Here is a 72089-nt window from a genome sequence, read left to right as displayed (position 1 = left end):
TTATAGCATCATTACCTTGCTTAGGAAAATTTTACAAAGAATAACATTTTATTGATATTTTGTTATGATTTAGAACAGTATGTTGTCAGTTCAAAAGCTCACATGAGGTAATGTTTGAAAAGTCCACAGAAGCTTCTGTTTGTAAAAATGGTGCTTATTTGAAGACTGTTTATAGTTGAGATAAAATCACCTTATTTTGCACAAATCTGGTAAAATATGGTTCAAATACCAACTGCGGATAAGAGCAAGAGAACAGTCCTTGCAACTAAATAACTCTAATATTTTTATAAGTAATTATATAACATGTAAAACCATAAAGTGGGCTATACTTCGATAATTATGTATACCTGAAGAGAAGGTAGATTGAAGGTGAAAGTTGCGTGACACATGAAACTATCAACAAATTGTACAGTAAACAAAGATGTGTATATACCAAGGACATATATATTAATCTAGTATGTATGTCCTTGGCATTACCTCCTAAAACACTAAACAATCAACTACAACATACAATGTAAAAATTAAGAACATCCAACTTTTGCTACATTCTCAATTATAATTTTCAGGTGCACATCATCGTCACTGGCATCAGCAATGATTTTTCCATGTTGCATACTGTACTAAGATTTCACAAGGGCCAGGCAGCATATTTGTTTTATTTTCCTTTTTAGCATTTAAAGTCAAATCAATTTCAAATTACCATAATTGAGGAATAAATGCAAGGTAGGTCAGCGATAATTATGTCACCCACCAAAACTTGTTATTTAATACCATTGATATAACACTTTGATAATTTTACACTTGTAAGTATATATATTTTTAAGTACCAACATACTAGGATTAATTAAATTTGTATCTTCCTAACTACTGTTTAAAAGTCATTTTGGTTAGCGACTGTCACGTCACCCACCGTACTCAAGGGAGCGACTATCACGTCACCCACCGTACTCAAGGTAAAGACTGTCAAGTCAGCCACCGTACTACAGATAGCAACTGTCACGTCACCCACCTCAAAGTTATTTATATCTTAATATTTGAATTTATGTTTTAAATATAATTTATCACATTTAATCACATCTTTTGATTGCTTGAATCAATCACATTTTATAGTATCTATAAACGTTGCACGATTTGTAGTAATTATCAAATAATTTATTTAAAATGTTCTCCATCAGAAAGGTTAGCTCAGATATCAATAAGGGCGCTATCTCCCTCGCTATAAGATATTGTCAAAGGTAGCAATATTTGTTTGAATCATGCCATTTTGTAATGCATGAAAATTAAGCTAAATTCTTGTGTGTTTTTTTTTCAATAGAAGGGAATTGATATCTAGAATATAACCACTGATATATAATTTTTGATGAGATAATAAAGTTTGATCATGTTGAAATGATTCTCAAATGTGATTTACCACCTTTAAATTTAAATGTTATGCATGACTTAGACAGTGAGAGAAAAATAAATACACTATATGAAATTATTATGAACTCGAGTATTTGATTGTGCAGGTTGTTGTTTTGAAAAGTTTGGTACCCGAGTACATGCCGAACCATTTGTGTGTTTGTTCCTCAATGGCAATCGTCCTATAAATAATAGCATTTAAATGCGAATAGCCGTCGTTGTTGACACTTGCTATGTTCACACACAACGGTGACGTCATTTGCTACTAGGATAAATTTGGTGACGACGTCATCGAACGGGGAAGTCCCTGAATGAAGACAAATGTTCTACACGAAGAATGCTGATGCTTAATTCGAAATATAGCGCTCTAGTAACAATAAATGTTACCAGGTGAACTTTTAGTGTAATGTCACCTGAATGGTACCGAAAATATGTAGAGGTGTGAGACTAGCATTTTTCGGGGGAAGTCGATTAGCTTGTAAAAGAATGTAGACATTTTGAATTAAGAATCTCATCTGTGAATATCTCTTGTCGTCTATTGACAGATCATTTATCTTTACTTTAATTAAGAAATATGGATATCTAAGTCACTACACTAACAAGAGAGAGAGAAAAGTTCGAAGGCGTCGGTGCGAAAGAGTCTAGAGTACCACATACTCTGACGAGTGATGGGAAGATAGGACTATGAATCTAACTTGACATGTATAATGTGAATAAATGAACACTGGTCTCATAGTCATTAAAGAGAAGACATTTGAACTTACAACTTAGTTATCAATAATGTTGATACATAAGTAAAACCCCGAAGAGTTACAATCGAGACCCCAGTGATATAAAATAGACTAATTGTTAAATAACAGCAACAGTGACTTGCCAGATAGTATTTGAAATTCATTAAACAGTTTGTTGAAGTAAACAGTCTCAGTCAATATGTTTATCATTATATATTTATAGTCAGTATCACTGAAATAGGCAGTGAATTATAATTATCACGGCAGTGACTGTATTGTGTTTTAACCTGTGAATTTCATGTACTTTGTGTACATGTAAGTGTCATTTTGAAAGGGTCTTTAAGAGACTTTTGCTTTTAACTTAGTTTAAATAAAGTTTACCTATGAAACTTTAATCAATAGATAAGTGATATATAACCAGTTCAGTGGTATCAGACGTTAACACATCTCACTTCAAGATCATCGCAGCTGAGCAAAACGTGTTGGCGACTTCTAGATCATCAAACGATCACATTTGCCTCTTTATTCTAGAGTGAACGTTACATACTTCAATCTTCAAGATCGAACATTCACCTCAAACATTCACACTTAAGACCATCTCGACAACCTTGGTATTTCGTGCTTCAAGACCGTTTCTTCAAAGCTGATGTCTTGACATTTATTCTTCAAGACCGTTACATCAAACAGACTTCTAGACTACTACTGCCTTATTGTGTTGAAAAATTAATTGTTTAAACAGTGACAATAGCCTATACCGTGTATGCCAGACCCAGAGCCATAGTTAGGTGGTGGTGAGTGTGAAAACATTTTAATATACACAAGTTTTTTATCCAAAATACTTACAGTTGATTGAATATTTGGTTTCTTTCTCTGATAAATGAGATATTTTAGATAATAACTTTTACACAATGTGATATTGTTATTAGCAATGAAGATACATTTTTGTAAGAAAGAAATTTGCAGATCACTTAATTAACTGGTAATGGGTTAAAATAAAATAATTTCACTATTCAAGGTCTGTTTCACAAATTTAATCCATATTGTATTTGCTAACATATTCACTGTATAGTATTTTGACAGCCATTTATATTTAAACAGTGGGGGATATTGGCATTGGTTTCAATATGAAATTGGTCCATTAGTTGTTTTTGGTTGTTGTGGCGACCATCTTGAATTTCTGGTTGAGTGGGTTGCCCGGGATAGGTGTTTTGTTTTATTAGTCTCAAATCAATGGATATTTTAAGTAGATTAACAAGGAATGTAGTAGTAGACTCTATTAATTTCTATAATTATATAACATTTGAAATTGATTTAAATATAACTTCAAATTATATAAATTATAATTGAGTTCAAATGTGATTGATTGTTCTTTTCAGCTACTTGTTGAAATTTACATTGAATTTAAATTTCTGAATCACGTTCAGCATACATAAACCGATAATTCCTGCTGTTAGTATTTTCATTTGGAATGAAATGGTGTATTATTAAATAGTTATTATTTGAATTTACAGGTACTTGGAATTTTTTTTACAGCTGATGTAACAATTTCAGGTTGTTTTTTTTGCATTGCATATACATATTATTGATGTGATTTATTACACATTACTTCTCTGAGATAATTTTCCGGGATAATTTGAAATCGTTTGTTTCATTATATAGGTATCATTTGCAATTAAAAATTTAATAATTACAATAGAATATACACAGAAATTTGTTGATAGAAGGTAAGTTAATTGACTATTTGAAGTCATTTGAAGTTGAATACTCTGTCTTTGAAGGAAGAAATTTTTTAGGTCTAGAAACTCTAGATTGAGTCTTGTGATGGTTGTGAAGTGGACTATTGTGATGTTCTTATTATTTGTGATATAAAATGGAGTGTATCGATATTCAAAGTGCTTTGATTGATCTTTGGAATTTATTTGATTGTTATATACCATTTGTCTGATTGATATCGAGTACATGTATACCATGTTTGAGTTCAAATATTGAATAAGTATGTGTGATTTGTGACGTATCTTCATTAATTGAAGAATGAAAATTGAATTGAGTGTGAAAATAAATTCTTTGAAAAGAAGAAGAACAACAACAGATTATTGAAAAATATATTTGAAATAAAGACGTGAATTACAATTGCAATACTATTTCAATCAACAGAAACTGATTGAAAGTCGACTTAGAGTATGCTATTGTGTATTGTGTTGTGTATTGTGTAAATAGTTGTAGTATATAATTATGTAGAACATTATATTAATTACTGATAGTGTAGTGGGCACACACAGTTAACATATAATATTTACTTGTTTGATAGTAATAAGTGACTATTAGTTGTAAAACAGGTTGTGTCGTTTATGTCCACTATTGAAAGTGAAATTTTAAATTAAATATTTTAAATTGACGTGAATATTTGTATCAATTGGTTGTACATTCAGCAATGGCAATGGCAGACATTTCTGAAACAGAACGCGCATTATTAGATGCAATGAAAGAAATGAATATTACAAATGAACGTGAATTGAAAAGATTATTAAGAAAACAAGAACTTGAGACATTGTCTAAGCAACGTGATGAAAAAGTAGAAAATACTACGAAGTTTCCCAGAATTTCACTATTTTATGGTGAACAAGGTAAGGGTGAAGTGTCATACACTACTTGGAAATATGAAGTTAAATGTTACTTCAAGAAAGGTCATATAGCCAGGAAAGTATACTGCTTGGCATTCGCAGATCTAAAGGCGAAGCAGCAGATATCCTGCGAAGACTAAGTGTCTCAGCCTCCGTCACAGACATTTTGGAGAAATTTCAATGTACGTTTGGTGCAATTGACACTGCTGAATCTATATTGCGAAAGTTTTACGCATGTCAACAGGAGGAAAATGAAACAGTATCAAAATATTCTACACGTATTGAAGATATTTTCTCTCAAGCGGTAGAACCTGATGCAAGTGATAGGAGACAGGACTTTTTGTTAAAAAATGTTTTTTACCAAGGGCTTCACAAAGGGTTAAGGCATGCTGCTTCTTTTAAATTTGAATCCATTCACGATTACGACTTGTTCAAAGTGGAAGTGAGAAAGATAAAACCGGATTATAAAATACCTGAGGAATCAAACGCGCATTGTAGCGCAATGAATCAAAATGATAGTAAAGGTTAACTTGGAGAAGTGAAATCGTTGTTTAAAAAATTAACGATAGGATTGAAAAGTTAGAGAAAGAAAAGGAGTCAAACAATTCTCAAATTCATTTTTTTTATGTTTCTGGAGGTTCTTATAGAGGCCCTAGACACAATAGAGGTACATTCTCACGAGGAGTAGGTCATTTTTGGCTTTGGCAAGCTATTATAGAAAATTTGTGAAGAATTTTAGTAAGATTTCAAAACCTTTGACTGATTTACTACCACCCACAAGCCCAAAGAAGAATCAGAAAAACAAGTTGAATGTGAATTGGAAATGGGGAGCTGATGAAGAAAAAGTGATTAATGAATTAAAAATGTTGTTGTCAACCCCACCTGTATTGGGATACCAAGATTTTAATATCCCATTTGAACTACATACTGATGCTAGTCAGAAAGGATTAGGTGTTGTTCTTTGTCAAGTTCAAAATGGTTCAAAGAAAATTATTTCATATGCCAGTAGAAGTTTGTCTAAAACTGAAAGAAATTATTTTGCTTACAAATTGGAATTTCTTGCACTAAAATGGGCAGTGACAGAAAAAATTAGTGAATATTTGCAAGGAAAAAAGTTTGTTGTATATACTGACAATATAAAGAAGTGAAACTCCAGCTGCTGGAGCAGTATTGAATTCTCATTATAAACAATAAGTTGGTCCTTTATTTACGGCAAGTGACCGATTGCCGGAACAGTACAAAACAGCACAATACAGCACAATACAAACCAACATAAACACAAAATATGAATAAAGCTGGGGTCACCTTGGAACGGTCAATGCAAAGCATTGGGGGTTTAAACCGGTATTGGGAGCGCTCAACCTCACACTTGGCCAAGCAATATTCATAATACATTTAAGTGTAAATAAAATTTAACGTCATAGCATTGTAACTCAAATTAAACAATAATAAAAGGGAATTAAAACGCATTCAATGTAATAACTCAATGGTATTGAAGATACCAGAGCAACAGAGTTACAACTTTTTGACGAACGATCAAATGAAACTACAAACAAGTGTCAACTACATTCCTTCTTTATAGAAAAAGATTTAAGAATATAGCGTCATTAAGTTAATATTTCAGATAATCATCGCGCAAAAACAATCCACTAACCCATGTTTTTACTAGTGCTAACCTGGATGCTACAGCTCAAAGATGGATTTATGCATTATCAGAATATGATTTCGACATTGTTTATCGACCTGGACATTCAAATATTGATGCTGACATTATGTCACGATATCCTTTTGAAAAATATGAAAATCAGTTGAAAAAAGTAAAATTGAAAGTAAAATTGTTAAAACAATTTGTAATCAAATACATTTTCCATCAATTGGAGTAATTCCGTGTGCTTCTGTAAATGTTCTTGAAAGGGTTGAAGACACTGGTGTTACTTTAACACAAAAAGAGATGAGAGAATTGAGGAATAGTCAACGTTATGATCCTGATATTGTTGTGTGGGTTAAAGCAAATGTGAATACAAAATTTCCACAAAAAAGTTTGATTTCAAACAATAGACATTTGACAATGTCAATACATTTTAACCAGTTGAAAATGATACGAGGTCTACTTTACAGGGAAATTCAAGAAAATCAAAATACAGTTCGACACTTGGTTTTACCATCATGTTATCACAATGAAGTATTGAAAGGTTAACATCAAGATGTTGGTCATCCTGGAAAAGAACGAACCATTTCGTTAGTTCGAGAACGGTTTTATTGGCCTGGATACACTACTGATATTAGAAATGGGTTGAACAGTTTCCAAGATGCACCATTAGTGAATATTAAATCAACTTGTCCTTTGGAATTAGTTAGTACTGATTTTTTGAAAGTAGATCCTTGCAAAGGAAACATTGGAAATGTACTAGTAATAACTGACCATTTTACCAAATTGCTGTTGCTTTTCCAAGTTGCTGTTCCAACAAAAAATCAAACTGCAAAAACAACAGCAGAAGTTTAACTTGAACATTTGATTTACAAATAAGGCATTCCAACCAAACTGTTGTCAGATCAAGGTCCACATTTTGAATCATAAGTTATTGAAGAACTATGTACATTGATGGGAATAGATAATATAAGAACAACAATATATTATCCACAATATAACGGAATATCAGAGAGGTTCAATAGAAGTTTATTGGACATGATTGCAACATTGGAACCAGAAAAGAAAACAACTGGAAAGAAGAATATTTGTCATCTTTATGTTATTCTTATAATGCAGTTAAACACGAGTCTACTGGATTAAGTCCTTTTGAACTGATGTTTGGACGAAAACCAAAACTGCCTATAGACACCATGTTCGGTCTGAACAAAGGTGATGAAGTTATCATTACTGATTATGTAAAAGACTTAAAACAGAAAAATGGAAACATAAAGGTCAATTGCAAATAAAGTTTTAGAAAAATCAATAAAGAAACAACAACATTATTATTAAAGAAAAGCAAAAGCTGCAAAAATAAAGATTGGAGATGATGTTTAAGTGAGAATTTTAGCTTTTAGTGGTCCACACAAAATTGCTGACAAGTATGAAGAAGACATGTATGAAGTTGTTGAACAACCTAATATAGAGATACTAGTGTTTGTGGTTAAGAACAAAAATGGTGTACAGAAAATTTTACATAGAAATCATTTTTTACCTGTTGATGAAACTGAGAATAATGATAGATGTAAGAATGTTGAAACTTCAGAAGAAGTATCTGATGAGAAAAAATTGTTATCATCTACGATTCCGTCAGATGAGACAAGCAATTTATTATCAACGAATGTTGAAATGGTTATTGTTAAACCAAATGCAGCCCCTAGGAGAAGTAAGATGGCGGAAGCAAAGATTTTAACTAAGTCATTTGACAATTACTCAAATGATAAAGTTTATTCAGTGTTTTCAACTGAGCAAAATATTTCATTTTATAAATATATATTACTATAAATATAACCAATACTATACATATATTTAACAAACGTATTGAATAGACATCCAAACATTTAAAATATTGCCATACCTGCGTTGCACAATCCACACACAATGAACAACACGAATACAATCATGGTTAATTCCATCACCTTGTACTGCATTTTTAAATCACAACTTGCTTTTAACAGAACACGGTGATTTTTTTATTTACACAGCGGAACTGTTGGTTTATATACACGTGGAGAAATCGCATCCTCCTCAACTTTCTCAACTGGTTGTCACATGCTTGTCACTCGGCGTTAACAGATAAAAAGCAAAATTAGGAGGAATAATTTAATAATTAGCCATATGTAAATCGTTTCCGTCTTCGAGATTTCAATCAAATTAATTGAAATTAGAGATTATCAAAAGTTTTTCACGTGGCGTTTAAAGATAAAAGGCAATATTCATTTGTTTTAATCATGTGATAATTATCAATATTTCAATCGTTGCCGTCTTCAATCAACCATTTCATGTTGAGATAAGCCGATCGTAATTTCGCTGATTCAATAGACATGACTGTAAATGGAAGATTGTAAATGAGGTACACTAACAGTTTTGTGTTTTACTATCTCTGTCCTTTTTATTGGTTTCATCATTTTGACAAAGTAATTGCACTAGCATAAATAATATAGATCAATAAATTAATATGTTGTACTAAAATGAAATGTATAGACATTTTTTGTGTTATATTTATTGCCATGTGTTATATATTTACAAAATAATGTAAATTTTAATATAAATCGATAAATAAGATTGAAATATATGAATGAATGAATGAAATGAGTGAATAAATGAATGCATGAATGCATGTATGAATGAATGAATGAATCAATCAATAATTCAATAATTAGATAATTCAATAATTCAATAATTCAATAATTCAATAATTCATATACTATGCGGGTAGATCACCACAGATACTACAAAATCATGCAAAATAATTGTACCAAAGCTTAATAGGTTCAGAAAGTAGAAAAGTGTTCACTGATACCAAATAATATTGACCAGGCGTTCAAACATTGTAAATCAGGAATCATTCGATTTGACACCAAACGAGAGCGTCCATTGGCGTTACTAATTTTAAATAATTGTATTTCCAATTAAAATAAGAAATTATATTGTGCCTCTTTAACTAGTATATCTTACCCGTTCTGAAGCAGGGTCACGGGGCCACTCTTAGACATGTAGCTGCACACTTCCGGTATGATCCGGTTTTCCGCTGAAATTGCAAACACGCTTTTAATGAAATTACTTTGAAAAAACTATTTTAAAATCAGTACTATTTTCCAAAGTTTTTTGGTCCCGTTTTCAGTCTAGCATAATGTATATTATAATTCACATTCGTAATATTTTCTGATAAAATTTCTCTGAAAAGTTAGTATCAAAAACTGCAAGTATTTGTATTCGTTTACCTATCTCTATGTCCCAGACGATCTTTCTAGCGTCCTGTGCGGGAACCTTTGCACCGGAAGTGTTTCCCCAAGACGCTTTATTATGCGGACTCCGTTATCCAACACCGTCTCCTTTGTGGGTATCGATGGGTTCTCCCTGAAAATAACAATTTCTGTACATTTTAATTGATTACAAGTACATACTAAAGGCGTTTTTTACAATCAATTTTTAGATGACTTTGCATAGTCAGTTGTTCATGTTCATTCATAACAGTTGAGTTATTAACAATACTCTGTTTTGTAGGCTTTAGACTTATACATTTTAACTTGGTAAATGTATGATAATTTATTTTGAATTTTGCAGTCAACAAAAATATACCGTTATGCAGTTTTGGTTCCAACGTACTCATTCTTTTGAAATTATCTTTTGCACGACACACATTATTGCAATACTTACGTTACTTTGATGCCCACACTGACGTTAAGAATGACGCCCTCTTCCGGGATCTGTTTGCAGACGAAAGACTGAATGAGACCGCCCGTTAGAATACCCTGCTCCACAAATTTCAAGAATGTCACCGTGTGATTAGCGTCCTGTATAATAAAACCATATAAATATAATAGTTCCTCTTATCCAATCTTTCTGTTTAGAAATTGTTGTATTGTTAGGAATAACATTAGTGGTTTAAAGTCTTAGTAAACGAATTGTTTTTGGTTGCAAATGTCATATAGGATACAATACATTATAAAACATATACATATAATATATACAATTTAAAGCGTACGTTTAAGATCATTTTTCATACAAGTTTGCGGTCTTTGAAAAAAAATTATTCGTATATATCATACATTTTAAATAACTCGCTTAGTAAATGAGAGTTATCGGCTTACAAAAAATAAAAAAAACTGTGTAACTGCTTAAATTTCTGTATCAAATACAGTCCTAAAGAATTGCATTTGAGCCGCGCTCCGTGAAAAGAGGGTTTAATGCTTGTGCGTAAAGTGTCGTCACAGGCTTATCTGGTCACTTTCACACTTTCTCTAAATGAACAATATCATAAAAGCGGAAAGTGTCCTCCCTGATTAGCCTCTGCAGGCGACACATGCTTATCTGGGACGACACTTTACGCACATGCATTAAACCCTCATTTCAAAGAGCACGGACCATTTCTATTATGTAATCAGTAATGATTTCTCTGAACATCTAACTTACCATTTGACAGTTGTCGAGCCAGACCTCCTCGTTTACCTTGAGCTCTCGCAGACGACACGTCGTTAAATTCACATATACCTTGTTGAATCGGCCACCGGGACTAGGAACCACTATGGTGCCATTAGGAAAGCAGCGGCTGTTTAGAAGAAAGAAATATGACGGTCATCAAATACCTTGTTGTTTTTGTTCAGGAGGTAATAAGAAGAAATGAAGCAGATGAAGATCAAATTGTTACAAAACCAAAACCACCACCCAAACCACCACCAAACAGATCCAAAGAACAATAAACTCCACCAGACATCGAAACAGATGAAGAAGAAAATACAACCATTCTCAGACGGTCAACAAGAGACAGAAGAAAACCTGAGTGGCAAGACGCATTCCAAAACAGTAACAAAACATTTAAAAATTGTTAAAAATTCAAACAGAAAACAGCAGAGTTACAGTTGAGTTGTTTAATTATGTATTGCAATGATTGTATGTTCTATTTTTATAATTATATTGTACAGTTTCATGTTTTAATTTAGATGAATGTTGTCTAAAATTGATACAAATGACAGTTTTGTATCAATGTCATTGTAAATTTACAATTATTATCATTAATGCATGGTGTTTTGTTTCAGGAACACTGATGATAAGATAAATGTTGTTATTCAACATAAAGATGTTGGTATTCTGACACTTATGTATCAGATATTCAGTGGTGTTCAATAATGAACACTCATGATAAGAGAAATGTCATCATATTTGATGTAGTTATTCTGACACTTATTCTTCATATATTTTGTTTTATTTCAGGAATGCTGATGATAAACAAGTTGTCATCATATCATATTTGATTTATTTATTCTGACTATTGTGTTTAAGAATGTTAAATAAGAGATACATTTACATTTAGATGCATACTTGTTTTTAATTGTAATGTGTTTTATCTTTCAGTGATGAACTGAGAAAAGCTGGATAAGTATTGTGTCCTTATGTGTTTTATTTTTATTTTAGTGCATTGAAAAATGAATACAGATAATGTATTGATTATTTTCAGTACATGATATGGATATTTAGAAGTAGTGATAGGAAGAATAACATGTATATGTGTAGTATTATATGTGTAATTAAATACACATGTAGTTGAAAAAGTCGAGACGCCTTTTAGGACGAGGGGGAGAATGTTACCTGGTGAACGTTTAGTGTACTGTCACCTGAATGGTACCGAAAATATGTAGAGGTGTGAGACTAGCATTTTTCGGCGGAAGTCGGTTAGCTTGTTAAAGAATGTAGATATTTGGAATGAAGAATCTCATCTGGGAATATCTCTTGTCATCTATGGACAGATCATTTATCTTTACTTTAATTAAGAAATATGGATATCTATGTCACTACACTAACAAGAGAGAGAGAAAAGTTCGAAGGCGTCGGCGCGAAAGAGTCTAGAGTACCACATAATCTGACGAGTGAAGGAAATATAGGACTATGAATCTAACTTGTATAATGTGAATAAATGAACACTGGTCTCATAGTCATTAAAGAGAAGAAATTTGAACTTAGTTATCAATTATTTTGATACATCAGTAAAAAAAACAAGTGTTACTTAAATAAGGAGAAGAATTTTAGAATATTTAAAAGCCGTAAATTTGATCATTTTTATCTATTTTATCAGTATGATCAATCAGGAGACGCTGGTTATTTACTTCGAACATTTCCAGTTCCGGTTTCGGATATTATTCCAGATATGCGGTTCGGTTGCGCGCGGAGATACCAAACTTTTCAAAACAACAACCTGTGTAGATCTACTGTCCATAACACGTGTTAACGTAATTTGAGCTACTCGAGCCGCCTACGGCGGCTCAGCGAGCTCGCCATTATATATCATCATTTTTATCTTCTTTAAAATATAATATGATTATCGGTGCTACCTAATTTACGGGCAAAAGCTTTTAAAGTGTTTTTGATAACCATGTATTTTTTTATAAATATATGGACATGAGTGTGTTCAAAATATTATAATTGTTGCAATAATTAAGTAACGCATCCAAAAAAATCAATCTTAAAACAAGTTACATGTTCTTAGCTTAAAGATCTAGCATCTTATATTTGTTTTTGTTTTCTAGGCACAGGAATTTAAAGCTGGTTCGGTGGCTGCGGTATAGTGGATGAAATGTCTGCTAACTGGCTTAATCACTGGGAGGTCTCTGTAGTGATCCCTTAAGTGGGAGCATCTTTAAGATAACCCTAAAACATACTATGACGTACCATTTGGGTTGAAAGTCAAGAAGACCTACAAGGTAAAAAGAGAAATGAACGTCGAAATACAATAATTGTACGTCGACATACAAATATAAAATACACTTCGAAGTATATATTTGTACGTCAAAGTACAATATGCACTTCGACGTACCTGTTTTTACTTCGACGTACACATTTTCTGAACAGCCAATCAAAACATTTGTCTCTTGAGCCGCTTTTCCTTCAGATTTATTAATAATAAATGTTTAAACTCTCTTTTAATTGAGGACAAGATGAAAAAAAAATATCAGAATGGCAAAACAAAAGCACATAAAAGTTTCAAGTATTTAATGCATTGAAAAAGATTATATGCACATTGAAGAAAATTCAATTGTTACCTTTTTAAAATTAAAATTATTCAGCATATTGTGAGTATTTATTGATCATGCGGGGCGGAGTATCACGACCGTCCAGCGCATTACTGTGTAGAAAATTCCCAACGGTAACCAAACAATTACCAAACATGAACGGGATAAATAATGTATAATAACCTTCCCGTTGATTGTATTTTGGGATAACCATAACTTGCATAAGTCAGAGGTTAATTCGGCCACGCCAGGCCAATACATACGCACCATTTCTATGACTAAGCGATCGATAGTCGCATAATTTGGTATAAATAATAAAAATAATAATGTTCAATGTCAAATATCTCTAAAAGCGACCGATGTAAGGTGTCTACTGATTGGCTAACACTCAAGGGTCGATAAAAATTGTACGTCAAAGTACATTTCTCGTTCTACCTAGTAGGTCTTGTAGACTTTCGACGTCATGGTACGTCATTTAGACACTAAGTACTGGTCCTACCCAGGAAACAGTTTTTTCATTAAATGTCTCAAATCAACTTGACAGCTCGCTAAAGCAGTTGCATTTATCATACAGTACAATGATTTAACATAATCAAAATAATATTTATTCAGCATAATTGCCTTCAAATTCTTAATTTAACAACCCTTTGACATTGTTTGCACATCTGATCTTATTATACCATAGCTGATTTTTTTATTCTAGATAGACAGATATAGACTTTTCAAAGTTCTATAAAAGTTCACACATGTTCCATCCAAGTAAACCAACAGAACCCATAAAGATCACCACAGATGATAACCGTGTGTATAGCTTGGAAATGTTGATATTTCAGGAATCCCTCCTTTGTTCATTTCTGTAAACCAAAACTGTTATTTTTGCTGGATAGAATGGCTTGTGTGATGCCCAACTCTTGCCTTGCGTAACAGCTTCTAAAAACGGAAAACCAACAAATATCTTAGGATTTGATCAATAATGCAATTGATAAATGTCTTGTTTTTTTGTTGATTTCAAATCTGGAAGCTTTTTTCGTAAGATTGTCGTACGAAAATCCAACGGTATCGGATTTTGTGGTTTTAGGCCTAAACTTCTTATAGTGATATGTAACCTTTCGGGATATCGATAAAATGCGATAAGACGAGGTGTAAATACGTTAAAAATTAAAGCTAAACGACTAAAAAGTTAGATCGGAATATCTTTAAATTTTGTGAATAAATGTGTTTTTGATGGATAACAACGACAACTTACCAGAATATTGCTCATGATCACACGTAAAACTTCTTTCTGAGAGCGAATGGAAAATGCGTCACGAATTCTGACAAATAAGCAGTAGGGTGTCGTTATTAGAATACCGCGAGAATACTGGAAATATAGAGATACCAACTATTATGTTTAAAACATATTTTTTTTTACAAGCGTTTGTGATTTGTCAGGATAATAATAACAATAAGATATCGAAAAGATCAAAGCAAATAAATTCGACAGAAATCTGAGATTCGGCAATATATTTAAGACGAGTTATGTTCACGTAAATTGTGTTTGATAAGGACTGTCACTATATGTAGTCGACCAGTCTTCGGCTTATACCCACTGAAGATGAGTATTCAGGGGAGATAATTGAGTAATGACTTAATTCTGGAACGGTTGCGAATAATAACAAATAATGCGAGAATATTTAGTGCGATTCGCTACACAATTATGATATCATTTATATAATTTTTCCTGGGGTATGTATTTACATGTGATTTAGCATATGTCAAAGTGTTTTTGATTTGTTCATGGTCATAAATAGCATCGTGAAAATATATGTCACGTGGCAAATTTTGTTGAGACGTATCCCTATGTGGTATTCTTATGTAATTTTATGTCTAAATTTCCATATGTATGAACGGTCAACGTCTGCTTTGCAGGCTTTTGCCCGTATTAGATCAACCGCACCAGCTTTCCGTATTTATCATTTTCATTTACTTGATTACGCAATTTATGACGTTTCTAGTGTGACGTCATTTCTAAGACAAAACATACTATCTTGTTTCTCTCAGGATTTTCGGGACAGCAATTTTGACATGGTGGTTTGAACAGTTTTTTTTAAAATATTATTAAAGCATCGAACGAATCATAAACGTATTGCGGATTGTGTGTTTGTCATTCATAAGTGTTAACTTCGATAGGAATAAAATAATTCGCTACGGCAGGATTACGATTTCGTAAATCGGGTTTTGGATCAGAGTGGTTAGCATTCAATACGAACACTATCAAAAAATAGTGTGGTTTTAAATACATTTCGATTATAGGGAAACTTTTACACAAGTAAAATCTTAGAATCATCAATGAAAGACAATAAATTGGTCTTCAAACTATCAAAAGATTGACATGGAAGACAGAAGCCAAAAGAAAATAAATATCTTAATATAAAAATAAGAAAAGCAATATACTGTGACAAAACAATAAAATTGATGCTTCAATATTTACAAGAAAATATTCCTAAATAAACCATTACAATAAAAAAAATTGAATTAGTGATGTTAATAAAAATTTCCCAACTGGACTAATTTATTAAATTTTGACATGTTTACCTCACTTGCAACAAAATATTGCCGATAATTTGTATATTACCTATAATTTAAAAAAATATATATAAAATATAAATAAATGTTTCAGAAAAGGTAGACTACAGAAATGTGTTATAATTAAAGCCCATTGATTTACAATTACATGCGTTTCAGGGAAGTCTCTTCTAAACGAAAATCAGTCAAGGCGATAACGATAGATTACGCACTTGCATTATGGCTTTTTTACCAGAATATTGCTCATGATCACACGTAAAACTTCTTTCTTAGAGCGAATTGAAAATGCAAAACTAATATTTTAAGTCCACCTGTTTATAATGAACATAAGTTATTGATATAAACTATCCATGTTTATACTTTAAACAATTTAACTCTTTTTATTATCGTGATCTTTCCTGCACTATTTTGATGTGATTTTATGACTTCACCGATAACATGTCAACTCAGTGATTCGTAAGCCATTTATATGGCTGGGTAGTACAATGTTCATACATATATATACATATCGTATTACTGCTGTAAATACCAATGATATTTATGTACTATGCGTCACTTAAATAAAATATACAACTACTATATGAGCATTTTCTATTCGCTCTCTGTGGGGTGTGGTAATTTATAAGATGTTTAAAAAAAATAATTTGGGGGGGGGTTGGGGGGGTTAGAGGGGTTTGGGGGGTAGGGGGTGGGGTTGAGAGGTGGGTATAATGTGGGTGTGTGGTAATTTATAAGATGTTTTAAAAAATTGGGGTGGTGGGCTGGGGGGTGGGGGGTAGGGGGAGTGAGAGGGGGGTATAACATGGGGTGTGGTAATTATTAGATGTTTAAAAAAATGGGGGTGAGGGGTGCGGGGTTAAGGGGGTGGGGGTGAGAGGGGGGTATAATGTGGGGTGTGGTAATTAAAAGATGTGAGTGTAGGGGGGTGGGGGGTAGGGGGGGGGTGGGGAGGTAGGGGTGAGAGGGGATATAATGTGGGGTGTGGTAATTTATAACATGTTTAAAAAAATAATTTTTTTTTTTTGGGGGGGGTGGGTGGGTAGGGGGGTGGGGTGAGATGGGGTAATTAATGTTGGGTGGGTTATTTATTAGATGTTAAGAAAAAATTGGGGGGGTGGGGGGTGGGGTGGGATAGGGGGTAGGGGGGAGTGAGAGGGGGGTATAATGTGGGGTGTGTGGTAATTTTATTAGATGTTTAAAAAAATTAGGTAGGGGGAAGTGAGAGGGGGTATAATGTGGGTTGGGGTTATTATTAGAAGTTTAAAAAAAATTGGGGGTGGGGGGGTAGAGGGGTTGGGGGTAGGGGGTGAGGGTGAGATGGGGTTTTGTGTGGTTATTTATTAGATGATGTTTACAAAAATGGGGGGGTGATATCCTCTATTCATTAAACATGAAATTTTAACTTATTGAATTTGTTTCCCCTGTATATAAGAAAGATATAATAGTGTATTACCTCCCCTGTCCTGCTTATATTTATATTAATCAACAAAATTAAACATAAACAAAATATTTAATATACAAAATATACAAAAAAATCATATTCTGATAATATTTTACTGATCCACTTTATTTTACTCAAAGGATGATGTTTCATTTGACTGATAATTATAGATTTAGGATACAGACCAGTTGCTTCAGTTATATTGTTCAGAGTTCGCCCTGTTGGCCTTGTATGCATTCTTGAGTTATCATCCAAAAACCATTTTACTATTTCGGGTCACCGTGACCTTGACCTTTGACCTAGTGACCTCAAAATCAAAAGGGGTCATCTGCGATTCATGATCAATATACCTATGAAGTATCATGATCCTAGGCCCAAGCGTTCTTGAGTTATCATCTGACAACCACCTGGTGGACGGACCGACCGACAGACCGACAGACCGACATGAGCAAAGCAATATACCCCCTCTTCTTCGAAGGGGGGCATAAAAAATACATATATCTTTAGTCAACAAAACTTATAATATATATTATATATATATATATATATATATATATATATATATATATATATATATATATATATATATATATATATATATATATATATATATGTATATATATATATATATATATATATATAATATATATAAAATTATATACTTAATTATATATGCATCTATTAAAAGACTTACCTGTCGGTGCAGGTGTGAAACATTTTTCGAAGCCAATGTTTAATTCATCCAGTGTTCTCACCTCCTAGGTCCACAACCATGTTGAAAATCTGAAATTAAGAGAAATAATGTTGTATTAGATAATCTCCTTTGAATGTGAGTGACAATGCTATGTGAACAAATATTTATCTCCATATGAATACTGCTACAATTGTAAAATGTTGCTGTAATATGGTTGAATACCTGAAAAACATTTGATCAATGTCCTCATGGATATGTCCCACCATAAGGAATGATAGTTTGATCTTCTGAAAAACACCATATTCCACCAAGGCAGCCAGAAATCCCAGCATATCTGTTAAACAAAAGACCCTTATTAGTGAATTATTTCAAGTTGTCATTATTGGGCATGTTTATAACTTTATTGTTTCTATGTTCCATGTGACGTTATAAAAAGTAGCCAGTCTAGTATGGTAATACGGTATCAGTAAACTAGCAAGTAGCGTACAACGAAATTTATTTATGTGCATTTGTATTTAAATACTGATGCAACTTGTATTATTTTTTAGCAGGGACATTAAATAGGCATATATAGAGAATACTAGATCGGTGCCGAATAAAGCAAAGTTTATTTTGCGAGGCTTAGAAAATCTGAACCACGAGCCTTGGCGAGTGGTTCAGATTTTCGTGCCAAGCAAAATAAACTTTGCTTTATTCGGCGCCGACCTAGTATTTGATTTATCCTATCAATTTTCTTAGTCGTACATTATTTCTTTAAAAATAGAATAGAAAAATCGAACTACACGGAAAATCCCAAAGTTATTTTAAGCAAACATTGTTTTATTATTTTTATCGTGCCGAGCCTAATACATTACAAAAAGATCAGTAACTAACCGGTTGTTCTGTTTATCATACCTCTACGTCCCTGATTTTTAAGAAATAATGAAAAAAAACAACACATTAAACAACTGCAGTTTTAGCGTGAAAGAACCGGGAAAGAACATGCATTGTGTCGTATGAGGTGTTAATAATGACGTCACGAGTGCGCACACTTAATATTTGTAAATAATGTTTGTTTTGCTTTTTGAGTTGCATTGTTTGTTAAAAATATATTACATCTTGGTATCAAATTGTTTGTTTTGTTGAATCTGATTCGAATTTACTAAAACTGATTACTTTAGAGTTGATTCCGAGTAATATGACCATTCTCCGCCGCGCGTGACAGCTATATATCAGCACTGCAAAAATAGAGGAAAATTTATTCCACAGTGGTTTATTTCGACATGGCACGTCTGATGATGGGATAAAAAAAATTGTATATTGCTATATATAGATTCATGAACATATTGAGTATCTCATACAAAAAATCAATTTGAGATCTGTGATATATGGTATGTTAATACATGGGAATCATGCAGTAAGGAGCAGTAGTTCTTCTTGATAACTGAAACAAATAAGCAAAGTTAGTCGTTTTCATGCTGTCATCTTAAATGATCCTGCAAAGCATAACATTTAGAATTAATCAGCTCTGGAGGCAAGAGTTTCAAAACTCTTCAGCCTTCAAAGATACAAACAATTAATCAAAGATAAAAAATATATACATTTTTATTTTTGAACATGATTTACGCATGTTAATGTTTTATGCACATAAAAATAGTCAAAACATTTCAAATGCAAAATATACTGTTGAATCTACTAAAACAAATGATACCTGAAGACTGCCATAGCCACTAAATAACTTGTGCATCAATCCATACTTGTATTTTTCCCTGACTTTTCTGAAATTTTATTTTTCACTGACCATTTTTCAATATTCCCTGACTTTTCACTGACCTTGAAAAAACACACCAATTTCCCCGACTTTTCAAGTTAAGTGGCAACTCTGTTATTGAATATGAACAATTTCCCCATGATGGCTTATGTTATACTTTCAAGCACTCGAATAGTCGAGCGCGCTGTCTTCTGACAGCTCTTGTTTATACATTATTTTTATTACTCTGTTTAGCATTTATTTGTTAATTATTTGTGTTTGACTATGTCAATTCTATTGCCACTTACTGTTGTCATACGTTATTAGTTTTTCGCTTACCAAATAATGGCCCGATAAAAATCTTATTGTATGTATTGTTATTCAGCATGAGGTCAAATCTGTACATTGACAATTAAAAATACATGTACACAAAATATGCTTTACAGCTCGTGTCTCCCATGCTTTATTTAGTTCACACGTGTATCTTAAGTTATCTTTTGTATATGCAAATGTTTTACCATGTTGTGTGCCGAAGTATGTTCGGCCTAGGATTGCGTCATAGTGAAGTATTTTCAGACTAGGATTGTGTCATAATGAAGTATGTTCGGCCTAGGATTGTCTCATAATGAAGTATGTTCAGCCTAGAATTGTGTCATAATGAAGTATGTTCGGCCTGGGATTGTGTCAATGTTTTACCTTGTTGTGTGCCGAAGTATGTTCAGCCTGGGATTGTTTTACCTTGTTGTGTGCCGAAGTATGTTCGGTCTGGGATTGTTTTACCGTGTTGTGTGCCGAAGTATGTTCGGCCTCGGAATGTTTTACCTTGTTGTGTGCCGAAGTATGTTCGTCCTGGTATTGTGTCAATGTTTTACCTTGTTGTGTGCCGAAGTATGTTCGGCATGGGATTGTTTTACCTTGTTGTGTGCCGAAGTATGTTCGGCCTGGGAATGTTTTACCTTGTTGTGTGCCGAAGTATGTTCGGCCTGGGATTGTGTCAATGTTTTACCTTGTTGTGTGCCAAAGTATGTTCGGCCTGGGATTGTTTTACCTTGTTGTGTGCCGAAGTATGTTCAGCCTGGGATTGTGTCATAATCATCTTTATAAGAGCAAAACAAATTATTAGCAATCAATTTGAAGTTTGTTTTGAGGCAAACTAGTAGTACACCCTTTGGCCTTTTCTCTTCAAACAGTGTATACATGCAACACAATGATATGACAATAGAATGGACTTAGTAAAAATTTAAATATGTCGCAAATTAATCGATATTAAGCACCCTCATATCTTAACCTTTACATTCTATTATCTAAAATATCTGAAATACAATGGGTAAGGTTTGATATTTCCTTTATTAATAAGAAACTCAAACAGGACGATTGCAAAAAAAACACCTTAATGTATTGTGCTTAGTGTGTTATGTCATGCTTAACAAGATGTGTTTGTGAAACCCAATGTCCCCCTATATGACGTTTGACCTTGAAGGATGACATTGACCTTGAACTTTCACCACTCAAATTGTGCAGCTCTATAAGATACACATGCATTTCAAATATAAAATTGCTAGCTTCAATATTGCAGAAGTGACATTACATGAGCAATTTTGACCCATATATTTGACCTTGAAGGATGACCTTGACCTTTCACCACTCAAAATGTGCAGCTTCATGAGATACACATGCATGCCTAATATCAAGTTGCTATATTCAATATTGCAATAGTTTTAATAAAATAAGCGATTTGGGCCAAATATATTTGAACTCTGACCTTGAAGGATGACCTTGACCTTTCACCACTCAAAATGTGCCGCTCCATGAGATACACATGCATGCCAAATATCAAGTTGCTGTCTTCAATATTGCAAAAGTACTCATAAAATGAGCGATTTTGGCCACATATATTTGACTTCTGACCTTGAAGGATGACCTTGACCTTGACCTTTCATCACTCGAAATGTGCAACTTCATGAGATACACATGCATGCCAAATATCAAGTTGCTATCTTGAATATTGAAATACTGCTTAAGTATACATTAAATGAACGATTTTGACCCATATATTTGACCTTTGACCTTGAAGAATGACCTTTACCTTGACATTTCACCTCTCAAAATGTGCAGCTCTATGAGATACATGTGCATGCCAAATATCAAGTTGCTATCTTTAATATTGCAAAAGTTATTGCAAATGTTAAAGTTGGCGCAAACCAACCAACAGACCAACCAACATACCAACCAACAAACCAACAAGCAGGGCAAAAACAATATGTCCCCACTACTATAGTGGGGGGCATAAAAATTTCGCCGTAATAATGACTGTTTTTTTTACTGTTTGAAACAATGAATTATCAGTTATAATTCACTGATATGTATGTCCCCCTTCGAAGAAGAGAGGGTATATTGTCAGTCCATTCGTCTGTAGGTCCGTCCACTAAATGATTTCCGGATGATAACTCAAGAACGCTTAGGCCTAGGATCATGAAACTTCATATGTGCATTGATCATGACTGGCAGATGACCCCTATTGATTTTGAGGTCAAAGGTCAGGGTCAAGGCAAGGTTGGGGTGGGGGCATATGTCTCCAACTGCTGAACACTTGTTCTCTATAAACTTCCCAAAAGCATAAAATAAATGATATCATGTTGGACTGACACATATATGTAGTGCAAGGCTTCCTATAAATGTTTTTACAAGTTGTGGCTGAAACTGCACTTCCATAGGCATGTAGTTAAGAAACTCCAAAAAATGAGCAGGAGAGAAATCCTTAGTATAAACCAGCATTATTGAGTGCATACTAGGCAGTGGAAAATTCTCATATAAACTAATCTGGTGATAATTTTTATGGCATATGGAACAAAATTTTAACACTCCCATGTAGAGCTAAAATAGTAGAATGGGATTTCAGCGCAAAGAGAGTCAATTATGAAAGGACTTTTATCTGAGATTATGTTCCGGTACTTTATTTTTTTATTTTTTATCAGATTTTATTAAATTGACATAAGGGTTCGTTTAGAGTTCATACCAGCAACTAGCTGTGTTGGACACTTTAATACAATGTATTGTCAACCCTCAAACACCTTCTATGGGGTGTGATATGTATATATCATTTGATTGCTTGCTTTATTGATATTAATTCAAAATGTTCATGAAAAAAAATTCAAACACGTATAATGTTTGTTTTCTCTAAACGGGGGGGGGGGACAATTTAAGTATGAATAAGGCCAATTTTTTTTACCTAAAACCAAAACAGGCCTTAGTTTCATTCAGATGCAAAGATAACTTGCATGATAAATAGAAATAGTATGTGAGTATCCGATTGATATCAAGTTGATCATGCGAGCTTCATGCCGAGCATGATAATTATGATCTCTATCCAGCACTCACATAATATTATATTAAATAAATTCACCTGATTCAAGTTTTCAATGCGCAATATGACACAAAGTCTTGGGATAATCACGGGTATGATTTGATGCAGTAAGATGCAATGGGCAAAGGTACAATCGTCCTCGGGGTTTAAGAGCGTGTGTTCTCTTTTAATTTGATTAAATTGTTCTGTAAACAAATCTATTGGACGACTGGACCATCTGAAAGTCATCCCTTTTACTCAACTTCACCAAGTCATTGTATGCGCATTTTTTAATTTTCCTATTGCACAATATAAAGAAGTGAAACTCCAGCTGCTGGAGCAGTATTGAATTTTCATTAAAAACAATTAGTTGGTTCTTTATTTAAGGCAAGTGACCGATTGCCCAAACAGTACACAACAGCACAATACAGCACAATACAAACCAACATAAACACAAAATATGAATAAAGCTGGGGTCACCGCCTTGGAACGGTCAATGCAAAGCATTGTGGGTTTAAACCTGGTTATAGAGCGCTCATCCTCACACTTGGCCCAGCAATATTCATAATACATTTAAGTGTAAATAAAATGTAACGTCATAGCATTGTAACTCAAATAAAACAATAATACAAGGGAATTAAAACGCATTCAATTTAATTGCTATTTAATAACTCAATTGCATTGAAGATACATGAGTAACAGAGTTACAACTTTTTGACGAACGATCAAATAAAACTATTAACAATTGTCAACTACATTCCTTCTTTATAGAAAAAGATTTGAGAATATAGCATCATGGAGTTAATATCTCAGATAATCATCGCGCAAATACAGGAAGAAAGCAGAAATAATGGGTGTAAAAATTTAATATTACATAGCTTGGTTGTTTATGTGACTGCTAAAAGAAATAAAAATAATTAAATCAAACAAGAAACGCCTATCAGAGAGAAAATATAAATGAAATGGAACGTTATAAACCCAATGAATGTATATTACAACTGGGAAAGTCGGTCGTATGACGTCACAAAAATCCATAATGACATAATGACGCAGCATTAATTTTCGCCACTGGCGGTCATGTTTTTTGACGAACCAAAACCATTTCCTAATTCGTATGAGCTATCATAAGAGAAAATGTTCTGGCCAAGTTTCGTAAAGATTGGACCAACATTCGTACTTTTAGAGTTTTAGCAAGTTTTCACTTTAGCCATAAAAAGAAAACTGACCGGACCCTCTTGCGCCTATGTTTTTGAGGAACCGGAACCATTTGCAAAAACAGCCGAGACATCATAAGAATACATGTTCTAACAATGACATGTTGGAATAAAGCTTACAGATGTTTCTCAACATATAATCTATAAAAACTGATTTAACTATTGATATGGCTTTTAAATGTATCGACATATGTTGTTTGTCAGACTTAATGATCGAAATTACATTTGAGTATTCCTGAAATATCATAATCAGACAATTACATCTTTGTAACATATGTTGCTATTGTATCAGACGGCACAGTTGACTCAGTGACTAATTTGGTATATCACATTTCAAATCCATTAAAACAACATTATGTAACACTAATTACCGGTATTTCAAATACAGTCAAACCTGAGAACAGCGGTCAGTCAAAGGAAATGACCAAAGTGACCGTTGTCAACAGGTGACCGTTGAATTATGATCACAATTTAAGGATGGTTTGTCAGTTGGTAGTATTGCAACGTCGTTACCCTACCCAGTCGTTTGCATATAGTGTAAAACTAAGGCTCATTGCCGTTAACTAAGCATAATAACAAACTTACTTGTGTACATTGAATAATACAGAATAATATCTTATATATTTATTTAATTTCATCTTGTTAAACTAAAGCAATGACTTTTTGTACGCTGGTAAAATTGTTTACCCATGCATCTCGTTCATTCATAAATAAAAGTTTCGTCACGTGCCGTTGACGTCACGTCCGTAGAAGTCTAAAAAGCGGTTTTGCTGTCATAAACCGATAGTACGGTGTAATTGTACCGTTCAAAGTACCATGTACTATTTAGCGGTCATTGAATTATCGATGATTACTTTAAACGTGTCACAAACTCTGACATTTTTTCTTTTGAAGATGCTCCCACAATTATCACCGAAAAACAAACAGTCTCAACACCTTACTATTTGTTTACTCGCAGCGGGCCGCTTTTATAATATCAAAGACAATTACCGCTTTCAGACGCTTTAACCGCAAAATAGACGGACAAATGATGTGCTGTGTTTTTAATTTTCGCGACTCGAGACGACTGACGCGTTACCGTTAATTTAATGTATAACATGGGTTTCGGAGTGGAATATGGTGGCCGTTGGCCGTTATGGCCAGGTGACCGTTAAATTCAAGTGTAATATAGCATGTTTTTCGTCGGGGGGATTCCAGACTGACCGTTGTCTGCAGGTGACCGGTAAATTCAGTTGGCCGTTAGGTCAGTTTCGACTGTAGATGAAAACTCTAATCTTCTTACATTAAATATCCATTTATAGCAATAATGTTTGCAACATGCTATGATAAAACGCGATTTCACGTGGACAATCGGCATGTCATTATGTTATAATATAATTTGTTAAGGCCAACCTGTGAATATTGATGAGGATACGCATATGTTTTTGTATTAATCATTGGCACAACATATGTCATTTTAAATGTAAAGTAATCAATATAGATGTGCCTCTACAACTTTGTCGCTACACAATTAATACTTGTGCAGTAGGAAAATAAAAAAATGCACATACAATGACTTGGTGAAGAATTGAGTAAAAGGGATGACTTCGGTATGGTCCAGTCGTCCAATAGATTTGTTTACAGAACAATATAATCAAATTAAAAGAGAACACACGCTCTTAAACCCCGAGAACGATTGTAAATTTGCCCATTGCATCTTGCTGCATCAAATCATACCCGTGATTATCCCAGGACTTTGTGTCATATTGCGCATTTAAAACTTGAATCAGGTGAATTTATTTGGAAAAGGGTTGCATTTGTTTTTATTAAAACACCAAGCTTAAAGACAGTATGAGCTAATTCATTGTTTGTCTTTTAAATCTACAATTTATGACAACATCTGACTTTTATCTACAAATGGTAATGGTTAAAATATATTGTACTGTTTTTTCACAAAAAAATAAAACCCGCGTTTGCATAGCAATCAATTATTTTTACACAAATTAAAGTAATTAAAGTAATTAAGATCCGTTCTTTGTGAATTTTTATGTTTTGTGTTATTTACTTATTTATTGGGTCTAACAATAAACACAGTGTTCAGTTGAGCGTCGCCGTGGTAAAAATGCACTTAATGTATCAGCGTAAAGTGTCGTCCCAGATGCAGTCTGTATTTGTCGTTGAAAGGAAGTCTCTGCTTGCCGAAAAATCATTTACAAATGTAAGGCAGACAGTGTCTTCCCTAATAAGCCTGTGCGGACATTTTAAAGTATTTTGCGCAGATGTATTAAACCAAATTTTACCTGAGCGAGGCTCATTTGCATTTTTTCAGATTATAGTTAACTATAAATGAAGTTTCAGTTTGCGTTGTACAATTGTATAGACATGTACTCCATTTGTGTTGTTTGGGCAAGCTGTGAGATTAATTTGAAATCGATCTTATACAACTCTTTGAAATAGATTGATCGGGTTGAAATGTTTTATGGAACATATCGTTTTTGCGAAATGACGTTTACTTTGTGACTAAGTAACACATGCTACACGTTGATCATGCGATAGTGTTGAATTATGGTTAATGTAAAGTATATTGGTGTTATGTGAATAGTTCTTTAATTACCATATCGACTTGTTTTGTTGTAAATCTGATACGAATGTCCGTTTGTATGTGTAACCATATTTAAGTCTTGTCCAAGTGCATGGTAAAACATAGAACAATGACTTTGAACAGTCAAAAGACATGTGTATAGGGCTTAACTAAGCAGCCCTTATTAAATGCATGTTAATTAAATGAAACATTGTAGACATAGTTTCTTCTTTTTTTCAAATGAAAATAACATACAAACGAAACGCTTTCGGGAAACAAAATTTATTGTCTTAAAGTCTCTCCTTGCGATACCTTATGGATGCCTTTTACTTTGTTTAATGTTTAATTTAGGATAATGTTTAACCTCGTATAGAAATGTACTAATTGGTGATGATAGTATCGACAAAGACTAAGACTATTGGAGTAGTTTCTATCAAATATTTTTTTGGTCAAATCAATTTATTATTCGAATCTGATATGCTTTTGCTATAGCATGTTGTCCATTTTGAATTTCTCAGTAAAGCAGTAACAGAAATAATTTGACAATACAATATTATTTAATGTGAAAATGATGTGTCTGTCTTTATATTTCAGCAGTTTTTTTCACTCAATTTCAAACTCAAATCAGTCTAATAAGACCAATCGCAGACTTATGCGAAATACTTTAACTGGACAGATTACTATTGTAACTAAACAGAAGATCATTTCTAGTCATATTCTGGAACCTGTAATTATAAAACCGTGAACAAATTGCAACCGAGCGAAAAGTAGCGAGTAATACCGTCCGACACGCATCACATTGTATCGAAGACTGTATCTCAGAAATATAACAAGTGGCTAACTGTTGCATTTATGGTTGATCGCAAATTAAAATATTGTTTAGTATGGTGAAATGTATAATGTTATGGTGTAGAGTAGTGTGTTGTAGAGTAGTGCGTTGTATAGTCGTGTGGTGTAGAGTAGTGTGGTGTAGATTAGTGTGGTGTAGAGTAGTGTGGTGTAGAGTAGTGTGGTGTAGAGTAGTGTGGTGTAGAGAAGTGTGGTGTAGAGTAGTGTGGTGTAGAGTAGTGTGGTGTATAGTAGTGTGGTGCAGAGTAGTGTTGTTTATAGTAGTGTGGTGTAGAGTAGTGTGGTGTAGAGTAGTGTGGTGTAGAGTAGTGTGGTGTATAGTAGTGTGGTGCAGAGTAGTGTGGTGAAGAGTGGCAGGATGTAGAGTGTTTTGGTTTACAGTGAAATGGCGACGAGTGGTGTGGTGCATAATTGTGTGGTTTGTGTATTATTATGTGGTGTGATGTAGATTGGTGTAGTGTAGAGTGTTGTGGTGTGGTGTAGAGTGGTTTGGTGTAAATTAGTGTGGTGTAGAGCGATGTGGCGTATAGTTGGGTGGTGTACTATGGTGTGGTGTACTGTGGTGTGGTGTTGAGAGGTCTGGTGTAGAGAAATGTTGTGGAGAGTGGAGTTGTGTAGAGTTGTTTGGTGAAGAGTGGTGCGGTGTGGAGTGGTGTGGTGTAGGGCGGTGTTGTGTAGAGTGATGTAGTGTAGAATAGTGTTGTATAGAGTCGGGAGGTGTTGTGTAAAGTAGTGTTGCCTAGAATGGTGCGGTGTAGAGTGGAGTGATGTAGAGTGGAGTGGTGTAGAGTGGAATGGTGTATAGTGGTGCAGTGTAAATGGTGCGGTGTATAGTGGTGTGGTTTAGAGTGGTGCAGTGTAGAGTGGTGTTGTGTAAACTGGCGTGGTGTCGAGTAGTGTTGTGTAGAGTGGTGCGATATAGAGTGGTGTAGTGTGGAAAGGTGTTATGTAGAGTGGTGTGTTGTAGACTGGTATAGTGTAGAGTGGTGTTGTGTAGCGTGGTATTGTGTGAAAAGTGTTGTAGTGTAGAGTGATGTAGTGTAGAGTGATGTAGTGTAGAGTGGTGTGGTTTAGAATGTTGTTGTGTAGAGTGGTGTTGTGAATAATGGGGACGAAGAGAGTTGTTGTGAAGAGTGATGTGGTGTAGAGTGGTGTTGTGAAGAGTGAATGGCGTAGAGTGGTGTAGTGTAGACTGGTATGGAGTAGAATTATGTAATAGAGAGTGGAGTGGTGTAGTGTAGAGCGGAGTAAGGTAGAGTGATGTGGGGTTTATTGGTTGTTGTAGAATGTATTGTAGTTAAGTGTTGTGCTGTGGTGTAGAGTGGTGTGGTGTATAGTGGTGTGGTGACGTGAAGAGTAGTGCGGTGTAGAGTGGTGTGGTGTAGAGTTGTATGATGTAGAGTGATGTGGTGTAGAGTACTGTGGTGTATAATGGTGGTTGATTGGTGTAAAAGTGAATTGTGTAATGTAATGTGGTGTAGAGTGGTGTGGTGTATAGTGGTGCAGTTTAGATTGGTGTTGTGCATAGTGGTGAGGTGTAGAGTAGTGAAGTGTAGAGTGTAGTGTTGTGGTGTAGAGTTGTATGGTGTATAGTGATATGGTGTAGAGTGATATGGTGTAGAGTGGTGTGGTGAAGAATAGTGTGTGTAGAGTAGTGTGGTGTGGAGTGCTGCAGCGTTGAGTTGTGTGGTGAGGTGTAGAGTGGTGTGTTTTGGAGTGATGTGGTATAGAGTTGTGCAGTGTAGAGTGGTGCAGTGTAGAAAAGTGTGGTGTAGAGTGGTGTAGTGTAGATTATTCTGGTGGCAATTGGAGTTGTGTGGTGGAAACTTGTATGGTATAAAGTGGTGTGGTGTATAGTGGTGTGGTGTAGAGTGGTGTGATGTATAAAGATGTATAGTGGTGTGGGCTAGAGTGGGGTGGTGTGATTTTGACAGTTTTGATGTAGATGATTGGTGTATTCTTTTCAGGTTTACGTTCGTTTTCTTGTCAAATTTAATTCTACCATAGTCTGGTATAATCTAGTGCATTGATGTCAAGTGCTTTCCAGTGCAGTCCAGTGCAATCTGTTGCAGTCCAGTGCAGCCAAGTCCAGTATAGTGTAACAGAGTGTAGTGCAGTGTATAACAGACTAAAATAGTAAAGTTAAGTCAAGTCTAGTCTAGTGTTATTTTGTGTAGTTCTGTCCAGATAAGCATTGTGTAGTCTAGTGTAAGTGTTGTATCGAGACAATACCGTTAGATGCGATCTTCACTTGCATTATGTGTTAATGTGGTATCGAAACAATAAGGTAAGGTGGGGTCCTCAATTGCATTATGCGTAAATGTGGTATCGAGACAATAAGGTAAGGTGTGGTCGTCACTTGCATTATATGTAAATGTTGTATCGAGACAATTAGGTAAGGCGTGGTTTTCACTTCCATTATGTGTAAATGTGGTATCGAAACAACAATGTAAGGTGTGATCTTCACTTGCATTATGTGTAAATGTGGTATCGAAACAATAAGGTAAGGTGTGGCCTTCACTTGCATTATGTGTAAATGTGGTATCGAGACAATAACGTAAGGTGTGGTCGGCACTTGCATTATATGTAAATGTTTTATCGAGACAATTAGAAAAGGCGTGGTCTTCACTTTCATTATGTGTAAATGTGGTATCGAAACAATAAGGTAAGGTGTGGTCTCCACTTGCATTATGTGTAAATGTGGTATCGAGACATTAAGGTAAGGTGTGGTCTTCACTTTTATTATGTGTAAATGTGGTATCGAAACAACAAAGTAAGGTGTGGTCTTCACTTGCATTATGTGTAAATGTGGTATCGAGACAATATGGTAAAGTGTGGTATTCACTTACATTATATGTAAATGTTGTATCAAAACAACAAGGTAAGGTATGGTCTTCACTTGCATTATATGTAAATGTGGTATCAAAACAATAAGGTAAGGTGTGGTTTTCACTTGCATTATTTGTAAATGTGGTATCGACACAACAAGGTAAGGTGTGGTCTTCACTTGCATTATGTGTAAATGCGGTATCGAAACAATAAGGTAAGGTCTTGTCTTCACTTGCATTTTGTGTAAATGTGGTATAAAAACAATAGGGTAAGGCGTGGTCTTCACTTGCATGATGTTTTAATGTGGTATCGAGACAATATGGTAAAGTGTGGTATTCCCTTGCATTATATGTAAATGTTGTATCGAAACAACAAGGTAAGGTGTGGTCTTCACTTGCATTATGTTTAAATGTGGTATCGAAACAACAAGGTAAGGTGTGATCATCACTTGCATTACGTGTAAATATGGTATGGAAACAACAAGGTAATGTGTGGTCTTCATTTGCATTATGTGTAAATGTGGTATCGAAACAATAAGGTAAGGTGTGGTCTTCACTTGCATTTTGTGTAAATGTGGTATCGAAACAATAAGGTAAGGTGTGGTCTTCACTTGCATTATGTGTAATGTTGTATCGAGACAATATGGTAAAATGTGGTATTCACTTGCATAATGTGTAAATGTGGTATCGAAACAATAAGGTATTGTGTAGTCTTCACTTGCATTTTTTGTGAATGTGGTATCACCACAACAAGGTAAGGTGTGGTCGTCACTTGCAGTTTGTGTAAATGTGGTATCGAAACAATAAAGTTAGGTGTGGTATTCACTTGCATTAACTGTAAATATGGTATCGAGACAATATTGTACAGTGTGATATTCACTTGCATTATATGTAAATGTTGTATCGAAACAACAAGGTAAGGTGTGGTCTTCACTTGCATTATGTGTAAATGTGGTATCAAAACAATAAGGTAAAGTGTGGTCTTCACTTGCATTATATGTAAATGTTGTATTGAGACAATTAGGTAAGGTGTGGTCTTCACTTGCATTATGTGTAAATATGGTATCGATACAATATGTGTGGTCTTTACTTGCATTATGTGTAAATGTGGTATCGAGGCAATACGGTAAGGTGTCGTCTTTACTTGCATTATGTGTAAATGTGGTATCGAGACAATACGGTAAGGTGTGGTCTGCACTTGCATTATGTTTAAATGTGGTATCGAAACAGTAAGGTAAAGTGTGGTCTTCACTTGCATTACGTGTAAATGTGGTATCGCAACAATACGGTAAGGTTAGGTCTTTACGCGCATTGTGTATAAGTGTGGTTTCCATATAATATGGGAGGGTTAGATCTATGCATTGTGTTAAAGTGTGATATCGAGACGATAATGTAGAATGTGATCTTAACTGTTTATTACCCTACTGGTTATCATACTGGTCATCATTGTTGTCATCACTCTGGTCATCTTACTGGTCATCAATAAGTTCATATCCTTTTACATCAAACTGGTCATCACTCTGGTCATCAATCTGATCATCACGCTGGTCATTACTATGACAATCAACCTGTTAATCATACTGGTAATTATAATGGTTATTTTCAGGTCATCATAATGGTCATTATCAGGGTCCGCATACTGATCATAATACTCGCCTGTATTATGGTTGTTTCACTCTGGTCTTCATACTGAGCATCAAACTGGGTATAAATATTGTCATCAATATGCTCATCACTCATCATAGTGGTACACTAGTTAGAATACTGGCCATCATTCTTCTCATTATACCGATAATCATACTGGTCATCAAACTGGTAAGAATAATGGTCTTCACTTTGGCCATCATCTTTCCGGTCATCATACTGGTCATCATACTTGTCATTTATATTTTCATGATATAGGTCATCATGTTGGTCATCACAATTGTCATCATACTGGTCATCATTAAGGTCAACACTATCGTCATCAACATGGTCACCAGTTTGGTCATCACTGTGCTCCTTACTCTGGTAATCTCCCTGGCCATCATTCAGGCCGTTATTCTGGTCATCATATTGGCCATCGTACTGGTCATCATCATACTGGTCATCGTACTGGTCATCACATTGGTTATCATACTGGTCATCATATTGATCATCGTACTGGTCATCACGATGGCCATCGTACCGGTCATCATATTGGTCATCATCATATTGGTCATCATACTGGTCATCATCATACTGGTCATCGAACTGGTCACTATACTGGCCATCATACTGGTCATCACGATGGCCATCATACTGTTCATCACCATATTGGTCATCGCACTGGTCATCACGATGGCCATCGTACTGGTAATCATATTGGTCATCGTACTGTTGATCACGATGGCCATCGTACTGTTCATCATATTGGTCATCATCATACTGGTCATCATACTGGTCATCATTATACTGGTCATTGTACTGGTCATCGTACTGGTAATCGTACTGGTCATCGTACTGGTCATCATAATAGTCATCATACTGGGCATCATAATGGTCATCGTACTGGTCATCGTACTGGTCATCATATTGGTAATCATACTGGACATCATAATGGTCATCGTACTGCTCATCATACTGGTACTCGTAATGGTCGTCATACTGGTCATCATACTGGACATCATAATGGTCATCGTACTGGTCATCATACTGGTCATCGTAATGGTCGTCATACTGGTCATCGTACTGGTCATCATATTGGTAATCATACTTGACATCATACTGGTCACCGTACTGGTCATCATACTGGTCATCGTAATGGTCGTCATACCGGTCATCATACTGGTCATCGTACTGTTAATCATACTGATCATCATACTGATCATCATACTGGTCATCATACTGGTCATCAGACTGGTCATCATACTGGTCATCGTACTGGTCATCATACTGATCATCATACTGGTCATCGAACTTGTCGTCATACTGGTCATCATACTGGTCATCGTACTGGACATCATACTGGTCATCATACTGGTCATCAGACTGGTCATTATACTGGTCATCGTACTGGACATCATACTGGTCATCGTACTGGTCATCATACTGGTCATCAGACTGGTCATCATACTAGTCATCGTACTGGTCATCATACTGGTCGTCATACTGGTCATCATACTGGTCATCGTACTGGACATCATACTGGTCATCGTACTGGTCATCATACTGGTCATCAGACTGGTCATCGTACTGGTCATCATACTGGTCATCGTACTGGTCATCGTACTGGTCATCATACTGGTCATCAGATTTGTCATCATACTGGTCATCGTACTGGACATCATACTGGTCATCGTACTGGTCATCGTACTGGACATTATACTGGTCATCGTACTGGTCATCATACTGGTCATCAGACTGGTCATCAGACTGGTCATCGTACTGGTCATCATACTGGTCATCGTACTGGTCATCGTACTGGTCATCATACTGGTCATCATACCGGTCATCATACTGGTCACCTATACTCTATATCGCACCGTATGATACACTGCTTTGCATTCAGTTGCATCGCAGTCTTTCAGGTTCTATGCTATTTGCTGCTCATCAGTTTATTTAGGTTTGAAATACAGCCTTTAAAACTCGAGTCTAGTTAAGAAGATTTTAAAGTTATTATTTAGATTTTCTAAGCGACTATAAAAGCCTCAAAGTGCGTGTATAAGGGTAAAGGATTGAACATGCAATAAGACTAGACTAAAACATGGTTACACATAACAACATGTGATTCGTGTGTGGTTCCGAGTTAAACTTGTCGAGATGGCCATTAAGGAGATATTAGGAAACTCGTTATGAATAACTTAAAACAGTCGCAGTTTAATATGGGACCCTGAATGCATTAGTAATAAAATAAATGAAAACTTGCATCTATAAACGAACTGTAACCTGTGTTACTAGGTCACCTTACGCAAAACGATATGTCATATAAAACGTTTCAAACCTATCATTTAATTTCAAAGCGTTATATAAAATCGATTTTAAATAAGCACAACAGCTTGCCAAATCAACAACACCAAAATGCAATCCTAGTTCTGGGAAACTGGGTATAATGCATGTGCATAAAGTGTCATCCCAGATTAGCCTGTGTAGTTCGCACAGGCTAATCAGGGACGACAATTTTCGCTGTTATGACATTTTTCTTTTAAATGAAGTCTCTTCTTAGCAAAAATCCAATTTAGGCGGAAAATGTCGTCCCTGATTAGCCTGTGTTGACTGTACAGGCTAATCTGGGACGATACTTTACGCACATGCATTATGCCCATTTTTCTCAGAACGCGACTCAAATAATTCGCGCTTAACACCAAAACAAAACATCACCGAGAACGGAGCTTAATACAATGTTATGTCAAATCAACTGATTCCTATACAACCATGGGTTTGTTGTAATTTAGCAAAACGGTACAATATGTGTCAAACCTTTGTCAGGAGCAATCGCCGCCATATTGGATTTTGATCATTTTCTTTCGAAAATAAAATGAATTATAGTAAAGTTAAATCTTCTTTTCACCGTCGTAATGAGTTACAATTCGCATACTGCGTCAAATTGAATCGGGGCATATGGTGATATTTTTACTTGTTTTACAGTTTGTGTGTGAATTTTTTAAAGACTATTTTGCGTACCAGAACAAATACATTTATATCATTACGCATGGTTACATTCGTAAGATTTTAAGAGCTTTTAAGACTGAATTAAAATTAGTGTTCACATTAAAAAAAAATCAAATGGGATAAATAGAATACTAGGTTTAGCGTTGAATACAGAGAAGTTTATGTTGCTCGGCTCGAATACCGAAAGCGCTAGCCAAGGCGCGCGCTCCCGGCGTTCTAAGCCTCGCAACATAAACTTCTCTGTATTCAACGCTAACCTAGTGTTCTCTATATAAACGTCAGATAGGCAATCTCAACATTTAAATAAATATGTTCGGCCTATAGCTCCAATATCGGTAGACTTTAATTAATCTGAACTAAATTTGGATAAAAAAATACATGACTTAAAATTGACAGCTTTGCAAAAAATCTCCGACAATTCTCTTGTGTCAATGCCTGTTTATTTTCGTTCTGTTTGGTAATGATATATGCAAAATGTAAATATAAATTTGCAAAACCCAATCCAAGCCTTCTTCTTATGTGTATTTGCAAAGCTATCACGCAGTTCTCATCTGCTGAAGCCCCAATCCTGAAGGGAATATATTCAGTCAGATTTCACTAAATTATAACATTTAAAACTAAGTCGTACTTTCCATTTGAGAGTAAAACGCTTATTGAGAGAAATCGGCAGGTTTTTATTTAGAAAAAGGGGAAGACGCTGGACGCTCGGTAAAAGGGGAAAATAGAGCGCGAAAGAGACATATTTGGGGAAAAAATAAAATATAATGGCTTATTTCAATGTCTATAACTAATCTACAGAGGCACGTCTCTGTCACTATTATTGTGAGTTTCACGTCTCCTAGAGAGATTGTCCCCAAATACAGTATCAGTTGTGACATAGGAAATGTTTGGGCCACTACTGGATCCAAATAGCTCGCAATATATACACATAAAACCATGTTAAGTTTGACTGTGATATAGCCATGGGTATCGGAATTCGTATACTTGAGAATTAAAACAACGACTATCACGTTTTATTTGCGTTTCGTCTGGCCTAGAAAATAAAATTACAGGGGTAGATCTTATGGGAAATGTTTTCAACTGTTTTTCTGTACTGGGTCGGGGGGCGATGTCAATTTTGATAGTTCAGTTTCCTTATTAATGGGTAGACGATCTAGATCTGCTACAGTATTGGAAGGGGAAAGTACGACAGCTATCGTACGTGCTTTTACTTGTTATTTCAATATCCTTGAAGTTTTCATTTTTTCCATCTAGTGTAATCGGTAACGGGATCTTTATTTACGTACGATACATTATTTAGTTCTTAACAGTTAATTATTCTGTCCATTACGGTCTTAGTGAATGTTGTATATGTAGTGTTTCATTTTCAATTAGCATTAAATGTTACCATTCTTCATTTTATGCAAATTAGCGTTAAGCGCTAATATTCTATAATCCATAATAGATGTAAATAATCAAAGAAGTCGACAGTGTAAACAGCCCATTTTATTCTCTGTAATATCCGAGAAAACACTGTGTTAATTTATTAAACAAGATAAACATTTGCATGCATAAATATCATTTATGATATATACGTACATATGCAACGATATTGATTCTTAATATATATTAATAAATCACACAGAATATTGTTCAATTTCACTAACAGTTTTCAGGCATTAACATTATTTTGTTAAATCATAAAATAAAGAAATTATTTATTTATGAGAAGACAGTACTATTTGTTTTACTAATATGATACTTATAAAATAGCAATTATCATTAATACACAATATATATTTATTTGGATATTGCGCAGTCAACCAACTTTCCTAAATACTCTACATTGAATGTAGGTGAAACAAATTAAAGTAGTAAACAATAATTTAAGTATGAATATATTTATTTGCAGCAAACAATAATTTAGGTTTGAAAATAAATAAGTATCAACAGCTCACCTGTAATATCCGAGAAAACACTGTGGTGAGTCCCCCGCAGTGTTTTCTTAAATATTCTTCCAGATGCAATTTTCTGAAACCTGATCAGACTTTTCCTAATACGTTTCTCACGTGATCCTATGTGGTCTCACGTGGTACGCTGATTCACCTACTTTTTTTATATTTGTTCGGGTCAAAGTTGTTAACCCTTGGTCATGGAACTTTCCAGAAGTTTCTATTGCTTACGTTTGCGTTCTTGATTTGGTAAACAATTTAGATTGGAATGTGCTATTCTTTGTTAGCTTAGTAAGCTGTTTTCTTATAGTACATCAATATGATAGAGTTTGTAGCTCACCTGGCACAAAAAGTATTCCGGTGTGGTTTTGTGAAAACTGGGCTTAAATGCGTGATATGAACTGCGCAATTCCTTAAGTATTTCTAACAATGTACAATAGTTATTCTAAACAATATGCAATAGTTATTTTAAACAATATGCACTAGTTATTTTAAACAATATGCAATAATTATTTTAAAATTTTGTTAATTGAAATTAATTAAAACTTTATTAATTATGATTAATTAAAATTATTAAATAAGTTAAAGTGAAAATTTAAATATTACAAATATTTCATAAGATTGTGATTTTAATTGGATTACATCTTCCCCTCCTTCTTTTTAATTAGAATTCCTATTCTAATATATGGGCTGTTTAAATTTAATTGCTGTTTAAAACAATCCCAGAACATTTAACTGTATAATATTAAAGCATGCATACATGAATCTAACATATTTAACAACAATCGAAATAGATGTAATATATAGATAATAGAAAAAGAATTCGTAAACACACTAGGCATTAATCGTAAATGAAAATACAACAACTCTAAATATACACTCCGCCTGAAGTGTCTATAACAAAACAACAAATATAAACAGGGTTTCAAATAAACTATATTAGAGAATCAATACTTAGATCATTATTTGAAACATCAATAAGACAAAGATCAAGTACAACATAATTGAAATGCACAATAATGACAAAGCAGTCTATATACATGTTAGTATTTGTTGGAAAACAAAAGAATTATCAAGTATTATTTATACAATTGAAAAGTTTGTAAGTTAATGTTTAGCATAGGTGATTATAATAGTCACATTTAGTTATACATTTTTATGTTTAGTATGTTCATTTGGGTTCCAACATATACTGAGTTATTAGTTTCCAGTTGAAACATTTTACAGCATGGAGACATAATTTACAAATTTTGAATCCGTTTTGTATAGTGTCATAGGAGCAGAAGATATGATGGGGTGTATGGCAACAAGGGGTTCGACTTAAGAATAAATGAACAAGAGGATCAAGTTTTTTGAATTTTGGACGACAATGTTTCAGCGAAGCATGACAAACTCGACAATATGTGTTGTCAAAATCGATAGGGATCGATTGGCATTTAAGGGATTGTTTGTAAAGGCGAAAATGTTGAGTCATTAAGTTATTGATTTGTTTAAGATCTGCATTTAAGATGTCTGTAATGGAAAAATTGGATAACGCGGGAGGTAGAAATTTTGATTGAAGAAATCTTTTGTGGGCTATTATGGATATTTGGGATTTTGAACCGAACCTTAAAATAATTGTTTGGCAGATTTGAAAATTTAGGGGGTGGATTTCATAAAGTAGATGGTCGAGCATTTGAAGATAGAGTATATTTATGTCGAAGTAGTCTATAGCAAAAATTAAGCTTGAAAATGAAATGTTAGGATTATTTAACATGTGGGTAAATAGTAACTTTTTAGTGCGTCTATGGATTTTTCTTAATTTGAGAAAAGTATTTAAAAAGTATTTTATGTGATGCAGTTGATAGTGATCTAAAGGGAGGGAAATGTATAAATTACTAGAAGAGTTGCCGTTGTATTTAAATAATAACTTGAAATAATTTGAGAACAATATAAAAAATGAAATGTTAATAACAATATCCATTTTATGAAAATAATGAAATGTAAAATTGACAATAGGGAACCAAAAATGTAACGATAAAATGATATTATATATACAATAGAGTATCAATGAAAATACAAATTTAAGAACACAATTATGAAATACACACTATATTCATATGAATGATGTATTGTCGTGTGCGCCTGAAATGAGAACAGCGAAAGTATAAAAAAATTTTTGAAGTATGTATGTAATGAATAAAATCAAAGTATGTAACGATTGACATCTAATATGAGAAAACATGTAAAATGTAGTATTTAATAATGAAGATTAAATTAAATCATTTCAATAATCTTCAAAGTATTTATAATGGTTAAATGGGGAAAAAAATGAAATATAACATTGAATAATTGACGTCAGAGTTGAAATCCATGCAAAATTTGACATCAAAGTTATAACATATTCAAATATGATGATGACAAACTGATAACTAATGCAATTCCACTAATGCTATTTCATTTTTTTTTTTTTTTTTTTTTTTTGAAGTTGAAGTTCGTTTATGTACGTTCCTTAATTCCGTTATGGACCAAGAATAGTTCAGTGTGATAGTTTGTGTTGAGCATTTGTCGAAGTTTGATGTACTGATAAATGCCAATTGACAGAGCAGATGGTATTTCCATTATTATATCCCCTGTAGCGTTCCGAAACGAAATTTCTGTAGTGTTAATGAGCAGTTTTGGAAACAATCCAAAGCGTATGCTGTTTATGTTCAGGGTGACAGGTAAGTCAATGATCCATTCTGATCGACAAGAAACCGAACTGACGATGTTGATATCAATACAATTTAAACCATTTGATACATGTAAAATCAAAAGAGTGCCACGTTGTCGTTTGAATATTTGCAATTTGCGAAGGATTGTTATTAGCAAGAGAACGTGAATCATGGCCAGAAAGACAAGAAAATGTTCATATTTCAGAGACTCATTAAGACTGTTGGTAAATTCCTGAAGTGGTGATAGCGTGGTGGGATTGTCGTATTTAAGATGTTGTGCCGCTGTTGGTTTTATTAGTGTAATTGCAGTTAATAGAATGCGAATTTTTCGTGAAAGAAATATCAACATGAGCGTGTTTCCGATTGTGAGTAATATACCTATGATTGAAATTATATCTAAAGTGGATAAACCTGATTCAATTGAGATTTCACCGTTAAGCATTGCTTCTGTTAGGCTATGGTACACAATTTGGTTTTTCTTTGCTCTTTTCACAAAGGTTTGCATGTCAATTTCTAATTTGTGCGACCGAGTTAATATATCCTGTGTGTTTTGATCGAAGGTTTTAAATACCGGTAATAATACATTTATTGGATTATTGTACGAAATGTTTTTCATCAATTTATCCAAAACCGTATTATTAAAAAATTGTTGGAGTAACGGTAAGTTAATTGGATATATTTGGTCGACAGTAGTATCGTTTGTCAAACATTTTGTGAATTGCTCATCAATACGTTGACTTTTTGAGACTAGTTTACATGCACATGGTACATCGATAATGCAGTACTTACAATCATCTATTGTTTTAGAACGATTTACACATTCCAATTTTAAATTTGATTGCATGTATGCAAGTACCTTAGAACTATTTAAAATTCTCAGCTCTGGTTTCAAGACGTTTCTTACTATCTTATATTCACATATATCTTTCGTTTTTGCATTGTCCCCGTGTTTCAAGAGTTCTACGAAACAATTCGTATTGAAATCGATTTCAAATATAACATTATGTTTACATAAAATTGTTGAACCTGCTGTCAAACAGTCTCTCAAGAATGATTCATCAAGAAAAGTGAATAATAGGTTTTTCCCATTATAAATTAAATACCGCGGTTTTGATGTGAATTCATTAGCATCTTTGTTTTTTATATCATTGTCAAGAGGAATTGGAAAGAAATTTAATTCATAAATTTCGTTATCCAAACTGTTTGTCAGTGGAAACAATACCATTATGTATATCGAATTATTGTTGCGTCCATAAATAAATTCAGCATGATTGTAGTAGAATGCCAATTCAGTGCTGACCAATTTATGAGTCGGATAGTTGATTTTTAACGACGAAGCTATTTCTGTTAACGTTTGGGACATTAGTTCGGGGTTTATTATATGAATCGATAATTTACGATTGCTCAGTGATTCAATTCCTATGGCTAGCCTATCAAACTGTGACCTTATTTTGATCATTTTATCATTTACATCTAGTATTAACTTTTCAGCAGTTGTATGTTTATTTGACATAGATTCCATTTCGTCCACAATTTTATGCCTGACTGCTGAAGCATTCGCAACGAATTCATCGAATAATTTCATATGCTCGTGAACATTAGTTGCAAATGATGCCATTTCGCCGAATTCGTGCGTAAATGTGTTTGTTAAGAGATTAACTCTTTGTGCCAATTTATTTGCATGATCGCGTAATCGATTAAGTTGTGACGTTGTTGCAATGCCAAAAAGAGTTGAACCTAATTGTCCTATAAAGGGAAGTAAGGGTTGTGACTCACGTGTCTTCCGTTTATCTGAGATTGTAGGAATCATGCTACGAAATTTGTGTAACAAAGATTGTATATCATGTTCCATTAAAATCCTTAGAGTGTTGAATTCGACGCTAATGGTACATCCTTTTTCGTAGAAATAAGTGTCTCTACACAATGAATAATTTCTACCGATGTCACTATTGAAATGATAGTCCGGCATATCAAATCGAAAAGTATGCGTCCATTCATTATTCACGAAGTTAATTGTTTTTGGATCTGAGAACTTAACGCCATGGTTCATCAGCAATTGTTCGCTGTGTGCTCCCACAAGTGACAGGAAAAGTATAATGAATCGTGTGACCAACATCTTGCCTAAAAGAAAAAAAAAAAAACAGTTAATTTGTTTATCATTTTACCGTTTTCTTTTGTGATTTTTCTTTAGAGATTTGTTTATATAAAATTGTTTAATAAGTGCTTCTGATGTGTCTTCGTCATTTGCCCAACTGTTCTTATACTTTTTGTTTGTCCATTTTATCAAATATTGTCTTTGATTATCTTTAATTCTGGTTTTTAAAATTTTGTCAGCTTTGTACCATTTCTTGTTTGAATTTTTTGGTGAAATATCATTTTGATTTATTGTATTTTGTTTGTCAGTTGCCGTTATATTTGGCTGTGTATTGTTGGTAACGGTTTGCGGATTGTTTTGATTTTCTGTGTTATCATTAGTTTCTTTTTCATGGAATTTGAATGTTTGAGATAAATCACGTTAATCCTTTTCATCATGGTATCTTCTTAATCTGTTGATATTAACTGGAACTTTTAATTCTTTGTTTGAATATCGTTCTCTCAAAATATATGTGCCATTTTGTAATATTTTGGTTATGTAATAGGGTTGCTCTGAAAATTTTCGAAACAATTTTCTGGATTTATTTAAAGGTACTTTTTCTTGTTTAATAAAAACAAGATCTCCTAATTTAAATGGACGTATTGCAGTTTTGCGATTGTAAAACTTACGCATAACGTCACGAGAATTATTTATGTTTTCTTGTGTGATATTCCATATAAGTTTAAATCTTTGTTTCAATTCCTCAACATAAGTGTTTATTGAAGGGTTGGTATTAATTGGTGGAAATAATTCGGAAGTGATGGGTTTATTCATATGTCGGCCGAAAAGAATGTAGTACGGAGAGTATTGTGTCGTTTTCGGACATACTGTTGAAGTATAGGCTAATTGGACACTGGAAAGCTTATCAGGCCAATCGCTTTCGTCTTTTAACGATGTACGTAGTATTGAGAGTAATGTAGAGTGTACCCGTTCTACCATTCCGTTACTCATTGGGTGATAAGATGAAGTTCGATGCCTCTTTATTTGAAAGAATTTATAAAGAACATCCATTATACCACTTAAGAAGTTTTGTCCTCGGTCAGATGTGATACGTTTGGGCGGTCCAAATATTGCAAATACTTTATGATAAAGTTGTTCTGCGATTTCAATAGTGTTTTGCGTTTTTAATGGTATAAATAGTGCGAATTTTGAAAATGCGCATATAACGCTTAAAACATATTTATATTCTTTGCTCTGTTTTGCTACCGTAACAATGTCGATGTGTAACATGTCAAATGGTGCGCTTGCAATAAAAGGTTCTTGTAATGGATATGGTTTATAATTGTGATCTCTTTTAAATATTTGACAGTTTTTACAAGATTGAACATAATCTTTAACTGCTTGATACATTTTTGGAAAGTAATACAAAGTTTTGAGGGTTGCAAACATTCTATCAACACCACAGTGACCATTTAAATCATGAAAACTGTAAAGTATTTCACTTCTTAATGACTCAGGTAAAGCTAATTGTTTAATTAAAGTTTTTTCAGTTTGATGTTTCTTAGATCTTGGTTCGTAAAATTGAAACAGAACATTGTCAACTATTTCGTATTGGGTGCTTATATATGGAATTCGTTTTGCTGAGTGTTTATCATCAGGTAAATGACCGTTCTTTAAAAATGCATAAATGTCGCCGAAGTCTTTTGATGTAGCTTGTAAGTTTATAATGTCTAGTTGATTAGTTGTTAAGTGCGCGTGTTGTTTGCGGTCATTGACTGTCTGGAGTTGTGAACCAGGTATGTGATCATTATCTGAGATAACACTGTTGTCAGGTGGAATGGTGCTAAGTTGATTGTCAGCAGAGATAATTGGTTGATGATTGGTGGGTGTTGTGTTGATTGTTTGTTTTCGCATTTTTCTTGTGAGAATGTTAACCTGGGAGCAATGATTATTTTGCGTTACTTGTATTGGTGCCAAGGTTTGTGGAGGTGTTAAAGGTGCGTTATCATTGGAAAGTGTATGTATGTTTTCCTTGGATTTAACGTGGGTGTCTGATTTAGAATAGTTAATTCTACTAAGGTAATCGCTTGGATTTGTCTTGCCAGTTTTATAAATGATTTCATGATCATAATTTTCTAGTTCTAAAGCCCATCTATATAGTCTGTCATTTGAGTGTTTTGCTGTATGCAAAAATGTTAAAGCTTTATTGTCTGTTATAATTTTGACATGTATATTTGATATATAGACTCTACATTCTTTCAAAGCGTAAATGATTGCTAATAATTCCAGTTCACAACTACTGTAACGTTTTTCGTTATCTTTTAAAGCACGACCCCCGTATAAAATAACATGATGACGTTTTGGAGAATCTTCCTGACATAAAATGAATCCTACTGCGGATATACTAGCATCTGTATAAATAGTGAATTCTTGATTAAAATCTGGTAATCGTAAAATTGGTTTAGCCATTAATGCCCGTTTTAAATAATTAAAACTTTTGTCATGTTCCTCGGTCCATTTGAATATGGTATCTTTCTTAAGTAATCTATTTAACGGGGCGACAATGTGTGAGTAGTCTTTTATAAACCGTTTTAAGAAATTTGTCATGCCTAAAAAACTCTTTAATCCCTTTTGATTATTAGGAATTTGGAATTCGTTAATTATTTTCAATTTGTCAGGGTCCATTTGAATAGTGTTTCCTTCAAATACTGTGCCTAGAAATGTAATTCGTTTTTGTGCGAAATGACTCTTTTTAAGATTTATTACTAAACCAGCTTCTTTTAGTTTATGTAAAAATTGAGAAAGTTCTTTGATGTGGGTTTCAATATTGTCACTCATAAGTATACAGTCATCCAGAAAAAATAGAAGGTTTTTGAAATTGAATTCTCCTAATATTTTTGAAAGATACAATGACCAATAAAAAGGAGAATTGCATAAACCATAAGGAAGGACGTTAAATTGAAAACATCGTCCTGTTGGTGAATTAAATGCAGTATACTTTTTAGAATTTTCGGCCATGGGTAGATTAAGAAATGCTTGTTTTATGTCTATTTTAGTAAAGATAGTTGGCTTTTTCTCTGCGATCATATTTTGAACATCTACAATTGTAGGCATTTGATAATACATTTTCTTCGAAATTTTATTTAACAGTCGGTAATCAATGCATAACCTATATAATTGTTTATTTTCTTGTTGGTCTTCTGGTGAAATATCATCTGAATGTGTATGTTTTTAACTAATACAATAGGACTACTCCAAATTGAAGTTGATGGTGAAATTATATTTTTATCTAGCATTTTCTGTAATTCATCTTCAATGATTTGTCTCGTTTTGGGGTTTACCGGATATGGTCTTGAACGTATAGGTATAGCATTCGGTATCAATTCGATGGAACATTCAAAATTTTTAACAGCGCCGACATCTGTTTCTGAATCACTAAAAATATCTTGATATTGCTTTAAGAGATCGAACAGTTGCTGATTATTCGCAAATTCTTTTCCTATTTTATTATGTAATATTTGTTCTTTTTCGGTTGTCGTCTTAACGTTTCCACTTTCGTTACATTTATCTAAATTATTAATGTCATATATTTCGTTTTCATTTAAAATATGTATTGAAGCTAAAATATCATATTTATTTATCATTTTTTCTGTATCCGAGTTATTGTAAATTGGAAATTGTATAGTTTTATTTTTGTTGTCTGTAATACATAAATCAAGTTCCATGATATTTGTTTCATCCATAATATGTAAATCTTTATTCAAAAAACATTCTTTTAATTGAACAGGTATTTTCTGAAATGAATGAGGTTTAAGTCTTATCTTTTTATTAGCTTGAATACAGTGAATTTCATTTGTTATAAAATTGGTTTTGCATGTAATATTATCTTTATTTATTTCAAGAGTATTAGTCTCAAAATTTAATTTTGCCTCGTATTGCGAAAAGAAGTCTACTCCTAGTATTGCATTATTCGTTAAGCCTTGTACTATGTAAAACGGGTGCTCAATTAGCATTGGGAGGTTAATGACCCCTTCTACATTGTACGAATTATCAGAAATGGCGGTCTTGACATGGAGATTAGATGGTAGGCATTCGTTTCGCGAAATGTTTGTGGAGGCGAAGAATGATTTGCTGATTACAGACATACTACTGCCCGAATCCAAAAGAATGTTTGTTGGGACATCTGCAATTGTTCCTGGTAAAGAATTATGAAAAAATGTGGATACTACCTTTAAAGCTAATATTTTACGTTTAGATTTAATACTTTGTTTTTGTTTATTTTGAGTTGTATGCGTACTTTTGTTAATTAAACCCTTTTTATTTATTTGTTCGTGTTTTACTTGGAATTTTGAATAATTTGCGTTGTTAAAATGGTACCTACTGCTCTGTCTTTTCCATCATTTTTTAGTTCGAAAACACATTGATTGGAAGTGATTGAATTGTTGGCAATTGTTGCATTGTTTATTGAATGCAAAACAGTTTCTACCCCCCCCCTACAAGAATCGTATCCGCATTTGGGGCAAATTTGGTTTTGTGCATTTTGTCTGTGTACTTGTAAACGTGGGTTAGATACGGATCTATCGACTATTCGCGGTCTTTGATAGTCTAACGGTACTGACATTCTATAATTTTGGTTTTGTCGTGGTTGAAATTGTTGATAACGGCTGTAAGGAACAGATGGCATTTGATTTGGAAACATATGTTGTTGAGCGTAAGAATTTTCTACCGGTATATTTGGTATTGGGGTTGACTGTAAAGCATTAATTTCCTTAATTTTGATGTCCGCTTTTAAGGTTTTAATCTCTTCCAATAACGTTTGAAATTTTGTGTCAATAGCATTGACTGAAAATGACGTGGTCATGTCACAGAGTTTACAGTATTTGGCCAGTTCTGACAGAGATTCTGGCTGTCTTAAAATAACATCTTTCTTAATACTGTCTCTTAATCCATTGACAAGCAAGCTTACGAGAACTTTTTCTTCTAAGCCTTGTACATCAGTAGAAATTTTTAATGCTCTCGAGATATAATCATCACATGTTTCATTTTCTCTTTGTTTAATAGCAATTAGATGATAATCTAATTCTTTAGTCTGAAATCGTTTAGCAAGTGCTTTGGTGAGTTCTTGATAATTAGATTTAATATCTTCGGTTAGATTATTGTAAAAATTCTCTGCATTGTCGGACAGGTAAAATGGAAGAACATTAGCGTACTCACCCCTATCAATGTTATTCATGCTACAAAATTTCTGAAATTTTGCCAGAAACGCTGGTAAACTATCATAGTCTCTGCCTGTAAAGCATGCTAACTTAATTATGTTTGGCTTAAACATTGTACCTCTTGGGTCCGAAGTCTGTGCGGTATGGAAGTTTCTCGCCGGTCGTTCCCCGTCTGCTGGAGAGTGGCCAGGTGCGGAAGGCGTCTGCCTACGTAAGTTAATATTGTCACTATTAGCACTTTGCGATGGAAAATTAGCACTATTAACACTAGGTGATGGGGTATTTAAGAAAAAGTTAGGTCTCTGCGAAATAACACTGGAAATTGGATCCTGTAGTCGTTCGTCGGGAAGGCACTGAAAATTACCATATGGCGGTGGTACTGGGTCGTACCGGAAATTGGATAATGGCTCGAGCAGCGATTCCTTCGGCGGGTCCTGCGTTAATGGCTGGAGTGTTGTTTCTTGGGTTTCTTCGGTGTCTGATGCATCGGATTGTAATGGGTGACTTTGAAATGGGCTGTCATGTATTGTTACTCTTCTGATTGTTTTGATAGAATTTAATTGTTTATGAAAATCTGAACGTAATTGTTTTTTACGACGTTTTTCACTTGCAACAAAATCTTCGGGAGTTTGTAAATAAGGTTTTGACTCACTTGATGATTTTGGAGTGTCTTGTTTTGATATGGTAGTTGATGGTTGAAATGGTTGCTCCGGAACTGTCGAATCGTCAGGTGGGGATGTTGGCGGCGTCAACTGTGGCGGTAGAGTGGCTGATAGGCGAGAACGTAAATTGTAGTGAGACATCTTGAAACATTTCTGACGATTTTTGTTGTGGAAAATGTTATTGTAAAGGAATTAAACTTTAGAACGTATTCTCCACCAGATATCGTACGTGCTTTTACTTGTTATTTCAATATCCTTGAAGTTTTCATTTTTTCCATCTAGTGTAATCGGTAACGGGATCTTTATTTACGTACGATACATTATTTAGTTCTTAACAGTTAATTATTCTGTCCATTACGGTCTTAGTGAATGTTGTACATGTAGTGTTTCATTTTCAATTAGCATTAAATGTTACCATTCTTCATTTTATGCAAATTAGCGTTAAGCGCTAATATTCTATAATCCATAATAGATGTAAATAATCAAAGAAGTCGACAGTGTAAACAGCCCATTTTATTCTCTGTAATATCCGAGAAAACACTGTGTTAATTTATTAAACAAGATAAACATTTGCATGCATAAATATCATTTATGATATATACGTACATATGCAACGATATTGATTCTTAATATATATTAATAAATCACACAGAATATTGTTCAATTTCACTAACAGTTTTCAGGCATTAACATTATTTTGTTAAATCATAACATAAAGAAATTATTTATTTATGAGAAGACAGTACTATTTGTTTTACTAATATGATACTTATAAAATAGCAATTATCATTAATACACAATATATATTTATTTGGATATTGCGCAGTCAACCAACTTTCCTAAATACTCTACATTGAATGTAGGTGAAACAAATTAAAGTAGTAAACAATAATTTAAGTATGAATATATTTATTTGCAGCAAACAATAATTTAGGTTTGAAAATAAATAAGTATCAACAGCTCACCTGTAATATCCGAGAAAACACTGTGGTGAGTCCCCCGCAGTGTTTTCTTAAATATTCTTCCAGATGCAATTTTCTGAAACCTGATCAGACTTTTCCTAATACGTTTCTCACGTGATCCTATGTGGTCTCACGTGGTACGCTGATTCACCTACTTTTTTATATTTGTTCGGGTCAAAGTTGTTAACCCTTGGTCATGGAACTTTCCAGAAGTTTCTATTGCTTACGTTTGCGTTCTTGATTTGGTAAACAATTTAGATTGGAATGTGCTATTCTTTGTTAGCTTAGTAAGCTGTTTTCTTATAGTACATCAATATGATAGAGTTTGTAGCTCACCTGGCACAAAAAGTATTCCGGTGTGGTTTTGTGAAAACTGGGCTTAAATGCGTGATATGAACTGCGCAATTCCTTAAGTATTTCTAACAATGTACAATAGTTATTCTAAACAATATGCAATAGTTATTTTAAACAATATGCACTAGTTATTTTAAACAATATGCAATAATTATTTTAAAATTTTGTTAATTGAAATTAATTAAAACTTTATTAATTATGATTAATTAAAATTATTAAATAAGTTAAAGTGAAAATTTAAATATTACAAATATTTCATAAGATTGTGATTTTAATTGGATTACACAGCTGCCGATTGTCTACTTTCACTTTCACAATGTTCGATGTCGATTACCTCCGAATCTTGCTGGGTTTCAACGGTTTTTGATGAATCATTCTTTAAAAATGTGTAGATGGGTTAAGTATTTGTCGAGTCCGAACGTTTTATTTTTTTCGTGTATGAACGCCAATTGTGAGACATTTTTTCTGTTTTCACGTTTACATCTAGGCTCTTTTATAACCCGGATGAACATTCGACTGGTTTCCGGTAATTAATTGACGAAATACCCAACTCGCGCAAGACCGGAATCCAGTGAAATAGTCAGGTGATTATTGCGGTCAGTTGCCCGGCTAAAATTTTCATGACGTATTTATTTAATTGATATATTTAGAATCACCGGGGTTCTCAGTTCTGTGTGTACGTCGGGATAGAGAGAGCGAGATCGTGGTACAAATTGGATAAGTTTCGACTGACCCAAAAGAAAAAATATCTTTGAGGGGAAAATATTATATTTTGGGGAAAAATGATATTCTTAGAGGGGAAATTGTATTTTTTGAGGGGAAAATTCTGGTAGGGGAAGACGCCGAATATCGGCGTCAAATTCTTAGTAAAAACACCCGATCAAGATGATCGTTTTGAATGCCCATGGTAATATATTTGATTCCATACCATCGATTGTTTAGTTGTTAGAATGATGCATGGAATGGACCATAATGTGCGCCTCCAAAATATAAACATTCAACATGTACTGTCTCCAAACATTTAATTTCAGATTTGACTGAGCAAACTAAATTGTATTGTATCGTACTTTGTAACTCTCGTCTTCGAAACAAAAGTGTTATTATACCTGTTTGATATTAAAAATCATAAAACAATATCTTAATTTAAAGTTATGGGGTCATAACTGCGGTTGCCATAGTAAATCTTGGTGGTCTTAGACAGTCTCCTCCATTTTTGTCTTAAGGGACATGTTCAACTTGCCGGGAGAGTGCAGCCACGCATTTGAACTTGCTTGCTAGAAATCCATGCATTTCTTACAGCGTAAACCTTCATGTTTATTTTAATATTTAATTATATCTTTTACGTGTTAGGAAAGGGCTTAAATATTCGTTTAGATGTACCATTGTTTGGAATGAATCTGAAGCCATTATTACTTAAATACTTGATAATGGCACGTCCGTGGTATTACCAATTACCAAACCACTATATTTACTAAAACAATAGTTTGTACATTAAACTCACTAGTTTGGACGAATGTTATCAATATAAACTTCAAAAGTACACTTTACCGTCTAAATATTTTGACAATAAGCAAATATGCATGTAAAACAAGAGCCTATAACAGTCAAAACTGGTTTGAATATTGGGCTGTGTTGAGTTACGAATACGGACGTTTATGCAAAGAACATTACTATGTTGTTTTCAATCATCAAAAATTAGGCGTAAACAATATTTTAAGAGTCGCATTCTCCCAATATTTTATAGCGAATTACATTAGTTCTTACAAGAGCTGTGCTTGTGAAACAATATGCCCCCTACTGCGCCGCTGTGAAGATATATATTTGAATTTTGTCCTTGAAATATGACCTTGACCTCAATATTGCAAAAGTTATAACCAAGCTTAAAGTTTTGGGACAGACAGACACATACAATGACAGAGGCATACATAAAGACATACCTAAATTAATATACCCCGATCATTCGATCCGTGGGCATAAAAACAGCCTTAAGCGTTACTATTATAAGACTGCGTGATTGAATGTTTTTATAAATGGTGATTCGGTAAGACAAATCAATGTAGTTTTTTTACGGACGATATATATAAAATATTTCGGCATTTGTAACTTAGAAGAGCTAAGAGCACATCAATTAATCCGTGTTTCAATAAATTTATTGCAAACCGGGATTAAGGGTCTTACTGCAATTTGAAATTTATATAAACCGTATTTCAATGAACAAGTTTTGCAATTTTTTCCTTTTACGGATTGTAGTGTCTAATTGCACTTTGACCCTTGTCTAATAACCCGTTTGTAATAAATGCGTTTTTCAATAAGGTCATCACATATGTTTCATAAGTAAATGTTATATAACAAGAAAAAATGGGTATAGAAAGAGATATTTCAACTAATTCAATACTAAAATGAAGAACACCAGAAATGCAATAATTGTATAGCAAAACGGGTTTGATGGACATTTTTAAAACAGCACGTTTTGCATTAAACCCATCTTTCAATACGTTTATTGCAAAACGGTTTGGGGTGTCGAATTAATATTTGATTTTTTTATAATAACTCGTTACTCAAGCAATTATCACTTTCAATATCTTTCCGATACCCACATCGATCTAGAATAACAGCGATGTTCAGGCCAATAACTTCATGGTGATTCTTCTTTAAACAGTTAAAACAACACTTGCTTTGAATAGAAGTATTTGTATATACTGTTTCACTGTCGCCTGTTTGCAAATCGCATTTATATAGGACCTTAAAGTATATTGTTGTAAGTGAAAAACAATTTTAAATCTATATTGGGAACGAACGCGCTTATACGGATACGACAATAACGGACATTCGCAGTGTGTTGATATCGGTTTCTACTTCCATTTGTGCAAAATACCATTTGATATTTGGTAAACGATCATTCGAAGCTCCGTCGTGGACTACACTTTAAGTCATTAGAAAATACCTGCGATAACTTTTTGTTGGACATTTACCTCTATTGATCTCTCACCGGTTCCTTTGTCGGCAGGTCTCTCTTTAGCCTAATCGTAAAATTAAACCGTTTGTGTAATTGGTGTGATATTTACTTGTCATCATATATGCTAATCGGCTTTTTTTAAAATAAAAGATTTAAAAAACAAGAGAATTTTAAACACATATAATGTCATATGAACCATTTTAGAATTTAAAGTAAAGGTCGCATAAGCGTAATGGAAATGGTATTTGCGACCGGGAGGTTACGGGTTCGATACCCACTGTTAGGGCATTATTAAGTTCTCCTCAAAAGACAGCAAGTACTAAGTCTACCCAGGACACGAAGTAGAGAGCGTTCAAATAAGCCATTGACCTATTGATGCAAGTAACTAACTTATAAAATATTAATTTGGTAGTTCGTACTATGTGAGTGTTGTTATTTGTAGCAATTAATGTATAACTTAATCATATTTGGGAACGGAACTTTATACTTTCTCCTTTGCCTCACACAATTCTTGTTCAACATGCTCGCGTGATTTAAGATTTTTTGCAGAGAAGACACGAACTAGTTTCTCCTTGTAACGCACTATTGGGAATAGCTGTTGCAATATATTATATTATAACTTTATTTTTCATTATTCAATATCCCTATAAGGTAGTAGAACGATACATTTTACAGTGAATTAATACATTACTATTTGCAAAGCAAACAATCATGCACAGCATGTTTAAGTGTAACCTCTTTCGTTTTTGCAACATCGGAATTAAGTGTTCCATAGAAAAACAATTTGCTGATTGGGTTCGTTAATTGATTGTTGTTTGGGTTGGTGTCTTGATTGTTGGTTGAGTCGGATTCTTGGGTGTTGATTGGGTTTTCAATATTCAATCCAAAGTCAAGGTTTGCCACCTGCAACACATGGCTTTGTTTGATATGATAAGTGACTTGATACGTTTTATAAAAAATAATTTGCGAGTATCCAAATAAATTAACTTCAGCAAATTCTTCAATGGGCTTCATGATTTATTTATACCTGATTGAAAACATTTACCTGATAAATTAAGCTTATACGAGTGATATCGAGTGATATTATTATGTAAGTTGAGCGTGATTCTTTATACAGTAAAGCTATGTTTAATAAACTTAAATAATATGTTGTCTTTGTGTTGCCTGGTGTTATTAAGTCGCATCACCTATTTATTCCAATTAACATCGTGTCGTCAATATCGGGTTTCGGGTTAACTGGACTAATTCCAATTGTTTGTAGTTGCTTTAAGTATTGGTTATGAAAACATACTGACTTTTGAAACTGTTTATTTCATCGTTAAAACATATTTGTATTACGTTTTTCAAAAATGCAGCTAAACTCGTTGCATTCTTGGGGGTAAAACTGTGAATCCAATAATTGAAACACCAATTAAGCAAACAACGTCTGTTATGCGAGCACGGCACGTCACCGTTTGCGACTGCAACATGTCAATTAAACTGTGGATCCTCATTTGGAACAACGAAGCATGTTATAATTTAGGATCAGCATTTACATATATCAACACAATTAATATAGACCCTGGTTCAGCCGGTCTCAAATAGATGTTGTCCTTACCTTCGACAAAACTGCTTGAATTTGATGTCTTTGAAATTTCAAACGCGCGTGATACAACAACGTGACGATATTAGTCAGTCTGCCTGTTAAACATACACAGGTGCAATGAAAACAAAGTAAACATATTAATATATGTCATTAATTTGCAATAACTTTAATGGCACAGTAACATTACTAAAATCTATATGATGCAAGTTTCAGTATAATGTATGCATGGTTTACTATTTCGGTGATATTTCTTTATACGGTTTAGGGCGAATTAAACTAAACGTGTTAAATATTCAAACTGAAGCACATTGGTTTTGTAGCATGGCAGGCGCTTTGCACATCATAAAAATAGTGAGAGCATCTGAAACTGTAAATGTCACCTCTGAAATAAAGTAACCACTTAATTACAAGCTTTATTTTAATATGTAGCTCTCCATTAAGTTTTACTAAACGAATACTCTTCGTTATTGAAATACATCGCCTTAAACTCAACCGCTTACATGAAATGAAACAGAAACATCCATAATGACACTATATTCATTTTGGAAATATTTATTGTTTACTCTCAGGAGAAAGGTACAAGGAAAGGCTCTCCGGATAAGTCTATATTAACACTTATAAACGTGCAAAACAATTAAAACTGGAAATAGCGTGGTAGCGGCCGACACGTATCCCCACGCCGCTTGTTTGACCCACGGGGCGCCACAGAGTCGGTAATGGGGCCATGCTTAGTTGAGATTAGCCGTATTGTCATAAGAAATATTCATTATCAATTTGAAGTAAATCGGTGTAGAAATGAAGAAGTTGATTTAAAATAACCTAAAACAATGAGTGAAAATCTCTGACCCGGCCCCACCCCAATCAAAATTCCAAATAGTGCACTGTCGCATACATGCTCATAGCTACCATGTGTGTAAGTTTGAAAGTTCTAGTGCTAATAGTGTAAGAGGAGATAGTGACCAGGACGGACGGACAGACTGACAGACGGCGGAGATAACCGCATAACCCCCACACTATCTCCGAAAAGCGTTGGGATAACTAGCTAGGACAGTGTTTTATTAAGTTCAGAATACCTCAGCAATTGCAAAAATATAAATTGAGCACTTTGCGTCTTTTTTATGATTAATTTATTAGTCTGATAATATATTTAAACTCAACTTGTTCGGAAATTTTCTCTGTACAGATATTTGAACATCGTGTCCTTCTTATTGTACAGACAATCCGTTATTTGATATTTTTAGCGATACGAATGCAGAAAATATATTGACTATATAAATTGTATAATTTATAATATGTGTTTTATTGGTGCCATAAGAAAATATGTACATGACAAGCTACGCATATTATAAATTGGTAAGGCCGACAACGAGGATCACGTAAAGTCCATACATGTATAACTGTGTTGGACATCGGCATTGAATGCAATTTTAACAATGCTCTGCGGGGCTAAATACGACACCAGCAGCCGATTGTATAATCAGTTTATCCACAGAGAATCATTTTAGAACTCACTCTTTTCGGACGTACCGATGGACTTTCGAATGAAGCTCCAAATATTTGTGATCGGAATTGTCGAGTTGTTGTCACACTTTAGTGTTTGTATAAATATCGTTGTGTTTTAAAATAAGTAATATTAAGCAAACAACTCTTTTATATGAGCTATTTGGATGTTTAAATGAGGATTTTAGGCCGTAAAATATACTAGTCAGGCCTGTCAGGCTTGAAAAGCCTGACTTGTATATTTTACAGCTTGAATCCTGACTTGTATATTTTACAGCTTGAATCCTGATTTGTATATTTTACAGCTTGAATCCTGACTTGTATATTTTACAGCTTGAATCCTAATTTGTATATTTTACGGCTTGAAATCCACATTTAAACAAGAAAATAGCTCATATAAAAAGAAGTTATAATGTTCTAAACATTTCCGACTGATAATCTTATTGAACTATGAAAGCTTTATTATAATGTAATTGGTCACAATCAGGCCTAAAAAGGCTTAATTCGAAGTAAATTCCATACCGGGGTGTATACAATGCTCTATATGTAATTAGAATCAGGCAATAAAGCCATACAAAATACAAATCAATCTTATAATGCACTACATTTTCCCTACTTTTTATCTTTTACAACACATATAACTTTGCTTCAATAAAATAGGCGAACCAGACATGAAATGATACACACTGTGTGTTTATTCTGCACTTTCTCGTTGGTGCAAGAGCTGTTTATTTTTTTATTATTATATGGCTTTTTGCTGTTAAAGTCAAAATTCTTATGTGCCAAACATTTCTAACTGTGCATCTTAAAAAATATGTAGTTTACTTATGAAGTTATTGTTTATAACCAGTAAAAAAATATGTAGTTTACTTATGAAGTTATTGTTTATAACCAGTCACTAAAATGAAGAAAACGATCTTTCTTGCATACTAATGGTTAAGAAAATAGTGAATTTCTTGTCCCAATGTGGATTTATTGGTGTTAATGTGTTTATGGGCTTGACCTTTTTACTTCTCATCTTATTCAACCATACAGCTTTCTTACATAGTTATTTTTTTATAAAACAGAAACTAAAATGCTAAAATCAATGTTGTTTGCATAATTTTGCATAGAAAAGTAATGTTCTTGTCAAAATGTGAATTTGGCCGTAAAATATGCCAGACAATATTTTGTTTGTTCTCAACTTTGCAATTGTTCATCTTGTTATAAGTATTGCGTTTTATAATGCTTTTAATTACAAACTGACATGCACATGTTAAATAAAAGTATTGCCTACTTTGGGTTCGTTTTTTGCGGTTTAAAATGTGGATTGTCGGTGGTTACATATTCAAGTCACCAACCTCAAGTGCTTAATTTTCAATCTGGTCATCCTATTCAGCAACTTTAGCTTACTTTTGATATTATTGTTTATACACAGGCACTTGAATGTTCAAAGCAATGTATCTTATAAACTTTCGGTGAGAAAATAAGTTTTTTTAAGTGGGGATTTAAGGCTGAGAAAAGTAAAGGTCAATATTTTTATGTGCTTAATTTTCTAACTGGTCGTCTTGTACAACAAATATAGCTAATTTATGTACATGTTACCAGAAAGTCCCTTTTATGCTAAACGATTCGCAGACTTTTTGTCCGAAAATAATATATTTTTTGCTAAAATGAGCATTTATTTCTGTAAATTATACAAGTAATATGTAATATGCTTATTTGTTTCTAACTAGTCATTATATTCAACAAAAATAGCTCGCTTATTATATTATTGTTTTTACACAGACAAGCAGAATTTAAAGCAACGTTTCTTGTATACGTTTAGGTAGAAAACTGTAATATCCTAATTATAATGTAGATTACATGTAGAGAACATAAAATTCGGAAGCATAAATTCGTATGTGCTTGATTTTCCAACTGTTAATATTGTGTAACAAATATAGCTTTATTATAAGGTTATTTTTTACAAACAGGTATGGCGAAGAGTTTGTTTGCTTACTTTGGTTTGGAAAATATCAAGTTATTTTCTTGTGCAAATGTGGATTCATGATCATAACATACGCACGTCAATACATTAGTAACAAGTCATATGTGCTAGATTCACTTACTGTTTATTTACTTTCTTACTTTTCATCTTGTCACCAATTATATTTAAGTTATAAAATTATTATTTACAAAAAGGCATTTACATTCTTAAAACAATGTGTGTTGCATACTTATTGCAAAAAAAGAATCATAATATTGTTAAATGTGCATTAATGGCTGTAAAATATGCTTTACAATATTCTCATGACATATGAGCATGTATGTGCTAAATTTTTTAACAGTTCGTCTTGTTCAACACGTATAGCTTTCTTATTATATTATTGGCTCAAAATAGACATGCAAATTCTAAAATCGATTTTCCCTGCATACTTCACTTTAGGTAAGAAAATAGTTATTTTGCGTTAAAGTGGGGATTCGAGGCGGTAAAATTTGCAAATGAATGTTCTTATGGATATGTGCTTAATATACCAACTGTTCATATTGTTCAGCAAATAAAACTTACTTTTATGGTTATTGGTCACCCACAAGTTTTGCAGAATACTACGTTAATTAACATTTGTAGTATAATTCTGAGTTGTCATATACTTTTGTGACCGGGAAATAGTTTTGAAAGAAAGTTGCGTACTACCGATAGCTGCAAACAAATCCAAGGTAAACTTAACATTTTGAAACTTTGCATTATTTTAAAGAGATTAAGTTGAAGGAAAGTGCCTTTCCCATGGGGAAAGTGGCCTATATAAGGCCTCTACTAAAGACGGAAAAGCCCTGATCAGTATATGAAAACGTTTGTTTCAACAGCAATTTGCATACCAGTTTACATTAAGTGAATTTTTAGCTGAACAAAATGCTTTGTTTTTTAACAAATGTTTGGTTTTAATATTTTTCTTTAGAATACTGCGAGTGTTTTGTTAGTGTTCAGTGATGTGTTGATTAGTTCCAATTTTATTTTCCAATATCATAATGTCAATAAATTTGAGTCGATGACAAGATGTTTTTGTTCTATGAGTCCCAGTCCGTTCCTGCAATTTTTTTAAGTCAACAGGACCGAATGTCTTGTGCACTATAATTACTGTTGGGAATGTGTGTATTGTTATGTATTGTCTGGAATGAAAAGGAGGTGGAAGTCGAAATTTCTTTGTTTTGTTATCAAAGTCTATTTTTGTCCTGTTCCGGTTACCAGTGCGCAGACTCTAACGTCTCCCTTCAAGAGCGCCCACACCAGAACGTCCAAAATGAGCCCGGTTGACCCGTACACTGACCCTTCAACCGTGGAAATAATGCGCATGACAACAGGTTTTCATTTGTTTCCATTTTTATCGCTGTTAACATCAATTGGGTTGAAGTTGCAGGATTACTTAGTAGGCATAATTTGTTATATGTTATAAGTAGGATACTGACTTAGGATGAGAGCATTATAAGATATAATATATCCAGTGGTTGTATCCAATGCTTAGCGTGGATGTTGGTGGAGCATGAGGATGGGGTAAGCTGGTGGTACATGAGGGTGGGGTATGTGGGTAAACCTAGAGGGTTGTTTATGTGGCTTGAGAATGAGGGTGGCTTATGTGGGTGGAAGATGAGGCTGGGGTTTATGATTGAGGTGTGATTGTGGAGTCTTTAGGGGGAGGGGTGTGGTTGAGCATGATGTTGGGTTATGTGGGTTGAGCATAAGGGTGGACATGAGGTTCGGGTTTGTGTGTATACCATGAGAGTAAGTTATGTAGATGGACCGTGAAAGTGGGGTTTGAGGATGGAACATGAAGATGGGTTATGTGGGTGGATATTAGGGACGTGTATGTAGGTGGGGTATGATGGTGAGTTGTGGAGGTAGATCAAGAGGGTAGTGTATACGGGCTAGGTATGTGAGTGAAGCATGGGTTCGGTAATGTGAGTGGCTAATGATGGTGGGGTATGTGGATTGAACATGAGGGTGTGTTATGTGGGTTGAGCATGAGGGAAGTGTATGTAGGTTAGGTATGTGGGTGGTGCATGAAGGTGGTTATGTGGATAGTACTTGAGGGCATTGCATGCGGGTTATCAAGCGGTTGGGACATGAGGATGGGTTATGTGTGTGGGGCATATGGGTGGAGCATTGAGCTGAACATGAGAGTAGGGTATCTGGGTGGGCTAGGTGGATGGAAAATAATGGTAGTATATGTATGTGCAGCACGAGGAGATGGTATGTGGGTGGAACATGATGGTGGTGTCGGTGGGTGGAGCATGAGGGTGAGGTATAGGGATTGAGCATGATTGTAGTGCATGTGGGTGTAACATGATGATCATTTATGTGGCGGCGCAGTTAAGATTAAATTAAAATAACCAATGGCAACATGAATAGTAATTTAGAATGAAAGAAAATCCATACATTGTAATGTTTAATTGTTGTATACGCAGCCATGCACATATAGTGCGTCCCGTCGTCTCTATTGGTTTGTAATGCGGGGCCTGGGTAAAAAAATTGCGTACCAATATTCTTATACGTTAAAGCCTGAGAACAAAATAAGTCTACATTATGATTAATACATCTTTTTGAAAGCATGTCAAGTATCGACAAATCAAAAAGCATTTAATGTAGGTGTTCTTCAGAGCAAATACCTGTCGACTTCAAGGTTTACTGATAATTAAATGACTATTAAGACAGGAGCCAGCTTGATGCGTAGTGTCGGGCCAGATAAGAATGAATTACTTTTTGAGCCAAAACGATACTATTTCACAGTTTTTAAAGACTGATTATATCATGATGTTCAAAAAGATATTCAGTCATTACAAACGGAAATGATGTCCTTTGGAATTGAAAAAATATATTGTTTTTTTCCCGTTGGCTATGGGGCGACAAATGTTTTAAGGCCCTATAAAGGTGACAAATCAAACTATTATGCATATAAACTGGTCTAATTTTTACCGGATTTCAGTAACTCTTGCATAAAAATGCTAATAACACAGATTAGGTGCAATGTTGTCAAGAATTATGGAAGATATACCCTTTTCATAATTAGAAGAAATGTTTACAACTTTGCAACTAACGTGGTGTGTAGCTTCAAAGCGGTGACGTATGCTAAAAATAACCGAAAAATATTCAATTTTAATTCTATTAATAATAACAACTTTCTACCGGCAGAAATTAACATTAGATCACTAAAAACATTTTTACCATTTAGAAGAGACCTACTTTGTGAGTGATACCGGAAACCGTCGAAAATCAACGATATATTTACTTTTTATTGTCCAATAGCATACATGTTGTGTATATATATATATATATATATATATATATATATATATATATATATATATATATATATATATATATATATATATATATATATATATATATATATATGAGCTGTTCCACGACAAAACCTGCATTAATGCCAAAAAATCAATTATTCATTTTTTTCAGTTTCATATTGTACGTTCATCCACGAATCCAATGATTTATAAATTACATGTGTACGCCACTATTTAGCGTTGCTATGACAGCATTATATACGCATACTATCACGCAACAAAGATGTTGACGTCGCGTCATTTTCAATCGGAATGACATATTCATGATGTTTACAGCATGTAAATAGTTCGCAATATCAAACACTAATTCAAATATAATATAATTAGGATTGGTGTGTAACCCTAAGGTGAAGGTTGGAATACTTTTTCACTGGAAAAAAAAATAAAAATAAATGAAATAAAGTGATAAAATAAAGTGGATGTTGGAAATACTTTATGACTAAAATGTATGCTGTGACTTTATAATAGATGATGCTAAATGATGCTTGATATAAAACATAGAATTAGTAGAGAACACTGCGTTTAATAAATACATTCCTCGACGTGTATGTCAAAAACTATACTGTGCGAAAACAATAAGGCAACACACATGAATATAACAGGAATATTTCAAAGACGATAACAAAGGGTAAACAAGAACAAGACAGCGAAAAAGAAAGTAAAAGAAGAAAAAGAAGCGAAGCACTGTCAAGTACAAGTGAACAAGAAAATAGCATGTCAGAACAAGCGACGCCCAATAAAAGCAATAGAAAACAACAGAAGAAGAAATCAAAGAACAACGATGATCCGATTAATGAAATCGATATGGAACCAAAAGTAGTTGATGATGAACTGACTGAAGTCATAAAACAGATGAAACAAATGAATAGCAAACTAGAACGAGTAGAATCCGCGATGAAGAAAATGGATAGCAGGCTAGAAGGTACAATTAAAAAAGGTGACGGTACAATTAGAGAAACAATCAAAGACCTCTTATTAGAAATGAAAGAAGAGCTTTTAAAGTCAATGGTAAACAGGATAGAAGTTTTAGAAGGTAAACTTTTCGAAAGAGATATGGAAAATGACAAACTTAGAACTCGATTAGAAACATTGGAAAAGAGCATTACAGACATAAAACAGGAAAGCGACTTAATTATTCGGAAAGCAATAAGAGAAGAAGAAATGAGAAAACAGGGTGAAAATGATGCTGAACAATATAGCAGACGCAACAATATAAAGATCAAAGGAATACCAGATCTAGACCCAAATGAACCAGCAACAGAAACAGCGACAAAAGTAATAAAAAAAAAAAAAAATTTCAAAGAGAAAAAAATAGCAGAGATCTCAATGAATGACTTTGATATCGTGCATAGAATACCAAATAGAGAAAGCAAAAATCGCGACATCATTGTTAAGTTTGTCTCCAGATTTACAAAAGACAAAATTATACGAAACAGAAAACTGCTGAAAAATTCGAACGTTTACGTAAACGAAGACCTGACGAAAATAAATCTGCAAGTCTTAATGTGTTTCAAAAAGAAAATGATGGACGAGGTGAAAGACGCCTGGACCAGCAATGGGATAATCAAATACCGGGGCCAAATGGGACATGTATGCACTGTGAAACAGGACGAATACCAGGAATGGCTAGACTTGCCATGGCCAAACCGCAGACAGTAAGAAAAAGGATTATACTCCTTTTTTGAACAGTATACATACACAAATAAAGTGTTTGCTCGTGAAAAGCCATGTGCGTTATACATTCACAAAATGCTCGTGCAACATTCTTTACCAATCACCAATAAATACCGATCTGTATAAAATGTAAACCGTTATTGTGCTTGGACTAACCATACAATAAGCAAGAAATTGTAAAGCGGATTAAATTAATCCTTGCGCTACTTAAATATCTATTGAAATATTATAACATTAAAAACACTTCAATGTTTATTGTATGAATGTCAAAAATAAGTTTTAAAACATATGTAAAAGTAAAATAATAATTTATACAAAAATGCTCAATTAAAACAATAGTGAAGTAGTATGACTCCATAATATGTTTTTAAAATTATCAAAAGCCTAGTGAGAAGCTTGATATTTTTGCTTTCGACAATTTAAGCCTCTATACACGGGCTGTAGTGGAATTTATAAGATATTGCTTAACATGAAATCATCAAAAAACTTGTGGAAAATAAATTTAAAAGTAAAATAATAATTTATACAAAAGACTCAATTAAAACAACAATGGATTAATATGACTCCATAATATGTTTTAAACGTACCGAAAGCCTAATGAGAAGCTTGATACTTTTGCTTTCGACAATTTAAGCTTCTACACACGGGCTGTCGTCGTATTTATTAGATATTGCTAACTTGCAAAAACATTTAGTAGTATACACTAGTCGCGAAAGATATTAAAGTAAAACTGTTTACTACTATAATAGTGTATTAAATAAAAATCAATCATCTTTAACATTTTTCGTTGGAAAATTGGCATTTTTTACGTACAAATAAAATTAAACAAATGTATAATATGTAAACGTCTTGCAATTGCTAATGATAGTGTATTGTTAAACTGCGGGGTGTTTTTGTACGGACATAGGTGTGTTAATCTTGTTGTATAGATGTCTTTCATGCATATTACTAAAACTACTGTGTGTCGTTACTGTACATGCATATGCTTGTGAATCGTTTTGCATAATCGTTTTTGTGTGTATATTACCAAACTGCTGTTTGTTTCTTGCACATACATATGCTTGTTAATCTTTTGTAAAGCTGTCGTTCATGTATATTACAACATGAGATTACTGGCTGCCTGCCAAAGTTCATTATACCTAGATAACGAAATGAAATTGCAATACGTACGATTAAATTTATTAGTTGAACTACTTTCCTTCTTCAAATGTAAATAGCGAGCCCGTGGACTGTAACTGCAAACAAGATACGTGGTTGTACCCACTTCCATACTTATTATATACGAACACATGTATTTTGTATAACTGCGCAAGGTTGTATGGAACAAATGTGCTTAAATAGTTTGTTTTGTTTTTGTTCATAATATGTTATTTTGTACCACAGCCTCGCTATTTGCGATAAAATACTTATTCGTCATTTGCCATGATAAATACCATATTAAATACCTTTCAAGGCAACGGGGAATCTCTATAGTGGAAAGCTCAATTAAGATGGATGTTGCAAAAGTATGTATGTTACAAAATTGTATTTACATGTTTAGATAGTTCTACAAAGCGCACAGCTTAGTTACGATGTATTTTGTAAAATTGTTTATGCTGTAAAATTGAATCCATCTGTAAGACGTACAATATTATTTTGATGCGATCTGCTCAACACACATGCACACACGCCGCACACACGCCGCATAAACACGCACACACACGCACACGCATTCACACACCCGCTTACATGCACAAAACGCAAAAGATATTGAATATTAAAAGGTAATAAACGTTAAACATGCATCATATAGCAGAACACAAGTATTTCCAACTCCAAATTAAAAGATAAATAAAAAAATAAGAAAACTTCGTAATAAAACTTCACATGACACAAACATACAATACAATATAACGTTACATATTTTAAAGCAGTCAAAAAATATAAAAAGACATATTCTAAGCAGAACTCAGTGCAATGCGATAAATCAAATATATTCTACTTAATATACAAATTGTTACATTTAATGTCAAGGGTTTAGGGACTAAGAATAAGCGTGATGAAGTATTAAGCTGGCTAAATCAAAAGGCATTTTCTGTTGTTTTATTACAAGAAATTCACTATAATGCTCAGAATGATAATACAATTTGGGGAGCTTCTTGGACAGGGCAATATTTTTTAAGTGGCGGTAGCTCCAATAGCAATGGCGTAGGAATTCTTATTAATAAATCATGCAATTGTGACATTATTGAATATAAAGAAATCATAGTTGGAAGAATGCAACTTATAAAACTACATATATCAGATAGCAACGTAATTTTGATTAATCTATATGCACCAAATAATGATGACGTCAATTTCTATAACACATTAGAGAATACTATTAAAGACTACGAAGACGAAACATTAATAATTGGAGGTGACTTTAATGCCGTTTTAGACTATAACTTCGACAAATTAAATGGAAGGGACAATTCTAACCATAAAACATCAAATAAAATAAATAATATCATAGAAAATTACGATCTCAGTGATATATTCAGAACAAAAAACCCAACTGCAAAGGTTTATACATGGCATTCCAACACGCACCCACCAATTTTTTGCAGACTAGATTATTTCTTAATCTCAAACAACATTTTAAATGCCGTGTCGGACTGCCAAATACACCCAGGTTATCGCTCCGATCATTCTATTGTTAAAATGATATTAAATACCAACAAGCAAGAAAGAGGACCCGGGTATTTTAAATTAAACAATTCGTTATTACTAGACACTGAATATCAGTCAAAAATTAAAAATGAAATAAATTTAGTTGTTGAGTTTAATCAAGAAGCTAACCCGAACACCTTATGGGAATTAATTAAAGGAAGAATAAGGGATGAAACCATCAAATATTCAAGCCATAAAAATAAAATTAAAAATAAACAAGAAAATGAGCTACTTCAACATATTATAAACATTGAAAATAAGTTATTATCAAATTCAAACGATAATTTACTTTTAGAACAATTAAATAATGCAAAACAATTATTACATGAATTTAATAATACTAAAATAAAAGGTTATATGTTAAGGAGTAAAGCTGAATGGATTTAGGGAGCCGAAAAAAATACAAAATATTTCGCTAATCTGGAAAAATATCATTCTGAAAAGAAAACGATAAAACAAATAAAAATTGACGAAAACAAAATAGAAGAAAATCCTGAGAAAATCATACACCATATAAAAGACTTTTATCAAAAATTGTATAAAAAAGATAATAATATCGAGGAGAGCAGCCATTCGAAATTTTTTAACAACAATGTAAATAGAATAAATAATCCGGATAATATAGAGCATCTTACAGAATACGAATGTGCAGAAGCCTTAAAAGATATGAAAAACAACAAAAGTCCGGGTTCCGATGGTATAACTGCGGATTTCTATAAAATATTTTGGAGAGATATAAAGAAATACCTAGTAAATTCACTAAATTATTCTTATGATAATGGCAACTTAACAGAAATTCAAAAACAAAGTATCATAACTTTACTTCCAAAAGGAGACAAAGATCTATTAACATTAAATAATTGGAGACCAATATCACTACTTAACTGTGATTACAAAATAGCATCAAAAGCAATTGCAAATAGAATAAAAAAACACCTCCCAACCATTATAGGCACAGAGCAAACTGGCTTTGTGAAAGGAAGGTATATAGGAGAAAATGTAAGATGCCTGTCAGAAGCTATTGAAAAAGTGAATATTTACAATGAAAATGGGCTAATTTTTTTCTCAGATTTTAATAAGGCATTCGACAGTCTGGATCATGCTTTCATGAGGAATAGTTTAGCTAAATTTGGTTTCAACTCCGCAATTATAAATTGGATTAATTTGTTTTACAAAGACGCTAAGTCATGCATAACAAACAATGGTCACTTTTCTGAATACTTTAACATACAAAAAGGTGTTAGACAAGGCTGCCCGCTGTCTCCCTACATATTTATAATTTGTATAGAATTATTGGCAAATGAAATAAATACAAATGAAAATATTTCCGGTATAAGAGTGAAAAATACAGAAATTAAACAAACGCTCTTCGCTGATGACGCATGCTTCCTTCTGGATGGATCAAGATTATCATTTGAGACCCTTATTGCAACCCTTGACAATTTTTCAAAAATATCAGGCCTAAGATTAAATAAAAATAAATGCACTGTTCTGCGCATAGGACGTATGAAATTTTCAAACATTATTTTCTGTAAAAAACACAATTTTTCATGGACATCGGAAAGTGCAAAAACGTTAGGTATAACATTTTTGAATAACACGGACGAAATGACCGAGTATAACATCAAACCAAAGATTAAAGAGTTTAAAAATTGTCTTGCAAAATGGCAAAAATGGAAACTAAGTTTAATGGGAAAAATTACAGTTTTAAAAACATTCGCCTTTCCGAAACTTATATATCCTTTAACAGTTTTAAATAATCCAGGCAATGAAATTATAAAAGACATAAAGAACTCAATGTTTTCATTTTTGTGGGATAATAAACCAGATAAAATCGCGAGAAACAAAATTGTTCAAAACTACAAAAATGGAGGACTCAAAATGATTGATCTCGAAAATTTTATAGACGCGCTAAAATCAAGCTGGGTGAAAAGGATGTTATATCAACCAACAACAAAATGGGCAAAAATTTACAGTGACATGCTTGAAAATAATGGCAATCTCTTTATCTTTAAATGCAACCTAAAATCATCAAATATAGACTCTTTGGAATTGAAATCTAAATTTCTAACTGAATGCTTAAAAGGATGGTGCCGCGCGAACTATAAAGAAAAACAGACAATCATAGGGAAAGAAATACTCTGGAACAATTCAAATATATTTCTATTGAATAAAACATTGTTTTACAAAACATGGTTCGATCGAGGTATTACACAAATAGAACATATCTTTAACTACAGGAACAAACATTTTCATACCTTCACAGAACTTCAAGAATTATATGATTTGCCCCGTTCTGATTTTTTAAAATACCACACGTTAGTTGGTTGTATACCAAAATGCTGGAAAGAAAAAATTAACAATGAAGAAAGGTCATACGTGCCACCTAGTTACCTTATTAATAGAATCACCCCGACAACAAAAATATGCAAATTTATAAACGAACTGTTAATAGAGAATACACATATAAAAAACAACAAACAAGAACACAAATGGGAAATGCTTTTTAATAAACAGTTACATTGGGAATCAATATTCACAAATTATATTCAAATCACAATAGATTCCTCCTTAAGAACGTTCCAGTATAAATATATGATGAACATTGTTCCCAACAACGAAAATCTGTTTAAATATGGCATTGTAGAATCTAGTCTCTGTGATTTATGTTCAATGTCTGTTGAAACTAATATGCATTTGTTTTGGAATTGTCCTAATGTTCATATTTTTTGGAACAACATTGAGACATATATAAAATCCCAAGTTAGCATTTGTACTGATTTCAAATTGTCTTATGAATGTATTTCACTTTGTAATACTTTTATCAACAATAGAAACTGCTCAAACTGTATCAATTTTATTGTATTACTAGGAAAATATTTTATATTTAAATGCAAATATCAACGATGTCCACCAATTTTTCAAAGATTTTTGGAATATTTTAAATACAAAATAAAAATCGAAGAGATTATCGCAAGCTGGAAGGGTAAAACTGAAAAACATACTCAAAAATGGAATAATTTTTTGATTTAAATCTGTTTTCTTAAATTTAAGGGAAAAAAGAAGATAAATATGTTAATATATCTACTTCATATGCTTTTCTACTTGTATTCGTTTGTGTCCTTCATTATTTAAAACATCACATCCTTTTTCATTTTCATGTATTCCATATGTTTATATATATATATGTACTTTTCCCTGTGTAAAATGATGGTATGTGCATATATTATGTAGTGAATAAAGTACTAAAAACGGAAAAAAAAAATTCAAATATAACAATAACTTGTTGGAAAACCCTGCATTAACACGCGCATGGATTAAAATAACTGTTTTGGTTGATGTTCGAATACATGATGTAACTACATGCAATCAGTCTGTGGGTGTTGGACAGGTAATGTCCTGATAACATGGTCGCACAAATAGTCGGACTTCTGTAAAGATATTTCACGCGATTCTATGATAGCCGTGCCGGTTTAATTAAGCACGGTTCTGCTGAGGGGAGTTCCCTGTGTTTCATGATGAAGAACTCTTCCTCTGGTAGGTCCGTTGCTTTCTGCGCGAAAACCTCGCCGGGCCTTGATGAGTCGAACCTGAAGTACTGGTACTTCCTGTAACACATTAGCCAGAAACGAATCTTTAGACATGTCTTTTAGCTATGTTTTTCTTACAAGATTGTGTTTTATTATTAAGTATAATAATTAAATACTGAGTATCTAATAATTATTTACAATTAATAAATACACATAAACATGCTGAATTTCAAGTGAGTTCTTACACCGATATAAACACTTTAATATATTGATGACTCGCATCATACAAATATGTGTTGGGAACATGTGTGCATTTATAAATATTTGTGTAAGTGTGTATTTTTTTACTTGTGAAAAATGTGTAGCTTATAAAAAGTTGGAAACACTACCTTATCCCGGATATTGCTTTAAAAGGTGTAGACAAAAAAGTCTTCCAGTCACGCCAGCGCCAGGTCGGATATCACACAGCCTCATTTGCAGTAGACGACTTGTTAACAATATCCTCTAACTGCTGAATGATGCCACAGTCCGAGCGTCTGAAGCGCATGTTCAATAAAATAAGTCAAACAAACCATGTATGACATGTTTTAAGGACTAACATGTAATGATACCATTTACCGTGTAACTTATTCTGATATCATGAATAATACTACTTATTATCATCTTGTATATTTATGTTGCAAATAAAACTTGTAAAACTATTAATGTTTTTTTCTAATAGTAACATATTTAAGTACTCGTTATTAATATAATGAATGTTAACTTATAACAACGATAATGTTTATTACCTATACAGCTTTTTAATATGGGCGAACCCACTATCTACCAAACAGCATGAATGATCCGGAACCTGCATCATATATTCGATTGAAGTGTGGCGCCGTGTCAGGACTCGCCATGCGAAGTACCCAATCACAAACTGATTTTTGTTTTGACCTGAAAGCAACAACAATAACTTTGATCAAGAGATCAAGATCATATTCATCAGTCATCGTTTACTTAATGGTCATCGTCATCAGCATCATCAACACCATTATTACCATCATCTTCTTCTTTACCACCATCGTTGTCGTCGTCGTCTAACCAGCACAGTTCCATCATGATTCATTTTGAAATCAATGTAATATGTTATGATCATTTATGATTCGCGTTATTATTATCACTATAAATATAACCAATAAAATATTCCAATATTATCGTTATATTATGATTTAAACGGCTTTTACGCAAATGAAATTTTAATGATTCCAATGAAAATTTAACTCACCAGGACAATTATCGGCGTGTATTGTGCACGCCAGATCTTCGCAGCCATGGCTGTTGAGCACGTAGTCTATCATCGAGATGACAGCGTTTGGTCCCTATGCATTAGCTCCATCTGCACCGATGCTCTCATTTTCGTCGATGAAAAAATTCAATTGACGTGATTGTCCATCAATTCTCATTTTCAAAAATGTGGATTTTTCTGAAGGATGCGAAATGTAATGGCCCCATCTGTCGTGCATGGTGCGGTATGCCTACACTTTTACGCGAAATCAAATGTGAAACGGTTTGATCGTTCAGATGGACATAGATGTGACGTTTCTTTTGCCTTTTTAATGAGACTGTTTTAAAGGTCTCTTTCATTTTGTGCCAAAACAATATGACTACGCATTTCTTCAGTGAGGGCTAGTTTGCCCTCTTCCGATACCGAATCCATATTTGTTTTCGCAGCTTCTCATAGGTGGCGCACACATCGTCTCTATGGGATGCAACCTTTATATGTGGGATGCAGGCACTCCATATTGACTGAACGGAGATTCTTTCGACGAAACGCACGCCAGCCTCTTGACAGCTTGCTTTGTACAGCTTATGAATGTTCATTTTCGTTGTACCGCTGTGTAGGTATATCGGTGCCGTATCGTCTCTCCCACGTGGAGCTGCAGGTTGGGGAATTCCGAATTCTTCCGCATAGTTGCAGATGAATTGGACCACACGCTCGACATCTGTGAAGACCAGAGCATGTTTTAGTTTCCTTACTGTATTTCCATGCCGGCGTGGGCCCGGACCGGTCTTGTTCAATGACTGCCTTATTGATTTTAATGCACAGCGTTTTATGTCAAATAACAATCTGAACGTGTATGAATATATTTCCTGACCGCGGAATGTGTATTTGCCACGAATTCGCATTCTCTTTTTCCCATGCTTTGTAGAGTCATTTGTGGGACCTTCGGACAAACAGCCTTTATTATACATTTCCTTTTCTTCCCTCGTCATTTCCCGCGTATCAAGGATGTGCGTTCTGATTTTGGAGGCATCAAATTTCTCGTGTCATATCTTAACACACCCACAGCCAGATTCGTGAAAACGTCGAATGCTATCATCCTGTGAAAACGAATCACCGTCATCACTTCCATCATCGTCAGTGGAGTCACTGCTTGATTCCGCAGGCTGCCCAGAAACGAAGGACCCAATGCGGTTTTCCATGACGGCGCTACATACACCGTCTACCTGGTCATTGTCGTTATCGGATGGCAGTTCTTGAGAATGTGCAGGCGTACAAAATGGTGTTCTGCCAAAATGCTCAAAAAATAGACTTTCGAGCTCCTGAAAACAATAACGACGTATCGATTCTATAATGTGCATGAAATATAAAAAAAATCGTTTCAATTTACATTTCATTTAAATACTTGTTTCATTTAATATTTTGACCTAAACTAATTATCTAAAAAAATAAAAACAGACTGGTCTTCAGCGTGGTGCGATTCCGGATTACCATCTGAGCTATCGATGCTGACGTGTTATGCGCCTCACACAATAAGATAAAGAAATGAAGTAGAATCATTTTACTACAAATTTCACACCTCTGTCGTTCATTTTACAAAAACAAATATGTAATTTACGATTAATTTTAAAGAAAACATATCATACCGCAAACATATCAAAAAGGACATTTCAATATACAACAGTAAACTTTGCAATTGTTTCAAGAAGTCCAACGCGAGACGAAGATTAATTTGCTTCTTTCAATATAAATAAGTTCAATAACAATTGAATTGTGGTTAAATTATTGCATATTAAACATGTCAATGCTGTCTATAATTTTTGAGACCTTGTTTTGTTAAGAATTCATCATATAAATTGCGATCGAATTTAAACCTATGTTTTGCATACAAATAGGCGCCATTGTTATGATCGTCACTTTGTCACACCGAATTTTGCATCCATATCGGTGTTTATATAAATAGATCTATATAAAATAAAATTATTTAATAAGTTCATAAATTTACCTCTATCTCCAACTCCATTTATATCAAACAGAACAGAAATAACACTAAGAACCACTCCGTAAATCACAAATAATTAAAGCTCCGCGTAAATGTACTGTGTAAACTCGCATGTGACGACGTCATAATAAATTGGATCTTCCCAATGTCATCACTGATGTCACTAATGCAGGTTTTGTCGTGGAACGGCTCATATATATATATATATATATATATATATATATATATATATATATATATATATATATATATATATATATATATATATGTCACGTGCCATACCATGTTTCCCATGTAAAATAACCATTACATATATCTTAATCTTACACATGTGTAATATACTTTATAAACGTTTTCATTGGCTTATTTTCGTTCGATTG

At 33.7% G+C, this 72089-nt stretch overlaps 2 protein-coding genes across 3 annotated transcripts; both read right to left on the bottom strand.

The window, feature by feature from the left end:
* Positions 1-32422: 32422 nt before the first annotated feature.
* Positions 32423-35132, bottom strand: LOC127849734 (protein PFC0760c-like). Its single transcript, XM_052382484.1, has 3 exons — positions 35094-35132; positions 33242-33487; positions 32423-33127 (listed from the first exon to the last, which is right to left on the bottom strand). The coding sequence occupies exons 1-3, from the start codon at positions 35130-35132 to the stop codon at positions 32423-32425; spliced, it is 990 nt and encodes a 329-aa protein (XP_052238444.1).
* Positions 35133-39203: 4071 nt separating this feature from the next.
* On the bottom strand, positions 39204-48224 carry LOC127851756 (uncharacterized). 2 transcript variants are annotated; one of them, XM_052385631.1, is made up of 3 exons: positions 47866-48224; positions 47332-47420; positions 39204-39354 (listed from the first exon to the last, which is right to left on the bottom strand). In XM_052385631.1, the coding sequence occupies exons 1-3, from the start codon at positions 48014-48016 to the stop codon at positions 39277-39279; spliced, it is 318 nt and encodes a 105-aa protein (XP_052241591.1). In that variant the 5' UTR covers positions 48017-48224; the 3' UTR covers positions 39204-39276. The 2 variants fall into 2 exon arrangements, with proteins under 2 accessions (XP_052241591.1, XP_052241590.1); XM_052385630.1 differs by having other exon boundaries at positions 47332-48224.
* Positions 48225-72089: the final 23865 nt, after the last annotated feature.

The sequence above is a fragment of the Dreissena polymorpha genome, chromosome 11 (genome assembly GCF_020536995.1).
Source record: "Dreissena polymorpha isolate Duluth1 chromosome 11, UMN_Dpol_1.0, whole genome shotgun sequence".
NCBI lineage: Eukaryota > Metazoa > Mollusca > Bivalvia > Myida > Dreissenidae > Dreissena > Dreissena polymorpha.
This window is presented reverse-complemented; position numbering and strand designations above follow the sequence as displayed.

Excerpts from the sequence above, each read along its gene's own strand:
- LOC127849734 (XM_052382484.1), bottom strand. The coding sequence starts at position 35,132 with ATGGCGGCGATTGCTCCTGACAAAGGTTTGACACATATT. Across the intron at positions 33,488-35,093 it reads ACAAAGGTTTGACACATATT|TACGATGACCAGTATGATGA; the intron begins GTACCGTTTTGC and ends TATGATTAACAG. Across the intron at positions 33,128-33,241 it reads AGTACGATGACCATTATGAT|TACGATGACCAGTACAATGA; the intron begins GTCCAGTATGAT and ends TACGATTACCAG.
- LOC127851756 (XM_052385630.1), bottom strand. The coding sequence starts at position 48,016 with ATGTCTCACTACAATTTACGTTCTCGCCTATCAGCCACTCTACCGCCA. Across the intron at positions 39,355-47,331 it reads ACAGACTTCGGACCCAAGAG|GCGCACACGACAATACATCA; the intron begins GTACAATGTTTA and ends TTCTCATTTCAG.